The sequence below is a fragment of the Trachurus trachurus genome, assembly GCF_905171665.1.
Source record: "Trachurus trachurus genome assembly, chromosome: 17".
Classification (NCBI taxonomy): Eukaryota; Metazoa; Chordata; class Actinopteri; order Carangiformes; family Carangidae; genus Trachurus; species Trachurus trachurus.
This window is the reverse complement of record NC_139900.1, coordinates 5,821,063-5,893,151: the sequence shown is the minus strand read 5'-3', so window position 1 is coordinate 5,893,151 and position 72,089 is coordinate 5,821,063. Positions and strand designations below refer to the sequence as shown.

The following is a 72,089-nucleotide window of genomic DNA, read 5'->3' as shown; positions in this document are numbered from 1 at the left end:
ATGTTCCCCGCTTTTCCCCAAAAGGACCCGGGGAACATGCAATTTCTGTGCCCATACCTGGAAGTGGAGTTGTGACTTTGCAGATTTTTGCCTATTTTTGAGTGAGAAGTTGTGAGAAGTGTAGGCTAATTGTCCCATTGGTTGGGTTTAGGCAATGAAGAAAGGAGTTGGTTAAGTTTAGTAAAAAAAACCAGGTAGAGGCTAGACAGGCCAGATAGATAGAGTCCAGATAAGTACAGAGTCCATCGACCAGCAACAGCGGGGAACATAGGACCCTTTTTTTGAAAAAAGGTCCTATGTTCCCCGGTAGCAGTGGGGATCATAGGACCCTTTTTCAGAAAAAGGTGTCCGCAAACCGCGCATCTCTAGTAGAGATGCACCGATCAATCGGCCGCCGATTAAAAAGGCCGGTTTTATATCCAATCGGCCCTAATCGGTGACCGGCCGGTCAGTGTCGTAATTTCCTGTTTTCGGCCGATCAAACTGACCTGCATACGCGGTGCGTAGCAGCTCAACGCGCCCAGAGCAAAACAGCAGCGAAGCTAAAAACTAGCAGAAGACTCAGGAAGAAAACATGTCGCTGATTTTGACTTATTTCACTGTGTGCCAGGACGACCCAAACGCTCTTTGTAATGCTTGCAAGTGAAGTAAGCCGTGGAGGATCAGTGTTTCCTCCAGTTTTGGCGTCTGGTCTATTTTGTGCACGAGCCGCTAGCGATCGCGTCAATCTTGGCAGGAAGTCACACAAAGAAACGCGAGAAAATCCGCGATTGACAAATACGTGAGGCCAAAGTGTACTTTTGTAGCCGATTTGTGTTCATTAATCCAAACAGAGCGCCAGAGATGAACACACAGAGGGGCAGAAGCGCTTGTTTCTCTATTTCTTATTTGTGATGTTTTATTCCTGAAACATATAGCCTACCACTAGTTGCGGTTTTAATTGCAGTTAAGCAAAATGTTGTCTGGGACTCAAGCCAAACAAATATGGTGTCTATTGTATGATTATAATTATTTCTTAGATAGAAAATCGGTATTGGAAAAAACAGTTTTGGCAGGTCAGACCTCCTTAAAAACCGGGAATCGGTATCGGCCAAGAATTTTGCAATCTGTGCATCTCTACTATGGTGTGTTGGTTAAATTTCAGTTTATTGTTCAAAGTGACACTGATGTATTTGAAGTTTTCCACAATCTCAACTGGGTGGTCGTTGATGAGCACGGGGTCATGTGGGGTGATGTTGTTGCAGGTGTCAAATATGAGTTCCTTTGGTGGCGGCATGAGGAGGTGATGTTTTAAGGTCGTATGAACTAATTGATTGTTGCCAGACAACGCCACCCTGGGAGTTTCACCCAGGGACTTCTTTAAGTGGACTAACCCAATAAATGGAGGAAGACACTCAGGTCCGTTTAGCAATGAGGCAGCGATGGCAGTTCAATGGTACAAAAATATTATTTGTATTAGTTACAATTCTCTGTTTTAAAAACTCTGGTTGAGTAAAATCACTCACTGGGGAAAATTAAAGGGGAAACCAATCAGGGCTGAGGGCGGCACGGTGGCACAGTGGTTAGCACTGTTGCCTCACAGCAAGAAGGTCCTGGGTTCATTTCCCCGGCCGCCCAGGTCCTTTCTGTGTGGAGTTTGCATGTTCTCCCCGTGTCTGCGTGGGTTTCCTCCAGGTGCTCCGGTTTCCCCCACCACTAAAAAAAAACATGTCGGCTAGGTTAATCCTCCAGTCAGCGCCACTGACCAAGGCACTGGCTCATAATCTGGAGTTGGTCCCCGGTTGGTGCCCACTGCTCCTCAGGGATGGGTTAAATGCAGAGAAAGAATTTCACTGTACTAGCTGTATATGTGACCAATAAAGTACCTTTACCTTTACCTTTACCCTTTACTCGTGACGGATGGGTCCAACAAAAAGGGGGATTCCAGGGATACCACACGTGAAGCAAATAAAGGAGAAAAAAAAGTGAAGAATCAACCAATGCATTTTGATATGTCATCATCATCACTCTTGGTGGGGTTTGAACCTACATCCTCTGACACCCAGAACCAACTCCTAATTCACTGAGCTAATTGTCTGGAACTGAGACATGGTGTGTGGCTTCTCAAATAGACTCCGGCCAGGCAGCAGTTGTCAAGGCAGATTTCCAAATTTGTGAAAATGTTAGAAATTCTGTTATATAAACAAAACAAAAAAAGATAATACATAAATTGCATCTATACAGCATGGACATGTTGGTGATTTGTTTTTAACAATAAGTGTTTTGAATCATAAGAGAAAATCTGATGTTTAAAAATGCCACTCTTACATTGACTGCAGTTGTTCCCATGCGAGTAGAATTCAAAATGTCCCCAGGGTCGTTGTTTTCGAACCCTACCTGGGCAATCTTGAGGGGGCATCTTTCCTTCAATCTCTCTTTCTCAATTTAGCACCACACTTCAAATTTTCACAACAATTTCAACTATTCAGCTATCATCAGACAGTCTTTGATTTATCAGGGTATAAAACTCATTGTGCTTTAGGTTCTCTGTGGTTGAGTGGTTAGTTTTCTAAGTTGCCAATCATGAGGTCCAGGGTTCAATATCTGCCTCATCTGTGTTTCCCTTCCTCTTTAGAAGGGAATGCTGAATACTGTACACTGTCCTCCAGAAAATACATAAATTGAAATTGACAGGTTTCTCTTTAAGGTTTTAAGCTCTTACAATGTTCATAAAGGAGACAAATGACGTCAGTTTGTTCAGATCTGATGTCCTGTCTTATTTTGTTTGGGATGTGGTACAAAGCCATTATCTTTAATTTGCATTAGTGCAGTGGGTGTAGCTGTGTTTGCATCCCTGTCCTCACATAACCTAAACCGCAACTGTGATTTGCAGGCTTTCTGTGTCCTTTGTTTCTTGGTTCTTCCCCTTCTTCCTGCTTTACATGCAGTTCGTCTTTTAAATTGTTAGCCGGTACTGGTCATTGTTAGAGAAGAATTTCACTTCTCTAGTTTGTGTAGTTAATGATCAATCCCTCTGTGTTTAGGAAGTTGGACAGACGCATGACTTCCTATTTCTCAGACCATACATTTCTATATTTTTTGCATCCATTAATTTGCGTCTATTAATTTGTCTATTAGCTTAACCCTAACCCCCCAATGGGTCTAGAATAAGTTGGTTTAGTGGGTCGTCGGACAAACGGATGGTCAGACTTTTGGGCAGTAGGACCAACGTATTCTCCCCACCTGTACTAACCCCACCTGTTTGTTGTTATTTTCCTGTGCTGGCGCATGCCTGTGATGAAAATGCAGAGTAGACTTTTGCGTTTTCACCCTTTACATTGGGACGCAATGGCAGATCATTTTTACGATTTCCACTCTGGAGGGTGGTTTTGTTTGGGCTGTGGTACAAAGCCATTATCTTTATTTGCATTAGTGCAGTGGGTGTAGCTGTGTGTGCATCCCCGTCCTCACATAACCTTGACTGCACCTGTGATTTGCAGGATCTCTGTGTCCTTTGTTTTTTGGTTCTTCCCCTTCTCCCTGCTTTACATGCAGTTTGTCTTTTAAATTGTTAGCTACTGGTCATTGTTAGAGAAGAATTTCACTTCTCTATATAGTTTGTGTAGTTAATGATCAATCCCTCTGTGTTTATGGTGGAGAGCTATGAATTAGAGAACTTTCTGTTAGATTACTGCTGGAGACAGTTATCTGCCCTACTTTCTCTCTGAGGAATATGCCAAGGCCATGATCCCTGATGGCGTTTAAGTCTCACTCTCTGGCAGTTGGAGACAGAATTGAGACAAGTGTCTTCACATAGCAAGATTATGGTGGCCGAAAAGGGCCAAACGGACCGCAACATCCCCAATACGTCTCAGTTTGAGAAAACAGCTTCAAGCAGGGGCGGGCTGGGGTTGAAATTCAGCCCGGGAGTTTGGCTTGGAGAGGCCTTTTATCCGATTGCACGGACGGACTCAAAGTGGAACCGTAATTTTAACACAAATACTTTATTTGCAGTATAATCTAAACACAACACACACAGATTACTATAGTGTTGAAGTATGCTCACACTTGCCATGCAACTCAAACACTATGTTCCTCCTCACTCCTATGACTGGCATTATCTTGTTCCTCTGCATCAACTCCATGACTGACACCAGCCTTGTCAGCTAATAATAACAAACAAACAGCAACAATAAACTTCATAGCACTTTTGCAAATAATTCAGTGTTAGAACACAAATACAATATAAAAATCAACAACATGATGTGGTAAAAATGGCTATATATTAATGTAGAAACAGAACAGGAAAACAGGATGTAGGCCTACAGCCTATAATACTATCTTTTTAACTTTGAACACAGACTGTCTCCTGAATTGTTTTCTTTTTTAAAGAAATTTGTTCGTTTTTCCTGATCAGCCAGTAGCTATGGATTTTATTTTTAATTGATAAAGCAGATTAATGAGTTATGCACGTACTGTACGGTGTAACATTGTTGATAGGCTACCTTTAATATTCTGTGTGCCCTGAACACATCCAAAAACACAAACACACTTGAGGACACGTCTGGGACGATAGGACCATGTAGGCAGTGCTCGTTAACCTGCTGTGGCCGCTGCTCGGTCCCGTGTCGTCACTGGCCTGGCTGTCTGTAGCCACGCTGACCTTAGCCCCTCCACCATGGAAAAGCAGTCAGTTTAACGCATTTAAGTTGCGTCCTGCACTAACCTTTTTCTCTTGTTTTTCAATTTCGCACAGCTCCTTTTCCGGCTTCTATTTGGCATGCTTCCAAATTCATCCCGCTCCTCTTTCATTCTTTTTTTTTTTTTGACAGACTGAGCAGCTCAGCCAATCACATTTCAATAGAAACAAGGATCAGCTCAAATTGGTAGGGGCCGCTCGTATCCCCCCTTAATATGCAAAATATTAGATTGACCCAGTCTTACGTTCCACTCTGTGTTACCTGCGGCCGCGAGGGCAGGCTGCTGCGATCAACCGTGGCTGCGTTTATGGGTAAAAAATAAATTAAAAAAAACGTTCCGACCACCGGCCGTGGAACAGACCGGCCGTTCGGGAATCCTCCCGAATCTCCCTATGGCCACCCCGCCCCTGGCTTCAAGTACAGAAAGGATGCTGTCGTGGCTTTCCTTCGTGTTGTCAAAGTCACGTGAGAGGATGAAAGGCAGGGATTCTTACAAGAATGAATAAGAGATGTATCCGTTTAAAAAGAAAAACTTTACTGAAATAAAAATCAATTTACATCCATCACTCCGTAGAAAAACTGTGCTCCCTCCCACCGCTCTCATCCAAACTGAGGCAGTTGGTGCGGTAATCTCGCTCTACTCTGCACTATAGATATAGAACACATAGATCTAACATACAAACTTAGTAGGGATGGAGTGATTTTCGATCGGATCGTCTATCAGCGATCGAAGGGGACGATCGTGATTTTTTTTTCAAATGGCGATCTTTAAGGTGATCTTTAATTCATTTACTGCCATAAAAGAAATAATCTCTAGAACCTGCGCTCTACTGTGTAGGCTATTTGAAAAATGTTTCGTGGAGCAACATGTCTGCATACAGAGCCTTGGATCAGAGACTTTTGGGCAGTAGGACCAACGTATTCTCCCCACCTGTACTAACCCCACCTGTTTGTTGTTATTTTCCTGTGCTGGCGCATGCCTGTGATGAAAATGCAGAGTAGACTTTTGCGTTTTCACCCTTTACATTGGGACGCAATGGCAGATCATTTTTACGATTTCCACTCTGGAGGGTGGTTTTGTTTGGGCTGTGGTACAAAGCCATTATCTTTATTTGCATTAGTGCAGTGGGTGTAGCTGTGTGTGCATCCCCGTCCTCACATAACCTTGACTGCACCTGTGATTTGCAGGATCTCTGTGTCCTTTGTTTTTTGGTTCTTCCCCTTCTCCCTGCTTTACATGCAGTTTGTCTTTTAAATTGTTAGCTACTGGTCATTGTTAGAGAAGAATTTCACTTCTCTATATAGAGAACTTATAGAGAACTATAGAGGGCAGGCTGCTGCGATCAACCGTGGCTGCGTTTATGGGTAAAAAATAAATTTAAAAAAACGTTCCGACCACCGGCCGTGGAACAGACCGGCCGTTCGGGAATCCTCCCGAATCTCCCTATGGCCACCCCGCCCCTGGCTTCAAGTACAGAAAGGATGCTGTCGTGGCTTTCCTTCGTGTTGTCAAAGTCACGTGAGAGGATGAAAGGCAGGGATTCTTACAAGAATGAATAAGAGATGTATCCGTTTAAAAAGAAAAACTTTACTGAAATAAAAATCAATTTACATCCATCACTCCGTAGAAAAACTGTGCTCCCTCCCACCGCTCTCATCCAAACTGAGGCAGTTGGTGCGGTAATCTCGCTCTACTCTGCACTATAGATATAGAACACATAGATCTAACATACAAACTTAGTAGGGATGGAGTGATTTTCGATCGGATCGTCTATCAGCGATCGAAGGGGACGATCGTGATTTTTTTTTCAAATGGCGATCTTTAAGGTGATCTTTAATTCATTTACTGCCATAAAAGAAATAATCTCTAGAACCTGCGCTCTACTGTGTAGGCTATTTGAAAAATGTTTCGTGGAGCAACATGTCTGCATACAGAGCCTTGGATCTGTGCAACAGAGGAGTGAATATTAAACACACACACACTGTTGCATCTTTTTTTTTTCTTCTCACTTTTTTTCGGAGGTGCATGCCGCGGACACAGGCTGTACGGGGGGCGGGTCATTAAAAACACTAATGATGAAGTCCAGAGTGTGTTATCAGGGGTGCGCTGATGTTGACGGGAAAGCCGGCGGAGGTGTGAGGGAACCGGGTGAGACGGCGGCTGGGCGCATCAGCAGAGTGGGGTTGAAGCAGAGAGCAGAGCGGGGAGAGTGAAGGCGGCGGCGGCGGCGGCGGCTGCTGCACAGTGACTCTCCTCCTCACGAGCTCCACACTGACAAGCTACCGGCAACACAGCGCCTCTGTCTGCCCTTTCAAAGTAAAAAAGCCCGCTGTCTGACGTTTAATTGCGGCGGGATGGGTTGTGAAAATAGATGTGGTGGTGCGGGTCAAAATACTTCAGATGCGGGACTGGCGGGTTGGAAAAAAAAACCGGACCCACGCGTCATGCATGCGGCTTGTCTGTGTGTGTGGACGACAATAACGGAGAGTGAGCGCTATGCAGAGATGAATGAACGGAACTATATAGCAAGTTTTTTTTTTTTTTTTTTTAAAGCTGACGTAATTGCACCCCCCCCCCCCCCCCCCCCCCCCGCCCCCCCCGCCCCGCGATTGGATCGCCTATCGGCGATCGACAGTGTCCACGATCGAATGATCTGAATATAGGGCCGATTTCCCATCCCTAAAACTTAGAAATAATAAATAATAAATAAAAATACAATCTAAGTTTCCAACTCTTTTTTACATATCTATGGGTTACATGCTGCTATTCCGACATGCCGCTATTTCGACATTGACTTCTAATTGTCGGAATAGCGGCATTAACATTATTTTTCAAGCGTCCCACTTTTCCGACATTTTTTTTTTCATTGTCGGAGTAGCGGCACTTTACTATTTTTCAAACATTCCGCTTTTCCGACATTGATTGATTACCTTATAGTCAGACGTGTCCTTCGGTTTTTTTTTTTTTTCATCTGTTTCTCATACACAAATACATAGGCCTATTAGAGAAGAAAAAACAAACCCTCCAAGTTTAAAAACACACAGGCAGCTGAGATTTGGGAGGTTTTTGTTTTTATTGTAGCTTATTAAAATGCAAGATCCTTTTTTCTGACTGATTTATTGCCCGATGCCGTGTATCTCGCTTTCTTTACCCCACCCTCCGCCCGTTGTCTTCGTTGTCACTTTGTTGCCGCTCCACAGAGCGCACATGGCTAATTAATATGCACGTGCTGACCATATATGGTTGTGTCTAGACGTTCCGGGGGCGGAGGTGTGTTCACGTTCCATTCTTGGATCCAGTTTGATTTATCAAAGAGAAATTGTGGAGAGTTGTGCACGCACAGTTTGATAGATCTGAAAAAGGTGTAAATATTTTGGGTGTCTTTTCGCTTTAGGCCTAAGCAAAAAAATTAGTAGCAGCAGTTTTACACTGCTTACTTACAGTTTTGATAAATGAGGCCCCAGGCCCTAAGCCCAGACGCTTCTCCGCGACTTATCCGCGGCGCTGTCCGTGGTGCTGAAGGTGACAGGTTAACTTGACAAACAAACTGCAGCATAGTTCTGTTTGTTTATCATGTGTGTCAGTTTTGTTTGTGACTTGATAGTTTAGTTGTTGAGATTAAGAACATCACTCCCTCATCAAACCGGTGATAGGCATGCTGAAAAGAAAAGAGAGAGAGAGAGAGACGCGCCTGGGTATCGCAGCTGTAAAAAAAAAAAAAAAAGACGATATGTCGGAATAGCGGTATCAAAAAGTGACCGGACTACCGGCATGTCTAGATAGAGGGATGTCGTAATAGCGGGATGTCTAAATACAGACTTGTCGGAATAGCGGGATGTCAGAATAGCGGGCGGACCCCATATCTATGTATTATGGCTCCTACAGATGCAAACTCACAAACTCAAACACAATTCTAAACGAGGTACAAATAGAGGAACGTGGTGCAAATGAAAAAACATGCTGCAAAAAAACAAAGAAAAATGCATCATAATCAAACGCGCTCCAAATAGAAAAACGATGCAAACCAAGAAACGATCTGCAAACGAAAAACACTGTATTACCAGTCCTCCAAACCTGCAGGGGTGCTCTCAGCGTAACAGCTCAATGGAGAGACATACGGGATGGAGAGAGAGAGAGATAGTACAGCGGGAAGTTGGGAACGGTAATGTGACTTTTATTTGATTTTATATATACTGTATACTGTATTGTATATATATATATATATATATATATATATATATATATATATATATGAAGAGCTCTTTTCCAAAACACGATAAACGCCAAAAGAGTTTGTCACGCCACCGCAAGATGCAGTTCCCCTCCAAACCGTGATAAGCGCCAAACCTATTTTTAGCCAAAATGCGACATCTCCTCTCTCGACCAATCAGAATTCTATGAGTGCTCCATGCAGTCCAACATGGCGGTGCTCTGAACCGAGGTTTGTTTTCAGTCATTCATTCAGTAGTTTCTGGTTTCTGTGTTAATTATCTGTTTATGTGGTGGACACTGTGCCGTTAAGTATACCCCCACAGCCCCTGCACACCGTAGGGGCCCCGCCCCGCCTGTAACGCCGGGTATCCGCCGAATCAATTATCGTTTTTTTTTTTTTTTTTTTTACAGCAGTTTGTTTACAGCAACATGGGTTCACATCATGAAAACGTCTGTATTTTGACCATTAAAACTTCCATAGTCCATAGTTTTATAAAAGACACTTTTGGTTAAGTAACCATGGACAGACTACATCATTACCGTCGACCCCCCCTGCACACACACAGTGACACACACAGAGACACACACACACGCAACTCAGTGATGTACTATTTCTTTTTTCTTTTTTTTGTTGGTTGGTTTTTCAAGAGAGAAACCATCAGTTTTTGTTTTTTTAAATGTGGATTTATAGCGTTTTGAAAAAAATAAAAAATAAACTTAGAGTTTTTAATCAACAATATTATTGTTTGATTAATCATTGTTCAACAAGTTCAGACTGAGCCAACAATCATTTTAACAGGATAAATTGAATATTAACAAAATGGGTGGATCTAGGTAAAAAAGCGTTTTAGAAAAGAGCCCCAGATAACATAGTATATATATATATTAGGGGTGTAACGGTACATGTATTCGTATTGAACCGTTTCGGTACGGAGTGCTCGGTTCGGAACGGAGGCGTACCGAACGAGTTTCCACACGGACATATTAAGTAGAGGGCCGCACGTTGTGGAGCACACAGGAGCATGCTGCAGCCGCACATGCGCAGTTGCGCACACCGAGACACAACAAACAGCAGTTGTAGCGGACGTCATGGCTAATGCTAATGTCGCTAGCGTTTGCAATAAGCCAGAGCTTGAAGACCCTCCCGCGGCATTAAGGTCCCCTGTTTGGGAACACTTCGGCTTCCCGGTGAAATATAAACTGGGACAAAGAGAGGTTGATAAAACCAAAGTGGTTTGCAGACATTGTTCATCTGAGATCGGGTATGTTTCTGGCAACACGTCAAACCTGTTAACTCATTTGAAACGGCACCACCCCCAAGTGAACATCGCTACAACGAAGAGAAAGACGAGCGTAGTACAAACACAGCTCCCCACCGCATTTAAACAGCCTCTCCCTGGTGAGTCAGATTGGGCTAAAGCAATAACAAATGCCGTTGGTGTTTTTATAGCTGCAGATTTAAGACCCTATTCAGTGGTAGAGAACGCTGGCTTCAAACACATGATAAAGGTAATTGAGCCCTGATATCAATTACCTTCTCGCCCACATTTTAGCCAGAAAATCATACCAGGCCTTTATGAAAAAACAAAATCTGCTGTTACCCAAGATCTGTCCTCTGCATCTGCCATTGCACTCACAACAGATGGGTGGACATCCAGAGCTACAGAGAGCTACATAACTGTGACTGCCCATCACATCACCCCTGAGTGGACTTTATCAAGCCATGTTCTGCAAACTCGGCCCATTTATGAACAACACACCAGCGCAAATCTAGCAGAGGGACTTAAGGGGACTGTGTTGGAGTGGAAGCTGGAGAGGCCAGGAACAACAATTACTGTCACAACAGACAATGCAAGGAACATTGTTAATGCAGTAAAAGAAGCTGGTCTGGGCCCCCAAATTGGATGTTTCGCTCACACAATAAATTTAGCTTCACAAAAAGCAACAGGACTCAACCAGGTGTCCAGAGTGCTAGGTAGAGTGAGAAGGATTGTCTCTTTTTTTCACCGCAGCTCAACAGCTGCACACATACTTGAAAGCAAACAGGAGATGCTCAGTATACCAAAACACACCCTTATCCAGGATGTCCCCACTCGCTGGAATTCCAGTCACGACATGCTGGAGAGGTACCTGGAGCAACAAGCTGCCGTGTACTCGGCCCTAACAGAAAAAGCTATCAAGAAAAACAAAGATATAACCACACTGTCTGACCAGGATGTGAGGATGGCAGAGGAGATAGTTGAGGTCCTTAAACCACTCAAAACCATCACTACACTGATAAGCACTGAAGCCACACCGTCAGCTTCTATGATCCTGCCCCTCAAAACCACAGTGCTGAAATCTATGGAACCCAGTGAAGAAGACAGTCCAACTGTTAGTGAAGTCAAGGCTGCCATCAGAAACAACCTTGAGGACCGATACTCTGATTGTGAAGACTTCCTCCACAAATGTACTGCCCTAGACCCCAGGTTCAAGGCCCTACCTCATGTGGATGATGCCTGTCGTGAGAGAATCTACAGCAGCCTCATCACTTAAATTGTGTCAATGGAAGAAAAGGTATTATAATAATTTTTGTTTGTAGAAAATGTCTTTTTTAATTTGAAACAGAGAAACTGGTGCTAATAGTACTCATTATAACATTCATACATTTTTTTAATCATTTTATTTTGCAGAGTGAGGAGGCCACAGGGACTTCAGCAGCCAGTTCATCCTCAGGAGCAGGACACTCAGGGGCACCTGAGTCATCTCCACCTGTGAAGAAGTCTGCAATGACTGAACTGTTCGGTACACTCTTCAAGACTCAGGTGGGAGACAAGCCTACTTTACAGCTGGTGACAGAAGAGGTTACCTCATACAAGGCAGTCAACTGCATTCCACTGGATTCTGACCCACTTCTGTGGTGGAAAACCAACGAGGCCATCTTTCCTCTTACTGCTAAGTTAGCCAGACATTACCTCGCCATACCTGCTACCTCCGTGCCCAGCGAGAGGGTTTTTTCCACAGCTGGAGACATTGTTACTGCAAGCAGGTCTGCTCTTTCTGCAGATAATGTGGATAAGATGATTTTTCTAGCAAAAAACATGAAGATTGAGTGAAAGTCATCAGGGCTAAAGATTGGGGGGGGGGGGGTAAAAGTTAATCTGAGAAACTTGAAACTGTTCAGTGTTGCAATTGTTCATTGTTGCACATTAGATGGAGAAAAGATGTGTTTTTAAAGAAACAGTCTGACCCTTATTAATGTTATTTAATCTGAGCAACAACTTGAAACTGTTCAGTGTTGCAACTGTTCAATTTTGAACATCAGATGGAGAAAATATATATATATTTTTTTAAGAAAAAGTCTGAGCCAATGTTATTTATTTTCATTTTATTTTTCAAAATATCTACATTTCAGAATATTGTATTTATATTTTTGAGCAGAATTCTAGCTTTGTATAGGCTAATGTTCCTATTGTTAAAAGCACAAAAGTGTGTAATAAACAACTAGCACATTTATATTTTGCATTTTGTTTTCTTACTGTACCGAAAATGAACCGAACCGTGACCTCAAAACCGAGGTACGTACCTAACCGAGATTTTTGTGTACCGTTACACCCCTAATATATATATATATATACACATATACACAGTGTTATGGTTACTTTGGAAAGTAGTTAATTTAGTTACGTTACTATCAATTAAAAGTAATCAGTTACGTTACTGCGTTACCTATGGATAAAAGTAACGCGTTAGAGTACTCATGCGTTACCAAAAATTAAAAGCCTTCAGCAGGGCCTCGCACATGCTGCAACTTAAGAGACAGACACACAGCCTCTTTTAAATGCACCGAGTCCTGACGAATAACATCAGTCATCCAACCAAATTAACTCTACAGGATAACAATAACAGGAAAGACAGTCAGAAATATGCCACATAGCGGTTTTTTTGTTTTGTTTTTTTGATCGCAGAACTGATCAAAATTCAGGAGTTGCCGTGAATCCCTCTCAGCGGCTTCACTGCTCGATCTGTCTGTCAGTTTGAACGGAGGACTCACGTGTGGAGAGGAGGGAGGCTGGCGAGACGTAAACTTCCTGCCTTGTGTGCAATAAAAGTTAAAAATGCGGTTAAATGTACTGCTATCACACTGATGCCACGGCAGCTATGGAGTAGAGATCCGGGCTGGACTGGGGGAGAACTGAGAACTCGCCGAGAGGGCGCTGCTGAAAGCGGACAAGCACTGAGAGCCGGCTGCTTGTTGCTGCTGGTGAAGCAGGTCCGTACGTGGAGCTGATCCATGTGAATGGGCCCTTAAATTGGAAGTGGATTTTTTTTGCGGTCGATAGAAGCTTATCACCAATGCAGAGTGTGCATTTTGCCGTTATGTTCTTGTCCTTTTCGCTGGCGAATTGAAACACACGCGCGCACACACACATACGTAGGTAACGTAGGTCAGCAGGGCACAGATGAATCACAGCGCTGCGCCTCAGCTGACACATCTGCAGGTTGCACAGTAGCCTGTCTGACAAAAAGCAGGCTGCAGTCGGGATTTTCCTTTCCTTATCCGGCGAAAAGTAACGGATTACTTTAAAAAAAAAAAAAACGAAGTTACTGATTGCTCAACTCACGAAACTAACGCGTTACATTACACGTTACACGAAAAAATCACCACAGCCACATCCGGCCCCGAACCAATGTCCGAGTGGCCCGGCTCGTCCTGACCCCAAAAAAAAAAAAAAAAAAGACACCGAGGGAAACACGTTTTTCGAGAACTCAAAATCCCTACTGTAGGTCAGACAGTGAATGCACCACTCAACGCAGCCTAGCAACACACAACCCATGACCGATCCTCAGCTCCCATCAGCCAACAATAAACCGTGGTGGCTGGTTAATACTCCACCAGTCTCTCCACTCCTTTCAGTCTATGAACACCGTCCACGCAGTGACAGCACGCCATGCTCCGCTGTCCTTTTTCTTTTTCTTTTTGAGGGAATGAAGTAACCAATATTTTAATTTTAACGCAACTAAATACTTGCAATGGAATCAGAACAGTAACTTGATTAGGATAGCTACCTTTCAAAGGAATAATCCGTAATAAAATACTTTCCCAAAGTAATTTGCCCAAAATGGCTTTTTGCTCCTTGTTTTTCACCAATCAAAATATCTTTGTTCATCTCTAGGCCTAATTTTAAGACTAGCCTACATTTAGTGATTTACATAACCCCCTGGCCTGCTGTAAACCTCAGTGGAAACTCAGAGGACAGTAGGCCTCAGGAAACTTTTAGTTCATAAAAAAAACCTCCAATTCAAAGCATTAACAGCTACACCTTTACTACTACTATCACTAGGTACTTTTATTGGCTTATTCTCTTTTTTTCTGGCTGTGTAGATTTGTTTTTAATAGCTAATGCTGGGTTTTAAAAATGCCCCTCATTTGTCATAACCTTCTTATTGACCGCTGAAAAATGTCCGGCCCAGTTAAGGTCTCAGTTTTAAAATCTGGCCCCACTGAATTTGTAATTGAATAGCCCTGCTGTATATATATATACAGTAGGTACTACTTCAAAGTGGCCATTTCACTCGCGGGGAGCGAGATTCACGCAACGCGTGAAATGTAAGCAGAGGTGAAAGTAGTTTTAAATTCTTGCCGGTACTATTACCAAAAGTTATTTTTCTCTGCATATTATTACTGATTTTTAATTGGGACATTTTACAACGAATGTTAAACGTGTGGTACACGTTTCGAAGGCTGGGTCAGGGGTAGACAATAAGGGGAATTTTGAAGATCACTGGCCCCACCATTCTAACCACTGGCCCAGGACAATGTCAGGTATCAATCCCCATAATAACGAAAATATCCCAGCCAATTCCAGGCTGGAGCTTTCTTATATACTGATACCAATACCAATACATTTCCACGATTCCCGGTACTTATTTGATACCACGATTTAAGAAGAGAGAAAAAACATGTGCTTCTAAATTCATTCATTACTTTATTTAATAAATAAATAAATAACTGTTTCACATCAAACTTGTAGCCTATTTAAGCTCCACTGTGGTTTAACAATTAATTAAAACAGAGTTAAAATGGTAAATATGCCTCAACACAAAGGGAAAGTCATGTAGTCATTACTTTTATCTTCCAGTAGTTCAATGATACAACTGTTGTTCTGATTCATTCACTTTAGGCTGTTTCCACAGACTGGTGCAAAACTTCATTTTTCAGCTCTGTTTTGTTTTGACACACGTTTGTTTTTTCTCTGCTTCAAACCATCATGGATGTAGCCTACTATGGTCTAAACGCGCACCACCGCTGTGGCGCACACCAAGCAGCTGGAGCTGCATTCACATAAACGGACCGTGAGCTTGACTGTAGCCGCCGAGACCCAGCGCGTGCTCTGGCCCGCGTGTAACGTCCGCGTCGGTCCCGACAGGATTCGCCACAACGCGCTGAGGGCGCGGAACATGTGTGACTGGTCCCACATGTTCAACTCATTGCAAGATGGCGGCTGGTCGGGTTGGTGTGACGGGAGCTCTCCTTGCAGTGCTGGCGTTTGGCTTTCTCTCGGACACTTTACGTCTCCCTGAAGCCTACTGGGCACGAGAAACACGCGCTGATACAAGCGTTTGTTTGCTCGGCCGGCAGAAATCTTCAGCGAGGCAGTAGAACCCGAGGTAAACATCAAAGACATAACTTCCTCATCATCGCACTTTGCCTGTTGCTGTCTGGAGACGTGCACCAGTGCCCGGGCCCAAGCACGGGAATTGTGCAAAGGGAGATGGAGACGAGCAGAAGGACTGCGTCGGTGACGAGCCTGTTAGCTGAGAGGAGGCTACACCTACCTCAAACGACCACCAGCGGTGCCGCGGTAGCGGCCACCACCAGCCAAGCAGCCGGGAAAACTCCCCCACCACCTACGACCACCAGTGGACAGAGGGCGGCGGCCGACGTTAGCCTCGCAGACGCCGAACTATCCCGGACACCAGAGGCCTACAGCGGGGTCGCGCCGACGGCTAGCGCTAGCCTAGCAGCTGTGAGACCGCCTTCAACACCGGCGGCTATCACCGGAGCCAGACCAGCGGCCAAGGCTAGCCCAGCTGAACCGAGGCTACCTCCACCACCAGCGGCCTACAGCGGGGTCGCGCCGACGGCTAGTGCTAGCCTAGCAGCTGTGAGACCGCCTTCAACATCGGCGGCTATCACCGGAGCCAGACAGGCGGCTAAGGCTAGCCCAGCTGAACCGAGGCGACCCCCAACACCAGCGGCCACCGCTAACCCAGCAGCAGAGAGGACCAGGAACCCCATCCTCAAGAAGCACGGGTCCATCAAAATCTTCAGGACACTCAATCATGCCAGGTTCGTCTGGGACCACCATCTCAAACCCAAAGGGCTACTCTGTGGTCACATAAACATCAGGAGCTTGACTCCCAAACGAGAACAAATCGAACATTTACTGTGTGACTCAAACATTGACTTATTAGGCATGTCTGAAACATGGCTCTCCAGTTCCTCGCCAGAAGCTGCTGTATTTCAGCCAGGTTATTCAGTATTTAGGCAAGACAGAAATGGCAGAGGCGGAGGGGTCCTATTATACATTAAAAACTCACTTAAGTGCATTCGGCTAACTGCACCCAGTGAGGTGAAAATTGAATATGTCAGTGTTAAAGTATCACTGTCTCCTGAAATGTCCTTAATGATATGTGTGTACCAACCACCATCTGCCAAGACAGATTTTTATGACCTGCTCAAACTTTTATTAGACCATTTCAGTTCAAATAATGAAGTTATCCTGGTAGGGGACCTGAACATCAACTGGGATGTAAAACACGAAAGAAAGACTCTGAAACAAATTATGGATCACCATAATCTCTCCCAGTTGATTGAACAACCCACCAGACTAACACGGCACTCCAGAACAAGAATTGACTTGCTATTTACCACATGCCCTGACAGAGTTGTAAAAACCTACAACCTCCTTACCGGGCTCTCTGACCATAATGCCATCCTCTTTACCAGAAAACTCGGCACGGCACTGTTTCCATGTTAAACCTGTAAACTCCACCCCCCTCTATGACCGCCTGAGGTTTACTTCCATGCGAAACAAGGTAACCCAAACCCTGAGGAAGTTAAAAGCAGATTGCTTCATGAAAATTATTGCAAATGCACATGGCAACGGTAAACTAATCTGGCAAAGTATTAACAAACTGACAGGCCAACATTACAAGCCAGAAAACAATAATAATAACCTAGAACTTATTATAAATAACAACCTAGTCATAGAACCTATCAACCTAGCAAATTGTTTTAACAACTTTTTTTCAGTGTCTGCAACTCAGATTGCCAAACTTTTCCCCTCTCCCAAATGCACAGACAGCCCTCTGGACAATAACAAACCCATCTTCTCAATCACTGAGATAACTGACTATGATGTAGCCAGCTTAATCTCGGGTCTTAAAAGCAGCAGTGCAAAGGACGCTTTTGGCCTCAGCAGCACCTTTCTGAAACAACAGAAAGATGCTCTGGTTCGCCCTATCACCCATCTTATTAACCTTTCTATTAAACATGCACATGTACCACCAGTCTGGAAAGTGGCAGCTATAACACCCATCTTCAAATCTGGTAAAAAGACTGAACCATCCAACTACCGACCAATAAGTATTTTACCAGTAATATCTAAAATAGCTGAGAAATGGATCAACAGACAATTAATGGAACACCTTAACCTTGGTCACACTCCACTACATCCCATGCAATTTGGCTTTCGCACCCACCATTCCACTGAGACTGCCGTGTGTTTTTAGAAAAGGTCAAAGGCCTGCTGGACAGAAATGCTTTTGTGGGGGCCACCTTCCTTGACTTAAAAAAAGGATTCGACTCTGTGAACCATCATGTACTGCTGTCCAGACTGACCCATTTCAACCTCTCAGAACAGTCTTTACAATGGTTTACCTCCTACCTCTCGGGGAGAAAACAACATGTGGTGGTAAATGGGGTTAACTCAGCCAGCCTTGAGTGCAGTATTGGGGTCCCTCAGGGATCGGTCCTTGGACCAATTTTGTTCTCACTGTTTATTAATAACCTGCCTAGTCTTGATCAGAATGTCCACACTATAATGTACGCAGACGATGTAGTGATCCTCAAGGAGGCAAAATCCATCACAGAGGCCTCATCTTCCCTCACATCAGCTTTATCATGTATCGAGAAATGGCTTACTGCATCCTGTCTCTTGCTTAACACCAAGAAATCTGCTTGTATGATGTTCAGCAAACGACAAACGAAAATAACCAACTCTAACGTGTTTGTAAATGGTGTGGAACTTGACATAGTCAAGCATTTTAAATACCTGGGCGTTACCCTAGATTCGACCCTAACATTCAAAAAACATGTCAGTATTCTATCCAAAACCACAAAATGTCACCTGCAGAACTTCAATCAGATCAGACACAACCTGACGGATACAGCAGCCCAAATGTTTTTATTTTCTGTAATTCTCTCCCGTATCGAATACTGTCTTACAAGTTGGTCCCTTACAGGTGTAACCACCCTCAAGTCAGCTGAGTCACTTTACAATAAAGCTCTAAAGGTATTCGATAAAAAACAAACAAGACACCACATCTGCAACGTCCTTGACAGACACGAACTGCTGAGCTTCAACAACTTAGTTGATTTTAAACGAGCCTGCCTGGTACACAAAACCTTACACAACCTGGCTCCCCCACCCTTGAAAGATTTTATAAAACGCACTGATAGCCAACCATCTGCTAAGGTCACAAGATTAGTAGATAGAGGAGACTGTGCTATCCCCTACAGACGTACCACCTTCGGTCAGGCTGCTCTATCCGTCATGGGTTGCAGGACATGGAATAGCCTGCCGCTCACAGTCAGAGAATGCACCACACATATTACCTTCAAAAAGCATTTAAAAAACTGGTTGCTATCGACCCAGACCTGCACCCACTATTAGAAATGTATACTTATTTCTGACTGTTGGATTGCTGTTATATGATTGTGTTGATGTTGTTATTACTGTAATTTTGCTGTGTTGTTACTATTACTACTACTATTATTACTATTATTATAATAACTAACATAGACAAAATACATCCATCATACATACATCATTAGTCATAGGTCTATATTATGTGTATATATGTGTGTGTGTGTGTGTGTGTGTGTATGTATGTATATATATTAGGGCTGGGACTCGATTAAAAAGATTAATCGAATTAATTAGAGGCTTTGTAATTAATTAATCGCATTTTAATCGCATATAAATATTTGACCTGAGAACAGTGAGAAGCTTTTTTTTTCACATGGATTTTAGTATACCATTGAATGACTGAATACATAAGCTTAAGCATTCAAGGTGGTACTTAACCAAGACCAACAGACTAGGGATGCAAATTATCGATTAATTCATTAATCGATATTTGATACATACAGATTAAATGATCTTTCCTTCCAATACACTATGGTGATTACTGTAGTATTTAACTAGGCTACTTAAATCGGTTACATGCTGCTATTCCGACATGCCGCTATTTCGACATTGACTTCTAATTGTCGGAATAGCGGCATTAACATTATTTTTCAAACGTCCCACTATTCCGACATTTTTTTTTTCATTGTCGGAGTAGCGGCACTTTAGTATTTTTCAAACATTCCGCTTTTCCGACATTGATTGATTAGTCAGACGTCCTTCAGATTTTTTTTTTTTTTTCATCTGACACTGTTTCTCATACACAAATACATAGGCCTATTAGAGAAGAAAAAACAAACCCTCCAAGTTTAAAAACACACAGGCAGCTGAGATTTGGGAGGTTTTTGTTTTAAAGCAGAAGTAAGTGGTCCGGTCGTTTTCGCTAATGCTGCAGTCCAGGCAGGCTTTTGAAATCGTAAATTACAGCTTCAAGTCACAACTTACGACTTTGTAGCGTTCCAGGCAACCCACTCGTGTTTTTCCGACCTGTTTTACCGGTGAAAGTCACTATAACGGCCACTCGTAACTTCCGACCGGTGAACTCGTACCAGATCGAACTGGTATGACTTCACGGTCGGAAAAATATGAGTTTCCTTGAACGCACCATAACAGTCCTCGTCCCTACGTCACCACATTCACGGCGTTCCTTGGCTGCCCACACAGCCCTGCATGCCGTTCTCTCTCCTCATTGGATAAAAACTGTAGGATACGATAAATGTTTTCTCCTCGGCTCAGAGCAGAGCAGAGTGACTGACAGACCCGTGTTTCGGTCCAAACACTCCATGTAAGTGATTGCTGTCGGAAGATATAACTATTTAAGACTTATATTAACACAAATATATCACTTACTTCTGCTTTAATTGTAGCTTATTAAAATGCAAGATCATTTTTCTGACTGATGTATTGCCCGATGCCATGTATCTCGCTTTCTTTCCCCCACCGTCCGCCCGTTGTCTTCGTTGTCACTTTGTTGCCGCTCCACAGAGCGCACATGGCTAATTATTATGCACGTGCTGACCATATATGGTTGTGTCTAGACGTTCCGGGGGCGGAGGTGTGTTCACGTGCGCAACTGCGCACCATTCTTGGATCCAGTTTGATTTATCAAAGAAATTGTGGAGTTGTGCACGCACAGTTTGATAGATCTGAAAAAGGTGTAAATATTTTGGGTGTCTTTTCCCCGTAGGCCTAAGCAAAACATTTAGTAGCAGCAGTTTTACACTGCTTACCTACAGTTTTGATAAATGAGGCCCCAGGCCATGAGCCCAGAGCCCAGACGCTCACAGATGAAGCTTCTCCGCGGCTCATCCGCGGCGCTGTCCGTGGTGCTGAAGGTGACAGGTTAACTTGACAAACAAACTGCAGCATAGTTCTGTTTGTTTATCATGTGTGTCAGTTTTGTTTGTGACTTGATAGTTTAGTTGTTGAGATTAAGAACATCACTCCCTCATCAAACCAGTGATAGGCATACTGAAAAGAAGAGAGAGAGAGAGAGAGAGAGAGAGAGAGAGAGAGAGAGAGAGAGAGAGAGAGAGAGAGAGAGAGAGAGAGAGAGAGAGAGAGAGACGCGCCTGCATATCGCAGCTGTATAAAAAATAAAAAAGACCACGTGTCGGAATAGCGGTATCAAAAAGTGTCGGACTACCGGCATGTCTAGATAGAGGGATGTCGTAATAGCAGACATGAATCTTACTTACTCATACTTTCATCAGGTAAATGTGTCTACTTTCTTACCCTTTTACAATTTGGATCTAAAAGCTGCCATAGACAATATAGCTATATTACTATTCTTAAAGACAATAATAGTAATATAGCTGCAAGCAGCAATTAAGGGGTCAAGCAACAATGGGCCAGATTAGCCATGGCAACAAGATATAACTACGTCAGCACTTTAAACAAGTTTCACATGTGAAAATGGATAATGTGATTTTAACAACTTTCAAAATGGCAGCAAAATTCTGCTGTTTTCGTTTAGAAACTGTATGTGGAGGTCTGACAGTATAAGCAGACATTTAAAGTAACATTGCGGAGTTTTTCGGCCTTAAAATAATGTTTCCAGACTCATTGCAATGGTAGAAAAATGGTTAATAGGATGAATGGTGCTGCCGCTGCAGCCTGAGCGGGGTCGCGTCGGCTGAAACTGCACTATGTAACTTCCCTGCACGGGTACGAATCACCGTCCCCCCTCCCCTCTGCGTCGAGGGAGAGACGTGGTGGGTAAAAGCGAAACTGAGGCACTGAGCTAAAACTCCGCAATGTTGCTTTAAAGTATAATAAGTTTAAAAAGTAAATAAGTTTAAAATCCACACATGTGAAGAGAAAGCAGTTCAAACACAGCACCCCCCGAGGTCAAAGGTCACACTTTTTTGTGGTATCACCAAGGGGGCAGTTGTGGGTCTGAGAAGTGAAGCTCACTTCCGCGTTCAAAAAACTGCAATCCCCCCGGCTTCCTCTGGGGGCTGGTGTCAGAAGGGAGCATTCCCCATAGACCCCCATGTTAAAATCACCGATTTTACATCCTCAATAAACATGTTAAAAGCCTGGTGTCAGAACGTTTTTTTTTCTCAATCGATAGTTTCTACCCCCGCACACACTCTGAGGGGGGTGAATTTTTTTTTTACTCTACCGTTTTACTGTTATTAGGTTAAAACTCTGGCCAATTAGGGCGCGGAAACGTTGAGTGACAGGTCCGAGCAGCTCCGTGGACAGCTGCTTCGAGGCCAGTGGGCGGGTTCTCGGCCGGCCAATCCAACATGGCGCTGTTCAGGGCCGCCATATTTGAGTCACAAAAACGACTCCCCAAAACCAATGGGTGACGTCACGGACGCTACGTCCATTCTTTTTACAGTCTATGGCAGGGCTATTCAATTACAAATTCAGTGGGGCCAGATTTTAAAACTGAGACCTTAACTGGGCCGGACATTTTTCAGCGGTCAATAAGAAGGTTATGACAAATGAGGGGCATTTTTAAAACCCAGCATTAGCTATTAAAAACAAATCTACACAGCCAGAAAAAAAGAGAATAAGCCAATAAAAGTACCTAGTGATAGTAGTAGTAAAGGTGTAGCTGTTAATGCTTTGAATTGGAGGTTTTTTTTATGAACTAAAAGTTTCCTGAGGCCTACTGTCCTCTGAGTTTCCACTGAGGTTTACAGCAGGGGGTTATGTAAATCACTAAATGTAGGCTAGTCTTAAAATTAGGCCTAGAGATGAACAAAGATATTTTGATTGGTGAAAAACAAGGAGCAAAAAGCCATTTTGGGCAAATTACTTTGGGAAAGTATTTTATTACGGATTATTCCTTTGAAAGGTAGCTATCCTAATCAAGTTACTGTTCTGATTCCATTGCAAGTATTTAGTTGCGTTAAAATTAAAATATTGGTTACTTCATTCCCTCAAAAAGAAAAAAAAAAAGGACAGCGGAGCATGGCGTGCTGTCACTGCGTGGACGGTGTTCATGTGTGACTGAAAGGAGTGGAGAGACTGGTGGAGTATTAACCAGCCACCACGGTTTATTGTTGGCTGATGGGAGCTGAGGATCGGTCAGCGTGCTCTCCACAAACACCGTGTCGTGCCAATGCGGCCCCCGCTGGAGTGTGAGGTCCGTCGGTCCTGGACGGACGGGGAGACTTTCTCTCGCTGACCTGTAGCGCTGCGCACCACAGGACCACGGAGGGCCGCCTGCGCCTCAGCCTCCGCCGCGGTGAAGCCTCCCGCTCCGTGACGAGCGGCTGTGGCCCGACACGACGTTTCTGGAGAGCAGCTGACCGACCGAGCCTCGGTTCGACCGGTAACTTTCAAAACAGCGCACTGACTGGGTGGGTGGGTTGTGTGTTGCTAGGCTGCGTTGAGTGGTGCATTCACTGTCTGACCTACAGTAGGGATTTTGAGTTCTCGAAAAACGTGTTTCCCTCGGTGTCTTTTTTTTTTTTTTTTTTTGGGGTCAGGACGAGCCGGGCCACTCGGACATTGGTTCGGGGCCGGATGTGGCCCGCGGGCCGCCAATTGAATAGCCCTGGTCTATGGGTATCACCAGGATGATGTCATGAATCTATGGACCATGTTTTGCAGCCATGCTGTCGTATTTGGTTGGCCGTCACAGCCAAGCTGTTATTAAATTTGAGAAGGATCTGTTTGACACATTTGTTCAGCTTGGTCTACGCTAAGTTTCATTAAGATTGGACAGAATGTGTCCCCCTAGAGGTCAAAGGTCACCAGATGTTTTGGGTGTCCCCAGGATGATGTCATGAGTCCATATACCAAGTTTGGTTGAGATATGTTAAAGGGTTGCTGAGAAATGGGCTTACTTCCTGTTTGGCGATCTCAAAGTCAAGTTTGATTGGCTGTCACGGCTAGGCGCCTTTGAATTTGAAGATTAGACAACATTTGTGACAAGAGAGGCCTTTTAAAGGTTTTTGATCAAATCAAAGATGGCGGAAATCCAATATGGCGGAAAAAGACATTAAGGATGCGTTTACCTCGGCTTGGCCCCAGGGCTCCAGTGATGCATAGTTTGTGAAAACCGATGAGCGGGTCAAAGTTAACCATTCATGCATGTCCAACTTTGACCTGTTGGTGGCGCTCTGGAGCTTGTGTTGCTTACACAGAAATATAACCTTGAACACACCACTTGAAACCAAGTAATGGGTGATCTCCTGTTAAATTATTACATTATTGGAGTATTATTACATTATCAGGTCCCTTGAAATGGAAGGATAACCTGATAATGTACCTCCCGTTAATGTCATACTTTATTACATTATTGGTTAATAGTAGGGAGGTTAAGCAACTTTTGACTTCAAGTCATGACGCAAAGGTCCCCTTTGGCATAGAAGTCCCTTGGGGTCATACAAATAAATCTATCCTAAGACACAAGTGAGATCACACTTTGTATCCGAAATAAACACATTTTTAAAATGCCTTTTTTAATTGAGAAAACGCATGTTAAAAGCACATTCCATTTAGAATGTCCATATAAACTACAATGTTTTCAGCTCCTGGATGTTATCTACAGCTTATTTGTGACACGATTGCAATATTTCAGGATTGTTTCTCAATTTGAATGATGAACAGGGATCTAATGCCTTTCAATCTGTCTGTTTTATGTCTCATTGCCATGCTCCATCCGGCAGGGGGACTGCCAATGGAAATTAGCCTATTGGCTAAAATTGGGTGCATTTACATTTTATCCTTTTAAAATGTTCATTAATGTACACTGTCCCTCTTAAACAAATAAAGGAAATTAAATTAAATTAAATTAAATCTGTAGTGCGGACTGACATACTGTAGGAAGCCTAAAGTCCAGTCACGACATTCCATTATGGCTAATTTGAAATAAGAAATAAAGATACTCTAACATCATGAGATTGATAAGATGAGCATTAGCAAGCATTCACAAAAGTAAAAATCTACCAAAATAATGAAGCTTACCAGTTTCTCAGCATTACTCTAAGAGAGCATCTTAGCCAGCTATACTGCGCAGGTGAAAGAAGGCAGTCCTAATCATATGCTTTATGTGGGAGCTGCAAACCTAAACTTCCCTATATGTATATAAAAGCTGAACATTGCTTATTAAGGGCGCTCTACACTAAAATTTGTTAGTTTACTTTAGGAGCACAATGTAAAATGTATTCAGTATCAGGTTATATAAGCCTTAAATAATGTACAGGATCCAATGCGACCCATTGTTACATTTGAGAACAGTAAAAACATTTTTCCTTTGACTTTAAGTTGACTTTTAATATGACCCAGAATGGGTCATACATGTAAATTCAACTTTTTTAAATCAACATACACAAGCAGTAACTAGTTATTGCAACTTTTTGCAAATATTTAAAACACTGTATGACAGACACTGTCCTATGAAAAAAAGACACAAATCAGAACAAGGAGGGGAAACCATGGCTCACAAAACCATTGATAAATGCCTGCAGGAAGAAAAACACTCTGTATAGACAGTTCCTGAAATTAAGAACGACCCAGTCAGAAGTGAAATACAAGAGGTATAGAAACAAACTACATAGCATTTTAAATCTACTAGCAGAAAACATGAATCATACTAAAAAACAATGGGATATTCTAAACAATGTGACTAATAACAAAAGGGCAAAACCAAGCTACCCTCCCTACTTCAACTATAACGACATGCAGGAAGATAACCCGGGAGTCATAACAAATAGATTCAACCAATTTTTTGTAAATATTGGGCCAGAGATAGCCAAGGACATTCCTGACTCACCCCTACACTGGGACCACTTTGATAAGGACGGAGACAGAAACCCCAGCTCAATGTTTCTCACACCAGTGAAGGCCACAGAGATTAGACACCTGGGGCCGGTTTCTTCTCACTAAGACCAGGCGTAAATATTACGCCTGGTCAGAAGCAGGCGAAAAGTAGGAAGATCTTGCTGTGTAGTGTAAATGTTCCCTTTTTACTGGCGCTCGAGACCTCGTTAAGATGAGTGCTCATTACGTGACAAAGACTTCATTGAACGGTACCGCTGTGATCACAAGCTGTAACGTCTCACAGAGTCTCACAGTCCGCAATTTCACGTCAGAACTAGGGGTGCGCCCCCCCTCCCGCACTCCATCAGCCTCCCTATACCCACAGCATTACGCTTCCTCTTCTTTTTTTTAAAAAATCTGAATTTAAACTCAATTTGTTTGACTTACACTTAGTTCATATAATGCATAGATCTCTGCTTTTGATGTGCTATGCAGCCTGAGCCTGCCTGGCTCCATACAGCAGCCTGGCATCTGGCATAGTGGAGTCAGGCTGCATCTGACAGCTCAGTATGACGTAGGTTACGGCCGACGGCCTTTATTTCTAAATCCCTCAATTTTTTTTCACACATTAGCGACCAAGCTCATCGTTCATTAGTTCATCTCCATCTTCCTCACGTACTGTCCTCGCTGCGCTGTCGGACCCGGGTCTCTGTCACCGTTGCGCTGTAGCGCTTCAACTTTGACATGAGGTTAATTAAAAAAGTTTTACCAGGTATCATTACACCGCTAAGATACATTTTCAATCTGTCGTTTCAAACTGGGACATTTCCCACCAAAATGAAAGTTGCCAAAGTTGTGTCACTGTTTAAGAATGGGGACACACACAGAGGTGGGTAGAGTAGCCAAAAATTGTACTCAAGTAAGAGTATAGTTACTTTAGAATAATGTTACTCAAGTAAAAGTAAAAAGTAGCCATTCAAACATTTACTTGAGTAAGAGTAGAAAGTACTTGGTGAAAAAGCTACTCAAGTACTGAGTAACCTCTGATTTGTTTGTTTAATGATCAGCGCGTAAATGTAGGCCTAATAAAATACACAAAAATATAATAGCAATGAAAAAATCCAGATATTGCCAAAGAACAACATTTAACAACTAAGACAAAAGCCTAAATGACATTTTTTACAAAGTAGCCTAACATAAATGAAGACAAATTCAGCCACAATACATAGGCCTATCTATGAAAGATCTATGAACTGTCCATAAGCTCTTTGTGCGGGTGTGTGTGTCTGTGTGTCTATCTGTGACTGTGTGTGTGTGTGTGTGTGTGTGTGTGTGTGTGTGTGTGTGTGTGTGTGTGTGTGTGTGTTTGTGTGTGTGTGGGGGGGGTTAAACTTCCTAGGGAGGAAGTAGAATAAGATGACCTGGGTGACTGAGAACCTTCACCAAAGACGGTTTATATTGAATATCTTTGCCTTCACGGACATTATCCACGACATACCAGGGCTGACGTCATCCTAATCATTTACCAGCCGCAGTTTCTCAAATTTGAGGCAGAGTGGCCGTCCTGTTTACCGCGGAGATTTTGCGTGCGGTCATGTGACTCCCTGGCTCTGTCTGATTGGTTAAACGGAGGCAAACGTCGCGAGTGGCTACATCTGATTGGTGAAACGCAGTCACGTGACAGAGCCTCGGAAGTATCTCCATTAAAACATAAACAAACAGATCGCACATTGGATCAATAAGAAAAAGTAGCGAGTAGCGACCGGAATGAAGCTCAATGTAACGGAGTAAAAGTACCGCTTCTTCTGAAGAAATGTACCCAAGTAAGAGTAACAAGTAGGCTGCATTGAAACTACTCTTAGAAGTACAATTTATCCAAAAAGTTACTAAGTAAATGTAACGGAGTAAATGTAGCGCGTTACTACCCACCTCTGGACACACACGAGTTTACCAATTACAGACCAATCTCAATACTGCCACAACTGTCAAAAATCTTGGAGAAGCTTTTCAACAGTAGACTAGCCAACTTGTGGAAACAGTAAATCAGGAAATGGCCAAGCTTCATGTGTGGTTTAATATAAACAAATTATCACTAAATCTAGGGAAAACTAAATACATGCTATACGGGAAAAAAGGTTGTAATAAGAGTATTAACATTCAAGTAAACGGAGTGAATATTGAAAGGTTCAGTGAGAATAAAGTACTGGGAGTGATTATCGATGACATGTTAAGTTGGAAACTACACATAATAAGACACTTAAAAAGCAAGATGGCCAGGAGTGTGTCCATACTCTGGAAAGCACAAAAAATAATAAATCAAAAAGCACTTCACCTGCTGTATTGCGCATTAGTCTCTCCACACCTGCAATACTGTGCAGAGGTGTGGGTTCACACATATAAAGGCTCCACACATCCCGGGGAGCATACGTCAGTCCGACTGCCCAAAAGTCCGACGGCTCATTTCTCCGACTACCCATTCTACAGTGTTAAGGTTAGGTTTAGGGTAAGGTTAATATAAGGGTTAGGGACGTCATGCGCCCACACATCCCTTGTTAATACTCCAAAAAAGAGCTTTGAGAATCTTGCATTATGCCAACTATAGGGCACACACAAATCAATTATTTGTCAAATCAAGAATACTCAAACTATATGACCTAATAAACTATCGCACAGTACAAATGATGTACAAGGCTGCGAATAAAAGCCTCCCAAACAATCTGCAAATACTTTTTCTAGACAGAGAGGAGAGACACAATCTTAGAGGGAACAAGATTTTCAGGCAAAGAAAGGTTCAAACTACGTTAAAATCCTTTTCCTTATCGATCACAGGTGTCAAACAATGGAATGCATTAGAAGATGAAGTTAAAAAATCAGAGACACTGAGTGTCTTCGAGAGAAAGTATGTAAATTCAACTATTGACCGGTACAGAATAACACATGAAGTCAGAGACACGAATCAGCAGACACTGTGTTGAGACGGCATGGGAGCATAACAATAACATTCTGAACCCAAACAATACGTTCAACCAGAGAAACTTGTATGTCAAAGGCCTAAGTCAGGCTGTGTGTAGCAGGATGTTGTTATAATGTGTATCAACAAGGTGGAGATAAATTAGGGTACTAATGCATTCTGTGACATTACTGTGAGAGATCGGAGTAGTGAAGAATTCAACTGAGTCCTGTAAATCGACACACTAAGATCAATCAACTGGTCCACGATGGATTTGCTGAGCTGGTCACTAAATGCCATTGACAGAGTGTTCTCAACAAGGCGTGCAGGTTCTGGTGAACCCAAATGCCCGGACGGGACCTTCATGTCCGGCTACATCCTGGATGGATGGGAAAAGTGGAGAGTCCTCTGCCTTTGCAGCACTGGATGTGGAGGATGTCGAGGACGTGTACATATTCACGTTCATTACAATTGGAATGTTCACCCTGGGATGCGGAATTTTCATGCAATATCGGAAAATGAGGAAGATCGCCACTGAGCAGAGCAATGCGAGGGTGGACAACGCCACCACTCGAAGTGCTGTGGTCGGGATGCGCTCCGACATCTCAGCAATTCGTGAATTCGTGGCAATAATGCGAACTGACGTGGCCAAAACTCGGGAGGATATGGCTAAGTTAAACGCGGCGAAGGCTGCAGAGGAGATGGATGAATAAAAGAAAATGGCATAAAAGGGCTCTCACACCATCCCAACAAATAATAAGTACACTGGACTTTGCTCTCTGTCGATTGGACCATTCTGTGATTTTGTGACATGCCAAGCTACAAGATGAGACTGTTGTTCACTCATGACGGACAATTATGGACACGTGCAAACACACACGTAATCTGTATGTACTGTCTAGAGCTAAACTTCAGCTCTGTATACTACCTACTGCTGTAACATGTCATATCAAAATGTCATAAGTAAAAGAATGTTATATCAAAATGTAAAAAAATAAGCAAAAAGAAAAGAAAAGATTATGATAAGGATTTTTATTCTGTGGGTAATGGGGGCGGGACAAGATAAGCTTTTGCTTCTCCCGCTTTCCCTTTCGGCCATGTGTATTGTATTATTTGAACTAAGATGAAGTGTGATTATGATGATGATTTAAATTGACATGCCCGAAATAAACAAATTGATTGATTGATTGATTGATTGATTGATTGATTGATTGATTGATTGATTGATTGATTGATTGATTGATTGATTGACAGACAACACCTCTCACCCTCTGCATGCCACACTGGCATCCTGCCAGAGCTCCTTCAGCCAGAGACTGCGACCACCAAAGTGCACTACAGAACGCCACAGGAGGTCTTTCCTCCCTGTGCCAATTAGATTATACAATTCCTCACCCTTTGCTGGGAGGGGAACATACATATACACAATAACATACCTCATTTTTAGATTTTTGTACTATATCACTTTAAATTAATGTTGCACTATAGGCTATTTTAACTTATATCTAGGTTGCTCCTTTGTCGTGTATATTCGTTGTCTAGACATTGCAGGATATATTTTATCATATATTTTCCTCTTTATATCCTATTTATTTTCCTTAAAGTAGAAGTAAGCGATCCGGTCGTTTTGGCTAACTTCTTGTCAGCCGATGGAGTTAGCAGTCCCCGCCCTCGTCCCTACGTCACCACATTCACGCGCATCCCTTGGCTGCACACACAGAGAGGACCGCCCCTTTATGCCGTTCTCTCTTCTCATTGGATAAAGGTTGTAGGATACAAGGAAAGTTTTCTCCTCGGCTTACAGCAGAGCAGAGTGACTGACAGACCCGTGTTTCAGACCAAACACTCTATATAAGTGATTGCTGTCGGAAGATATAACTATTTAAGACTTATATTAACACAAATATTCCGCTTACTTCTGCTTTAACTAATTTATTTTCCTCTGGAGCGGCCTGGCCGAATAATTTCCTATCTATCTATCTATCTATCTATCTATCTATCTATCTATCTATCTATCTATCTATCTATCTATCTATCTATCTATCTATCTATCTATCTAATTGGACTAATAACAGATTTGGTTGGAATGCCTTGGACGCAGGACATAATGATAAGCTGGTATACGTTGTGTATATAATGAGCTTTAAAAACATTAAAAATTAGAATATAATTTAGAAATTTAAATCTGATTTTTTTTTTTTTTTTTTAAGTATATTTTTTGGCTTTTCATGCCTTTATTCGATAGGACAGTTGAGAGTGGGACAGGAAATGGGAGGCAGAGATGGGGGGAATGACATGCAGGATAGGACCGTCCGACGCGGGACTTGAACCGGGGGCGCCTGCAGCGAGGACTATAGCCTCAACACATGAGGTGGGTGCTCTACCAACTGAGCTAAACACCACCCCAGAAATTTAAATCTGATTTGACGGGAAGATTGACAGTCCTACAGTGGTCCTACAGTAGTATTAGACTGAGATCCAGAGAGGCTGTTGGAGGCTGTTTGAGTCCAGTGAACTCATAGAACTGGGTACTTCCCTTTTGGAGGATCTTCCGGCCATGTCCCACTCATGACAGGTTTCTCTTTAAGGTTTAAAGCTCTTACAATGTTCATAAATGTGACAAATAATGTCCCTTTATCTATTGTTCAGATCTGATGTTGTGTCTTCCTTTGTTTGGGCTGTGGTACAAAGCCATTATTTATCTGTATTAGTGCAGTGGGTGTGGCTGTGTGTGCATCCCTGTCCTCACATAACCTAAACCAAACCTACAGCCACTGCCCAGCCAACCTTAGACTACATACACTCATTGTCCACTTTAGTTTCAGCATCTTGGTAAATGTTTGACACCAAGAAGTTGAAACTTTCTTCAGAGGTCTTGGTCCATGTCATGACAACATCACACAGCTGCTGGGTATTTGTCGGCTGCATATCCATGATTAAAATCTCCTGTTCTGCCACATCCCAGAGGTCAAAGTAATATTAGACTAAGATCTGGAGACCGTGAAGACCACTTGAGTCCAGTGAAGGCATCAAACTGGATGCATCTCTTTGGAGGATTTCCTGGTATGTCCAGCCGTATGTCCTGTGGCAGACCCCACTCTTACCTCTGCTCCACCTGCTGCTACTGTGACAGTTGACGGTCCTGTCACTATGCCTCCAATTGACCATGTGCCCTGGCTAGTTGGCCACAGTTATATCCCTTTGGTCGAATGGTCAGCGCGCATGACTCTTACCCAGGAGACTAGGGTTCAAACCCCGCCCAGGCCCTCCCTCGTCCTGCCACACTACCATGACCTGACCCTGGATAAGTGTAAGAAAATGGATGGGATTTTCTATCAGTTTCAACTACTTTTTCCATTCTCCTCTGACCTGGGGAGCATACGTCAGTCGCTCATTTCTCTGACTATCTATTAATCCGAGTTTTTCTACAGTGTTCCGGTTAGGTTTAGGGTTAGGGTTACTTAAGTCGGAGAAATGGGAGGTCGGACTAATGGACGCAAAAATAAAGAAATGTATGGTCGGAGAAATGGGAAGTCAGAAAAATAGGAAGTCGGAGAAATAGGTAGTCATGCGCCCCTCTGAAGATATTATCTCCCAGAAAATAGCTGCTCACTTTATATGTTTCTCTGTCTTGGACTGTAACCCTAGAAATGGTACGCATGAAAATCCCAATGGTTTCCTTAACCACTCAACCATGCAACATTCAAAGACACTTAATTCACTTCTTTCCCCGTTCTGATGCTCTGTCTGAACTTCAGCAGATGGTCTTGGCCAGCTCTACCTACCTGAGATTGGCCAGTAACAAATTTGTATTGAAGGGGACATATTATGGAAATATCACTTTTTGAAGGCTCTTTGATGTATGTTTGGTTGTTTGTCTGTGCTATACTACTATTGTGCATGAAAACCTTATGGTAAGATTTGTGGTATTGTGGTGCAAATACATTCATGCATACATTCAATTAAAGGGACAATGAGGAGTTTGTATTCGGTTATAAAAAAGTCTCACGTTAATGTGGATGAATCTCCGCTACCCACACTTGTTAATGGGCCCATTTTCGATAAATATATCGTTCTGTCTCTATCGTTATTTTGTTATTATTAGTGGTGGCGGAAATGCTGGTCGAGCCGACCAGCGTTTCCTTACTTTCGGTTTCGTGGCGTAACACAGCTGAATCGCCGTTTATGGTCAGGACTACGACGGTAACTGAACCTCTTTGAACCTCTGACTTTAATTCTTGATGAATGAAAACATGAGTCCGTCTTGCGCCGGTCAAAGAATTTTACGGTGCGCGCGGAGGCTCATAAATGTAGTGTGAAAACGCTTCGCTTTTCCAAAACTCCTCGTTGTCCCATTAAGAGAAGAAACACAAAACTGATTTCAGTGTTCATGATTAGTCATTGTTTTATTCATGGAGAAAGTGAACAAGTTTGGACCATCTGACAGGTCTGGAAGTTTAATAAAGTATCTATAGCCCTCCTGGCGGTCCTGCTCTACCTGGCGGTCCTGCTCTACCTGGCGGTCCTGCTCCTCCTGCTCCACCTGGCGGTCCTGCTCCACCTGGCGGTCCTGCTCCTCCTGGCGGTCCTGCTCCTCCTGGCGGTCCTGCTTCCGGCGGTCCTGCTCCTCCTGGCGGTCCTGCTCCATCCGGCGGTCCTGCTCTACCTGGCGGTCCTGCTCCATCCGGCGGTCCTGCTTCCGGCGGTCCTGCTCCTCCTGGCAGTCCTGCTCTACCTGGCAGCCCTGCTCCATCCGGCGGTCCTGCTCCTCCTGGCGGTCCTGCTCCATCCGGTGGTCCTGCTCCAGCCGGCGGTCCTGCTCCTCCTGGCGGTCCTGTTTCCGGCGGTCCTGCTCCATCTGGTGGTCCTGCTTCCAGCGGTCCTGCTCCATCCGGTGGTCCTTCTCCAGCCGGCGGTCCTGCTCTACCTGGCGGTCCTGCTTCCAGCGGTCCTGCTCCATCCGGTGGTCCTGCTCCAGCCGGCGGTCCTGCTCCTCCTGGCGGTCCTGTTTCCGGCGGTCCTGCTCCATCTGGTGGTCCTGCTTCCAGCGGTCCTGCTCCATCCGGTGGTCCTTCTCCAGCCGGCGGTCCTGCTCTACCTGGCGGTCCTGCTTCCAGCGGTCCTGCTCCATCCGGTGGTCCTGCTCCAGCCGGCGGTCCTGCTCCACCTGGCAGTCCTGCTTCCGGCGGTCCTGCTCCTCCTGTCGGTCCTGCTCCATCCGGCGGTTCTGCTTCCGGTGGTCCTGCTCCTCCTGGTGGTCCTGCTCCATATGGCGGTGACACTCTACTCTCCCTGGAGGAAGTGTCGGCAGAACTGAGGAGACTGCGTCCTGGCAAGTCGGCTGGCCCTGATGGTGTTTCAGCTAGACTCCTTAAGGACTGTGCTGCCCAGCTGGCTGTGCCTCTCCGTACCATCTTCAACCTGAGCCTGCAGTCATGTAGGATCCCTCTTCTCTGGAAGACCTCGTGCCTGGTGCCGGTTCCCAAAGTGGCGAGGCCAGCAGGAATCATTGACTACAGACCAGTAGCCCTGCCTTCTCATATTATGAAGACTCTGGAGAGACTACTACTTCGCCACCTTCGACCTCAAGTGCAGCATTCTGTGGACCCCTTGCAGTTTGCATACCGGGAGAACATTGGGGTGGACGATGCAATCATCTACATGTTGCATCGGATTTACTCTTACCTGGATGAACCTGGGCGATATGTGAGACTGCTGTTTCTAGACTTTTCCAGTGCTTTTGACACAATTCAACTTAGTATTCTGAGAGGAAAGCTGGAGAAGATGGGTGTAGATCCAACCATCATCTTGTGGGTCTATAACTATCTTACAGAGCGGCCACAGTATGTGAGGCTGGGGAATTGCATGTCAGACACAGTGGTGAGCAGTGTAGGAGTACCACAAGGTACTGTGCTCTCACCTTACCTCTTCACACTTTTCACTGCAGATTTCACATCCACATCTGAATCTTGCCATGTTCAGAAGTACTCTGACGACACGGCCATAGTGGCATGTGTGAAGAAGGGACAGGAAGATGAATACAGGGACCTGGTGGGGGCGTTCACAGTCTGGTGCAACAACAACAACTTGTTGCATCAAAGACCAAAGAAATGATTATTGACTTTGGCAGGTCCAAAAGATCCTTACGGCCTGTGACTGTGGATGGGGTGGACATTGAGAGGGTTCAGTCATACAAGTACCTTGGAGTACACCTTGATGACAGGCTGGACTGGTCCGTACACACAAATTATGTGTACAAAAGGACACAAAGCAGGCTCTTCTTTTTAAGAAGACTCAGGTCTTTTGATGTATGTAATGTAATGCTGCGTATGTTTTATCAGTCTGTCATTGCAAGTGTTACATTCTTTGCTATTGTCTGCTGGGGTAACAACATCAAGGTCAGGGACAGGAACAGATTAGACAGGCTCATCAAAAAATGTAGCTCTGTGATGGGGGAGGGAGCGGAGCTGGTAGAGGCTGTGGTTAAGTGGAGGATGGGGTGTAAGTTGAAGACCATCCTGGGTGACCCCCAACACCCTCTACACAAAACCCTCTCAGGTCAGAGGAGCAGCCGAAGCAAAAGGCTCATCTCCCTGACCTGCAGAACAGAAAGATTTAAGAGATCATTTGTTCCTGCTGCAATCGTTTTATATAACACTTGTTAAAATGTATTTTTGTGTTCATCTTTTTTGTCATTGTTGTATGAGCTACTGGACTAACGTGAATTTCCCTGCTAGGGATGAATAAAGTATTCTCTATCTCTATCTCTATCTATCTATCTATAGAATAGTAATGTATTTTCAACCAACACTATATAAACAAACCAAACCAATATCTAAATATCTAAATAACATAACATAACATATCCTTGTCTTCTTTGAGTCTCTCAGTTCTTGCACTTTAACCTTTGAGTTTAAGTTAAGAGAATATCTGAATGAAGTTAAAATCTATGTGTTTCCCACCCAGCCGCTTAGATGGCCTCTCCATCCTCCTCACTGTAGCCAGCCAGCTCCTGTGTCTTTTGTCTCAAGTGATTGTTGATTGTGTAAACTTTGAATCTTTAGGCAGTGGTGGGGGTGAGAAACCTGTTTTTGTTCTAATTCTGTTTTCTCTTGTTTCACATTAGAAGGTTAGGTTAGTGCCCTGTATTTTTGTTTGTTTCTATTTGGAAAGGTAAGGTTAGGGCCTATAGAATGTTTTTGTTTGTTGTGTTGGGTATTGCTCACCCTGAAGTCAATAAAGCTACTTTTCTGTGTTGAACTCTGCCCTGCTGGCTGGTCCGAAGAAACATCATAAACATGTTTTCTTTCAGAGCAAAAGCAAACTCTCAATGTGTTTTTTGTTTTGTTTTATTCACAAGCTTATTGGTTAAGTGTCGTTGTATGTATAAAACATATACAGTTGTTTTAAGTATAAGATAAAACATAAAAAGAGATTAAATAGGATGAAAAAGAACAGAACGTTACAATACAGTAGGACTTGCATTAGAAAAGCATCATCATGGTTTTATTCATAGAGACAGTGAGCAAGCATGGATTATCTGAGATGTCTGGAAGTTAGTAACAATACAGTTTGAACCAATACTATATCAACAAAACAGTATGTAAGTGTACCAAAAATAAAATAAAGCAGTTCACTAATAATATAATAATAATGTATAATAATGTGTATCACAGTGTATCACAAGTGCTCAGTTCTCATCATGATTTAAGTTTTGCTATATCGAGACAAAAGTGTCCTCACATAGCAGCATAAATGAGAGAACAGCCTTAACACATACACTGATACACACACTTCCAAATGACATAATTAATCTAGCACAAGAAAAAACATTATTTTTGAATCATTTTGACTGTCATCACCACTGACCATGATATATGACAAAATATGAATAAGTTGTGTGTACACAGAGAGTTGAGGAGCTTTAACCTCCACTACCTTATTGGTCAGCAGGAGGACGGCGCCCTCTTGTGTTGAGCATCAGTTTTCAGATGTCAGTTGTTCACCTGCTGTAATGGTCACTGCAGGAAGACGAGGAAAAACTTCACTCAAATGCACCTACAATGATCTTTGTCTATTTGAGTTTACACAACTCTGCTGTGTCTCCAGTAGACTGGAAAACTCGAACTCCAGCATGTAGAGGCTGAGTGAATGTGGTCTGGACTCTGTGGAGGAGAGTCATGGTTTCAGAGACGCTGTAGAAGGACAGAATACCTGCTCTGTGATCCAGGTACACTCCTACTCTGGAGGACTGAGGACCTGAGACTGGGGTGCCGATCTTGTTGAAACAAAATGTGAAACCATTGTCACAACGTAACGCCCAAGATTTGTCATTACCTCCAAACCAACTTTCTCTGCTGATATTCTTGTATGCGACTGCTACAAAAATTCCTCCTCTCCACTCCACCTCCCAGTAACAACGTCCAGTCAGACTCTCTCTACTCAGGACCTGAGGATATGTAGTAAATCTGTCTGGGTGACTAGGATAAGACTGATCTGTACCCATTAATGTTACTTTTCTGTCTCCCTCAGATAACAGACGTGTGTTTTCTGTGTTCGGATCCAGTGTGATTTCCTGTGAATATCTTAAGACAGGGCTATTCAATTGGCGGCCCGCGGGCCACATCCGGCCCCGAACCAATGTCCGAGTGGCCCGGCTCGTCCTGACCCCAAAAAAAAAAAAAAAAAAGACACCGAGGGAAACACGTTTTTCGAGAACTCAAAATCCCTACTGTAGGTCAGACAGTGAATGCACCACTCAACGCAGCCTAGCAACACACAACCCACCCACCCAGTCAGTGCGCTGTTTTGAAAGTTACCGGTCGAACCGAGGCTCGGTCGGTCAGCTGCTCTCCAGAAACGTCGTGTCGGGCCACAGCCGCTCGTCACGGAGCGGGAGGCTTCACCGCGGCGGAGGCTGAGGCGCAGGCGGCCCTCCGTGGTCCTGTGGTGCGCAGCGCTACAGGTCAGCGAGAGAAAGTCTCCCCGTCCGTCCAGGACCGACGGACCTCACACTCCAGCGGGGGCCGCATTGGCACGACACGGTGTTTGTGGAGAGCACGCTGACCGATCCTCAGCTCCCATCAGCCAACAATAAACCGTGGTGGCTGGTTAATACTCCACCAGTCTCTCCACTCCTTTCAGTCACACATGAACACCGTCCACGCAGTGACAGCACGCCATGCTCCGCTGTCCTTTTTTTTTTTCTTTTTGAGGGAATGAAGTAACCAATATTTTAATTTTAACGCAACTAAATACTTGCAATGGAATCAGAACAGTAACTTGATTAGGATAGCTACCTTTCAAAGGAATAATCCGTAATAAAATACTTTCCCAAAGTAATTTGCCCAAAATGGCTTTTTGCTCCTTGTTTTTCACCAATCAAAATATCTTTGTTCATCTCTAGGCCTAATTTTAAGACTAGCCTACATTTAGTGATTTACATAACCCCCTGCTGTAAACCTCAGTGGAAACTCAGAGGACAGTAGGCCTCAGGAAACTTTTAGTTCATAAAAAAAACCTCCAATTCAAAGCATTAACAGCTACACCTTTACTACTACTATCACTAGGTACTTTTATTGGCTTATTCTCTTTTTTTCTGGCTGTGTAGATTTGTTTTTAATAGCTAATGCTGGGTTTTAAAAATGCCCCTCATTTGTCATAACCTTCTTATTGACCGCTGAAAAATGTCCGGCCCAGTTAAGGTCTCAGTTTTAAAATCTGGCCCCACTGAATTTGTAATTGAATAGCCCTGTCTTAAGAAGTCAGCTCTGGTTCTGGGCTCTGGTGGTGGTGACAGTAAAACATCCACTTCAGTCACTGTCAGTGAGATGTTTGTCCATGTGTCTCTCAGAAGGTCCTGTAGTTTATCTCTGAGCTCTGACACAGCTGCTGTCACATCCTCAAAGTGTCTGAGAGGACGGATATTGATGCTGGATGAGTGTGTAGATGGACTGAGTGCTGACAGTGAGGGGTAGTTGTGTAGAAACTGGGTGTGATCCTCTGTGTGTGACAGCAGCTTCAGCTCAGCGTCTTTCCTCTTCAGCTCAGTGATCTCCTGCTCCAGCTTCTTCTGAAGCTCTTTGACTCCACTCACTTGAGTTTCCTGCTGGGATCTGATCTGCTGCTTCAGCTCAGAGCTTCTTTTCTCCATGAGACGGATCAGCTGAGTGAAGATCTTCTCACTGTCCTCCATTGCTTTATCAGCAGAGCCATTGATGGCCTCCACCTCCTGTTGAAGCACCTTCACATCTTTCTCTGTGTCCTGGATTCTCTGCTGGATTTTTTGTCGACTCAGCTCCAGCTCTCTCTGCCTCTCAGTCCTTTCTGCTGCAGCTGAGACTGTGTCGTGGCCTTTATGTTCATCCACAGAGCAGAGATAACAGATACACTGCTGATCAGTGCGGCAGAACATCTTCATCACCTCATCATGACGAGAGCAGATGTTCTCCTGGAGCTTCTTGGAGGGCTCCACCAACTTGTGCTTCTTCAATGGAGCTACATCATAATGAAGCTGCAGGTGTTTCTCACAATAAGAGGCCAAACATTGCAGACAGGACTTGACAGCTTTGAGTTTTCTCCCAGTGCAGACATCACAGGCCACATCTTCAGGTCCAGCATAGCAGTGATCAGCAGGAGCAGCTTGGAGTTCAGTCTTCTTCAGCTCCTCCACTAAAGCTGCTAACATGGTGCTTTTCACCAGGTAAGGTCTTTGTATGAAGTTCTTCCTACACGGAGGGCAGCTGTGGATTTTCTTCCCATCCTCTCCATCCCAGTGGGTTTTAATACAGTTGAAGCAGTAGCTGTGTCCACAGGGAATAGTCACTGGATCCTTCAGTAGATCCAGACAGATGGAACAAGAGAAGGTCTCCTGGTCCAGATGAACTCCTTTCTGCGCCATTTCACCTCTCACTGACGACGACTGTCTGAGTTTCTGTTGCCCAGAAGTTAAACTAGTTTGAGCTCTGATCTATACAACATGTGTCTCTGCAGTGAACGGGGCCTGTCAGCTCCTCCTCTTCACCATATGTTGGTTCCACCCATCTTCAAACTGTAGATCTGAAGGGGAGGGAACAAGGAAACACATGAACAGGGTGGAGCTCACTGTGTTTGAGAGCAGGAAGAAGAGGGAGGTGATCAGGTTGGACTTTGTTCCAGTAGGAGGAGCAGTTTGATACTGTATGTTTAAAGCGACACTAAGGAACTTTTCAACCTTCATAAAATATTTTCATAACTTTTGTGATGATACATCGACTTACAACAAGTTGAATGACACCTCTGTCATGGTCTGAGGGGGTCTGTATCTCTTTCTCTGGCACTAAGCAGCTTTAAGGAGCATGGTAGGAACCCTGCTCTCACGCTAGTGTTCATGGGAAATGGAGTCTTCCTTCACTTTCACTTTTGCGAGTCACAACAAGGAGGGAACAGGCAAAACAGCACTCTAGCAATGGATTCTGTTTGTGTTTTCACTTTGAAATGATCCACTGGAAACAGAAACTTAGTTTTGATGTCTTCTGTTCATTTTAATGCAGGATATTTACAGGGCTTCACGCTAGTGTTCATGGGAAATGGAGTCTTCCTTCAGGCAAAACACTACCGCTTTGGTCCACAGGCGCCGCCAAACTCAACCAAAACTGAAAGTTCTTTAGTACTGCTTTAACCTTTTATTTACTGTCCTGCTCATTTCATTTGAAAAGACTGATCATCTCAGCATTTGGTGATAAACTCTTTTCAAGATGTCTGGGTTTAGAAAATGCATTATTGGATTTCTTTTCAATCATCTTTTACGTCACGTAGAAATGCAGTCCCATTGAAGTTTCTATTGCCTTTCATGGATCAAATACAATAGATGAAATATTGATAGATTAATCTAAGCACAGGGAGGTAGGAACAGAAACATGTTTATTTCCACAGTAAAAGCCGAGTCTCAATATCATTTTTTTTGCTTTATTCATGTCAAGTTTATTCGTCTAATATCTTTGTGTGTATAAAATATAGCCTAGACATGCTTTAATTGTAAAAGTGGCCCCTTCCGCCCTGAACAGCTCAGCCATAGGCATATATATATCGAATCCATGAATTCAGTGGCTTCTGCTTGCCCCACCGGCAAAGGCTGAAAGAAAGTGCAGGTCTGCAAGTCAGTTCACACAGTGCTACTAGCGAGTAGTGTTGTGTCGTTTAGGAACGATTCGGTCAAATGAACTAATCTTTTGAGTGAATGGACTGAATGGAATCACTTCATGAACTGATTCATTCCTTTCAGTTCAGTTGAGCTCAGCTGTGAGTGTGCCTTACATGCAATTTGTCTTTTACTGTAATTGATACAGCATGTTCTGGTATTGATAGATGTCTCTAACAATGGTCAAAATTGCATGGCACAATTCTGAAGTATTTTTCTATAAAACAGCTTGTGTGAGGTTATTCATTCAATGGGAGAAGGTCCAGAGATATGTGAAGATGACAAAACTTTAAAAAGGGTTCAGATGCAGTACGTCTTACAGGCACTTGGTGCCGCCAAGTTTCATGTTGCTTTCAATTTAGCATAGAGAGTTAGATACAGACACACTAGAAATATGTTGCCTAAATTTGTTGAATGAAAACTCTTTTTTTGTATTATTCATGATAAGTTTATTAAGACAGTATCTTTATAGAATGAACACATGCTTATATTATAAAATACACACACAAAATGAGCTGAAGTGGAACAAAAAATGATAAAACAGCAGAATATAGTGGTATTGTGGTGTCAATTCTTTTAATGGAGTCAGCAAAACCATTAGGCTATGTAAGTTTACCAAAATGAAATAAAGTAGTTCACTCCATCAGCTACCCCTGCATGTTTGTAATAATGTCTATCATACTTCAGTGTCCAGTACTCATCATATCAGTGATTTAAGTTTTGCAATATTGCGACAAAAGTGTCTTCACATAGAAGCATTTATGAGAGAACAACCTTAACACATACACTTCCAAATGATGTAATCAATCAAGCACAAGAAAAAGCATTTCTGAATCATTTTGACTCAACACTTTACCACCACTGACCATGATATATGACTAAATATGAATATGAATAAGTTGTGTGTACACAGTGAGTTGAGGAGCTTTAACTACCTAAGCAGAAGGACGGCGCCCTCTTGTGTTGAGCATCAGTTATCAGATTTCAGTTGTTCACCTGCTGTGATGTTCACTGCAGCAAGATGAGGAAAAACTTCACTCAACTGCACCTTCAATGATCTTTGTCTATTTGAGTTTACACAACTCTGCTGTGTCTCCATAAGCACAGTAAAGCCGAACCCCAGCATGTAGAGGCTGAGTGAATGTGGTCTGGACTCTGTGGAGGAGAGTCATGGTTTCAGAGACGCTATAGAAGGACAGAATACCTGCTCTGTGATCCAGGTACACTCCTACTCTGGAGGACCGAGGACCTAAGACTGGAGTCTGGATCTTGTTGAACCAAAATATGAAATCGTTGTCACAACGTAATGCCCAAGATTTGTCACTACCCCCAAACCAACTTTCATCCCCTGCTCTGCTGATATTCTTGTATGCGACTGCTACATAAACTCCCCCCTCTCTCCTCTCCACCTCCCAGTAACAACGTCCAGTCAGACTCTCTCTACTCAGGACCTGAGCACATGAGGTGAATCTGTCTGGGTGACTAGAATAAGACTGAGCTTTACCTCGTGTTGCTTTCCTGTTTCCCTCAGATAATAACAGTTGTCTGTGTGCTGTGTTTGGATCCAGTGTGATTTCCTGTGAATATCTTAAGAAGTCAGCTCTGGTCCTGGGCTCTGGTGGTGACAGTAAAACATCAACTTGAGTCTCTGTCAGTGAGATGTTTGTCCATGTGTCTCTCAGAAGGTCCTGTAGTTTGTCTCTGAGCTCTGACACAGCTGCTGTCACATCCTCAAAGTGTCTGAGAGGACGGATATTGATGCTGGATGAGTGTGTAGATGGACTGAGTGCTGACAGTGAGGGGTAGTTGTGTAGAAACTGGGTGTGATCCTCTGTGTGTGACAGCAGCTTCAGCTCAGCGTCTTTCCTCTTCAGCTCAGTGATCTCCTGCTCCAGCTTCTTCTGAAGCTCTTTGACTCCACTCACTTGAGTTTCCTGCTGGGATCTGATCTGCTGCTTCAGCTCAGAGCTTCTTTTCTCCATGAGACGGATCAGCTGAGTGAAGATCTTCTCACTGTCCTCCACTGCTTTATCAGCAGAGCCATTGATGGCCTCCACCTCCTGTTGAAGCACCTTCACATCTTTCTCTGTGTCCTGGATTCTCTGCTGGATCTTCTGTCGACTCAGCTCCAGCTCTCTCTGCCTCTCAGTCCTTTCTGCTGCAGCTGAGACTGTGTCGTGGCCTTTATGTTCATCCACAGAGCAGAGATAACAGATACACTGCTGATCAGTGCGGCAGAACATCTTCATCACCTCATCATGACGAGAGCAGATGTTCTCCTGGAGCTTCTTGGAGGGCTCCACCAGCTTGTGCTTCTTCAATGGAGCCACATCATAATGAAGCTGCAGGTGTTTCTCACAATAAGAGGCCAAACATTGCAGACAGGACTTGACAGCTTTGAGTTTTCTCCCAGTGCAGACATCACAGGCCACATCTTCAGGTCCAGCATAGCAGTGATCAGCAGGAGCAGCTTGGAGTTCAGTCTTCTTCAGCTCCTCCACTAAAGCTGCTAACATGGTGTTTTTCACCAGGTCAGGTCTTGGTGTGAAGTTCTTCCTACATTGAGGACAGCTGTAGATTTTCCTCCCATCCTCTTTATCCCAGTGGGTTTTAATACAGTTGAAGCAGTAGCTGTGTCCACAGGGAATAGTCACTGGATCCTTCAGTAGATCCAGACAGATGGAACAAGAGAAGGTCTCCTGGTCCAGATGAACTCCTTTCTGCGCCATTTCACCTCTCACAGATGATGACTGTCTGAGTTTCTGTTGCTCAGAAGTCAAACTAGTTTGAGCTCTGATCTCAACAACATGTGTCTCTGCAGTGAACGGGGCCTGTCAGTTCCTCCTCTTCACCACATGTTGGTTCCACCCATCTTCAAACTGGAGATCTGAAGGGGAGGGAACAAGGAAACACATGAACAGGGTGGAGCTCACTGTGTTTGGGAGCAGGAAGAAGAGGGAGGTGATCAGGTTGGACTTTGTTCCAGTAGGAGGAGCAGTTTGATACTGTATGTTTAACCTTTTATTTACTGTCCTGCTCATTTCATTTGAAAAGACTGATCATCACAACATTTGGTGATAAACTCTTTTCAAGATCTCTGGGTTTAGAAAGTGCATTATTGGATTTCTTTTCAATCATCTTTCACGTCACGTGGAAATGCAGTTCCATTGAAGTTTCTATTGCCTTTCACGGATCATATACAATAGATGAAATATTGATAGATTAATCTAAGCACAGGGAGTTAGCAACAGAAACATGTTTATTTCCTGAGTAAAAGCCGAGTCTCAATATATATATATATATATATATATTGCTTTATTCACGTCAATTTCATTCGTCTAATATCTTTGTGTGTATAAAATATAGCCTAGACATGTGCTTTAATTGTAAAAGCGGCCCCTTCCGCCCTGAACAGCTCAGCCATAGGCATATATACATTGAATCCATGAATTCAGTGGCCTCTGCTTGCACCACCGGCAAAGGCTGAAAGAAAGCGCAGGTCTGCAAGTCAGTTTCACACAGTTCTAAGAGCAAGTAGCGTTGTGTCGTTTAGGAACGATTCGGTCAAATGAACTAATCTTTCGAGTGAATGTACTGAATGGAATCACTTAATGAACTGATTCATTCCTTTCTCAGTTCAGTTGAGCTCAGCTGTGAGTGTGCCTTACATGCAATTTGTCTTTTAATTGATATAGCATGTTCTGGTATTGATAGATGTCTCTAACAATGGTCAAAATTGCATAGCACAATTCTGAAGTATTTTTCTATAAAACAGCTTGTGTGAGGTTATTCATTCAATGGGAGAAGGTCCAGAGGAATGTGAAGATGACAAAACTTTAAAAAGGGTTCAGATGCAGTACAACTTACAGGCACTTGGTGCCGCCAAGTTTCATGTTGCTTTCAATTTAGCATAGAGAGTTAGGTACAGACACACTAGAAATATGTCGCCTAAATTTGTTGAATGAAAACTCTTTTTTTGTATTATTCATGACAAGTTTATTAATACAGTATCTTTATAGAATGAACACATGCGTATATTATAAAATACACACACAAAATGAGCTGAAGTGGAACAAAAAATGATAAAACAGCAGAATATAGTGGTATTGTGGTGTCAGTCCTGGATCATCTCACAGGCCTGGACGTTTCTTAAATAAACTCTAAAATAGAAATGCATTTCCAACCTATACTATATAAACAAACCACTATCTAAGTTTACCAAAATGAAATAAAGCAGTCCACTCAATCATCTACTATGTTTTTAACAACAGGGATCATACACACGCACACAGTGAATTTAAGTTTTACAAGATTGAGAAGTATCTTCACATAAACGAATAAATGAAAAAACAATGTAAAAACACCCCCAAAACACTATCAAACAAAACAAATATATATTTCATGTCAAAATAGACCTCTTATCCCCCTAACCTAACATAATGTGAATGTGAGAACAAACCTCAGTGATAAAGGAAGGTCTGATAATTTACACATTAAGACCTAACAAATATCCAACAAACATTTAGAAGTTAAAGAGAAGTTTCTATTTTCATGGAGAAATGTGAGTTTAGGTAAAGAAACATCATCATGAGCAGTGATCTCCTTCACGGCTCCAGCTCCACCTCAACAAACTCAAACATCAACACAACAAGAAATGACAAGAGGTCAAAGTCCCGCCCACAATGTTTGATTGACAGGTGATCTCTGTGCCGTGCAGAGACACAACAGCAATGAGCTTTTAGCAACAAACATGGAGACTAAAGAAAGTGATGAACTAAAATACAGATTTTAACCAACTGCACCTTCAATGATCTTTGTCTATTTGAGTTTACACAACTCTGCTGTGTCTCTTTCAAACCAACTAAGCCCAACTCCAGCATGTAGAGGCTGAGTGAATGTGGTCTGGACTCTGTGGAGGAGAGTCATGGTTTCAGAGATGCTGTAGAAGGACAGAATACCTGCTCTGTGATCCAGGTACACTCCTACTCTGGAGGACTGAGGACCTGAGACTGTAGTCTGGATCTTGTTGAACCTAAATGTGAAACTATTGTCGAAACAATTAAAATCTAACATCCAAGATTTGTCAATACATCCAAATTGACAATCATCCTCCCCCCCTGCTCTACTGATATTCTTGTAGCGACTGCTACTTTAACGAATCCTTCTTCCTCTCCACCTCCCAGTAACAACGTCCAGTCAGACTCTCTCTACTCAGGACCTGAAAACAGCCAGCCACTGTCACAGTGATTTAGGTTTTGCAGTATTGAGACAAAAGTGTCCTCACATAGCAACAGAAATGAGAGAACAGCCTTAACACATCGCCCACCATGCGGGACACCAGGGTTTGAACCCCAACTGGGGCAGTCCATACCAAACACAACGCAGAGGACCAGAATAACATCAGCTACACTAGCACAGGAAAAATATTATTTCTGAATCATTTTGACTGTCAACACTTTACAACCACTGACCATGATATATGACAAAATATGAATATGTTGTGTACCTTCGTACACAGTGAGTTGAGAAGCTTTAACCTCCACTGCCTCCCTGGTCAGCAGGAGGACGGCGCCCTCTTGTGTTATGCATCTGTTTTTAGATTTCAGTTATTGTTCACCTGCTGTGATGGTCACTGCAGGAAGACGAGGAAAAACTTCACTCAACTGCACCTTCAAGGATCTTTGTCTATTTAAGTTTACACAACTCTGCTGTGGATTTATTAGGCTGGTAAATATAAAATCCAGCATGTAGAGGCTGGGAGAATGTGGTCTGGACTCTGTGGAGGAGAGTCATGGTTTCAGAGACGCTGTAGAAGGACAGAATACCTGCTCTGTGATCCAGGTACACTCCTACTCTGGAGGAATGAGGACCTGAGACTGGAGTCTGGATCTTGTTGAACCAAAATATGAAACTGTTGTCACAACGTAACGCCCAAGATTTGTCACTACCCCCAAACCAACTTTCATACCCTGCTCTGCTGATATTCTTGTATGCGACTGCTACATCAATTCCTCCTCGCCACTCCACCTCCCAGTAACAACGTCCAGTCAGACTCTCTCTACTCAGGACCTGAGGCCATGTAGTGAATCTATCTGGGTGACTAGAATAAGAATTACCTTCACCCATATTTGTTACCTTTCTGTTTCCCTCAGATAATAACAGTTTGCTGTGTGCTGTGTTTGGATCCAGTGTGATTTCCTGTGAATATCTTAAGAAGTCAGCTCTGGTCCTGGGCTCTGGTGGTGGTGACAGTAAAACATCCACTTGAGTCACTGTCAGTGAGATGTTTGTCCATGTGTCTCTCAGAAGGTCCTGTAGTTTATCTCTGAGCTCTGACACAGCTGCTGTCACGTCCTCAAAGTGTCTGAGAGGACGGATATTGATGCTGGATGAGTGTGTAGATGGACTGAGTGCTGACAGTGAGGGGTAGTTGTGTAGAAACTGGGTGTGATCCTCTGTGTGTGACAGCAGCTTCAGCTCAGCGTCTTTCCTCTTCAGCTCAGTGATCTCCTGCTCCAGCTTCTTCTGAAGCTCTTTGACTCCACTCACTTGAGTTTCCTGCTGGGATCTGATCTGCTGCTTCAGCTCAGAGCTTCTTTTCTCCATGAGACGGATCAGCTGAGTGAAGATCTTCTCACTGTCCTCCACTGCTTTATCAGCAGAGCCGTTGATGGCCTCCACCTCCTGTTGAAGCACCTTCACATCTTTCTCTGTGTCCTGGATTCTCTGCTGGATTTTTTGTCGACTCAGCTCCAGCTCTCTCTGCCTCTCAGTCCTTTCTGCTGCAGCTGAGACTGTTTTGTGGCCTTCATGTTCATCCACAGAGCAGAGATAACAGATACACTGCTGATCAGTGCGGCAGAACATCTTCATCACCTCATCATGACGAGAGCAGATGTTCTCCTGGAGCTTCTTGGAGGGCTCCACCAGCTTGTGCTTCTTCAATGGAGCTACATCATAATGAAGCTGCAGGTGTTTCTCACAATAAGAGGCCAAACATTGCAGACAGGACTTGACCGCTTTGAGTTTTCTCCCAGTGCAGACATCACAGGCCACATCTTCAGGTCCAGCATAGCAGTGATCAGCAGGAGCAGCTTGGAGTCCAGTCTTCTTCAGCTCCTCCACTAAAGCAGCAAACATGGTGTTTTTCACCAGGTCAGGTCTTGGTGTGAATGTCTGCCTACACTGAGGACAGCTGTAGATTTTCTTCCCATCCTCTCCATCCCAGTGGGTTTTAATACAGTTGAAGCAGTAGCTGTGTCCACAGGGAATAGTCACTGGATCCTTCAGTAGATCCAGACAGATGGAACAAGAGAAGTTCTCCTGGTCCAGATGAACTCCTTTCTGCGCCATTTCACCTCTCACAGGCGACGACTGTCTGAGTTTCTGTTGCTCAGAAGTGAAACTAGTTGGAGCTCTGATCTAAACAACATGTGTCTCTGCAGTGAACGGGGTCTGTCAGCTCTTCCTCCTCACCACATGTTGGTTCCACCCATCTTCAAACTGTAGATCTGAAGGGGAGGGAACAAGGAAACACATGAACAGGGTGGAGCTCACTGTGTTTGAGTACAGGAAGAAGAGGGAGGGTTAGACTTTGTTCCAGTAGGAGGAGTTGTGCCCTGCTCATGAAAAGATTAATAATCTCAGCATTTGGTGATAAACTCTTTTCAAGATCTCTGGGTCTAGAAAATGTATTATTAGATTTCTTGTCACAATCATCTTCTACGTCACCCGGAAATGCAGTTCCATTGAAGTTTTTATTGCCTTTCATTGATCAAATACAACAGATGAAATATTGATAGAGTTATCTAAGTGCAGGGACTTAGCAACAGGAACATGTTGATTTCCAGAGTAAAAGCCGAGACTCAATATAACTTTCTTTTTTTCTGCTTTATTCATGTTAAGTTTATTCATCTAATATCTTTTTATACAAATTATAGACATGTGCTTTAAGTGTAAACCAAAACATATAATGAGTTGGAACAACAAAAGATTTGAACTTTACAACGTGGTGGGAGTTAATTTGATAAAACGCAGAATATATATAGACAGTAAAGTTTGGGGTATTTTGGTGCAAATATATTAATGCAAAAAAAGAAAAGTCAATGTTCATGATCAACCATCGTGAAAGAAACAGTGAGCAAGTATGGACCATCTGAGAGGTCTGGAAGAACCTATATTCATATAGAATAGAAATATATTTTTAACCTATCCAAGTTTACCCAAATAAAATAAAGCAGTTCACTCAATCAGATACTCCTGCATGTTTGCAATAATAGGTATCACACTTCAGTGTTCAATTCCCATCATATCAGTGTTTTACATTTTGCAGTATTGAGACAAAAGTGTCTTCACATAGCGGCATAAATGAGAAAACAACCTTCACACGAACACATATACACACACACATCCCAAAACGACATAATCAAACAAAAGAAAACATAAAACATGTGATGTTTTTGAGTCAGAAAGAAGAGATGATCCCCCCAATTACAGAGACATAATCAATCTAGCACAGGTAATAGCAACATTTCTGCTTATTGCATGAAAGAATCATTTTGACTGTCAAAACTTTATCAACACTAATCATTAGAGAAAATATGACTACATTTGTGTACACAGTGAGTTGAGGAGCTTTAAACTCCTTGACCAATCTGGTCAGCAGGAGGATGGCGCCCTCTTGTGTTGATGACTCTTAGCAACAAACACAGAGACATTTACAGACACAAAGCAAATAAAACCGACATTTCAACTCACGCCTATTTGACCTTACACAACTCTGCTGTGGCTTCATAACCAAGCCCAACTCCAGCATGTAGAGGCTGAGTGAATGTGGTCTGGACTCTGTGGAGGAGAGTCATGGTTTCAGAGACGCTGTAGAAGGACAGAATACCTGCTCTGTGATCCAGGTACACTCCTACTCTGGAGGACTGAGGACCTGAGACTGGAGTCTGGATCTTGTTGAACCAAAATGTGAAGTTGTTGTGGTCATAAAATAATGACCACGATTTGTCATTGTAGCCAAGCAAACTCTCATCCCCTGCTCTGCTGATATTCTCGTATGTGACTGCTACAGATGCTCCTACTCTCCACTCCACCTCCCAGTAACAACGTCCAGTAAGACTCTCTCTACTCAGGACCTGTGACCAGTCAGTGAATCTGTCTGGGTGACTAGAATAAGACTGATCTTCACCTCGTGTTGCTTTCCTGTCTTCAGATAATAATAGTTCTGTGTGTGCTGTGTTTGGATCCAATGTGATTTCCCTTGAATATCTCAAGAAGTCAGCTCTGGTCCTGGGCTCTGGTGGTGACAGTAAAACATCCACTCCAGTTGGTGTCAGTGAGATGTTTGTCCATGTGTCTCTCAGAAGGTCCTGTAGTTTATCTCTGAGCTCTGACACAGCTGCTGTCACATCCTCAAAGTGTCTGAGAGGACGGATATTGATGCTGGATGAGTGTGTAGATGGACTGAGTGCTGACAGTGAGGGGTAGTTGTGTAGAAACTGGGTGTGATCCTCTGTGTGTGACAGCAGCTTCAGCTCAGCGTCTTTGCTCTTCAGCTCAGTGATCTCCTGCTCCAGCTTCTTCTGAAGCTCTTTGACTCCACTCACTTGAGTTTCCTGCTGGGATCTGATCTGCTGCTTCAGCTCAGAGCTTCTTTTCTCCATGAGACGGATCAGCTGAGTGAAGATCTTCTCACTGTCTCCCACTGCTTTATCAGCAGAGCCATTGATGGCCTCCACCTCCTGTTGAAGCACCTTCACATCTTTCTCTCTGTCCTGGATTCTCTGCTGGATGTTTTGTTGCGCCAGCTCTCTCTGCCTCTCAGTCCTTTCTGCTGCAGCTGAGACTGTGTCATCGCTTTTATAACAGATACACTTCTGATCAGTGCGGCAGAACATCTTCATCACTTCATCATGACGAGAGCAGATGTTCTCCTGGAGCTTCTTGGAGGGCTCCACCAGCTTGTGTTTTTCAAAGGCTGGGGAATCATGATGAGGCTGCAGGTGTTTCTCACAATAAGAGACCAGACATTGCAGACAGGACTTGACAGCTTTGAGTTTTCTCCCAGTGCAGAAATCACAGGCCACATCTTCAGGTCCAGCATAGCAGTGATCAGCAGGAGCAGCTTGGAGTCCAGTCTTCTTCAGCTCCTCCACTAAAGCTGCTAACATGGTGTTTTTCACCAGGTCAGGTCTTGGTGTGAAGTTCTTCCTACACTGAGGGCAGCTGTAGATTTTCTTCCCATCTTTTCCACCCCAGTGGGTTTTAATACAGTTGAAGCAGTAGCTGTGTCCACAGGGAATAATCACTGGATCCTTCAGTAGATCCAGACAGACAGAACAACAAATTGACTTCTTGTCCAGCAGAATTTCTCTCTGTGCCATTTTAGCTACCTGAAGTGAATGTTAGCTTCCATTAAAGTGATTAAAGTTGTACCAAGATCTCTTGCTATAGCCTCTCAGCTATAGAAAGGAGGTACTTACCAGCCTTACTTCGTTCCAGGAATAGAAGTGGTTTGACTGGTTCAGGGAAAGTTTTTTCCCCATTCCTAACACGACCACGTGCCGAGTCACTGTCATAGGCTGACTTCTGTATCCTGACACAGCAATATTAGACGACTGTCCTGCAAACCAAAAAGAGACAGTTCGGGTCTGTACTTTTTTGATTGGGCCCTTGAAACCACACAAAAAGTCTGCCTACGGTTTTATCAGACTCAAGTCAAATCGGTGCTTTCTACTACCTCTGGAGTTGGCCTGACCTTACCTTAAGCTATATCAAAGGCAGGGGGTGGCTCCTTCAATCTGTCCAATGAACAGAGTGCAATGGGGCAAGTAAACAACCCATTTCAACAGCCTAACAACATGTAGCCCAGTCAAAATATGTATAATTTTTGTTGTCTGTGCAATATCAACATTTTTCTGTCCTTGTTTTTTGTTGTTGTTTTGTTTACTTGTTGTTCATGGTTGCTTTTAACAATAGCCTACTTTTTAGTTGCACTTTAAACTGCATTGAATCGAGAGCTAATACCTCAAACAATGACAATAAAGAGATTCAGATTCAGATTCTGTAATTAATAAATAGCCTACAAAGGTAGGATGACTTTAAAAGAACAAAGGTTCAAATAGATAGGCCTATAGTTTGCAATAGGCGATAAAAAAATGTCATGGGTGTCATTGTTAATGAATACAAATGTTAAGACTGTTTTGAAAAACAAAAAAGTTTAAAAATGCTAAAGTGGTCAATGGTATTTTATTTCCTGTTTCTTTTGATAAAATTGTTATTTGTGTAAGTAAGAACATCATTAGTCGTTGCTCGTTAATTGACTGACGCGTGGTGCATGGGGGAAGGTAGTGGTTGATCAAATGAACAAAGTACAAGGGGGGAAGTACTGTAAATAACCCATTTCAACAGCCTAACAACATGTAGCCCAGTCAAAATATGTATAATTTTTGTTGTCTGTGCAATATTGCAGTGTTTTGTTTTATTCTGAACATTTTTTACACCTTCCTTTTAAATAACTGTCCTTGTTTTTTTTTTACTTGTTGTTCATGGTTGCTTTGTTTTTAACAATACTTTTTAGTTGCACTTTAAACTGCATTGAATCAAGAGCTGCTACCTCAAGTGTGTTGTGTTAAGCAATGACAATAAAGAGATTCAGATTCAGATTCTGTAATTAATATAGCCTATAAGATCACTTAAAAAATACAAAGGTTATAATATAGTTTGCAATGGGTGATAAAAAATGTCATGGATGTCATTGTTAATGAATAAAAATGTTCTGTTCTGAAAAACAAAAAAAAGTTTTGGTAACACTTTACACTAATACATTACTAAGCATTTATATAAACTAATGTGTTAAGTAATGCTGAGTAATGCATACATAATGATAACTAATTATATTATTCAACTTTTAATTTATTAACTAACTTTGAGTAGTAAACATTAATTAACTGCTTATTAATAGGCTACATTAATTAATGTGTTTCCCAACCCTAAGTAATACATAATAATGATTGTTAATATATCTGTAAACAGTTAATTAATGCTTAATAATGTACTAACTAAAGGGAACCTTATTGTAAAGTGTTACCAAAGTTTTAAAATGCTGTAGTGATCAATGGGATTTTGTTTCCCATTTCTTTTGATAAAATAGTTATTTGTGTAAGTGAGGACATCATTAGCCGTTGCTAAGGCGTTAATTGACTGACGTGAAGTGCGTGCGGGGAGGTAGTGGTTGAGGAGAAACAGGAGGGGAGGGGGGAAATGAGCGAAATGAGTGAAGAAAGTAACGAGACTGGCTGTTTGAACACTTGAGCCGACGGAGTGTGTGACTTTTCTTGGATTATGAGCCAGGTAATCTGATGTAGAAAGTAGGCTACCTGTCGAATGTGCAGACAACTACTAGCTACTTGATTATTTGTTAGCTGTAAACTGTTTGTTAGAGCAGCAAGCAGAGAGTTAGCAAAGCGCTCGGACTTTAGCTGAAACTAGCTTACTACTGGTGAATTTACTTACCTCGATGTAGCAACTCTGTCTGGACCATGGGACGGCTCTTCACCGGAAGATGAGGGACAAATTATTATTATTTTTTTTTACAACTTTTGTTCTTTTTACACTCTATGGGGACTACACAACCGGACAGCGCGGGAGTTCCCCTGGCGACGCTGGTGACAGTCGAAGCCCACGAGCCTGTTCCTATTATGGTCTATCCCGCACACGGAAGACGCCCATGGACTAATAACTTCTCTGGACGACCACGTGACTTCGATAAAAGGTAGGCTGCTGCTGTGTTTTGTTGTTTGTTGGTTGACTTTTAGAGTGAAGTGACCACTAAGTTGTGGCTCCCTACATTCATGAGCACCGATACAGTCATGCAGTGTTTTATGCTGTTTATTTTTTTTTACCAGTTTGGTGGACTGATTTTTGGTATGCACTGCAGTGTGCACATCATATTTTTAGGTTACAAAATTAAATGGAAACCAAAAGGTTGGAGCAAATATTTAGTTGGGATTAAAACTAGTAATAAAAAGGTAAAACTATGCTTAATGGTTTGGGTAGAGGAAACTGTGATGTAGGCTAGGCCTAACATTTTCTGTGACTAAGACAAAAGAGAGCACAGTATTTTGTTGTTTAATTTTGCTTTATAAGTGTTTACTCGTTTTAATTTAGTAAAGGTTCCTGTGTGTATTGAATTTTTCAGGTTGAAGGTTAATATAACGTACTGCCCGGTATGCTGAAGAGTTTCTATGTGGTGTTACATTGCAAATGCACAAGATTATTCATTATTTGATACACTGTCGTCAACAAATAGTTAATTTATTCCTGGAGGTAAGACAAAGTGTAGAGACTCAAGACAATAACCATTTATAAATCAGAGTTACAGTATATTGAACTTTATCTATTGAGGGTAGACAGGTTGTATGACACCAGGTCTTGGATGTAAGTGTGTGGTAGGCTACATCGTCTGAAATGAAGCCCTTTTCTAAGTAGAAATGCAATGACCTCTGACCTCTACCATCAGTAAGGCATTTTCTTCGAGAGAATTGCTGTTCACTGATTATGATTTTCTTGTTTGCACAATTTTCTGTAAACAAAAGACACAACAAAAGAGACGTGACGTGCGTGAAAACCTCACTGTAAAGTTTGTGGTATTGTGGTGCAAATACCTTCATGCAAAAGAAAAAAGAAGGAACTCAAAATTGAATTTGGTGTTCATGATCAATCATCACTGTTTTATTCATGGAGGCAGTGAACAAGTTTGGACCACCTGACAGGTCTGGAAGTTTCATAAAGTAGGTATAGAATAGTAATATTTGCAACCTATTAAACAAACCAGTATCTAAGTTTACCAAAATAAGTTCACTCAATGATCTACTTGTGCATTTTGCAAAACCGGGGATCACACTTCAATGTTCAATTCCCATCACATCAGTAATTTAAGTTTTGCAGCATTAAGACATAAGTGTCATAAAAGTATAACTAAGAGAACAACCTTAACACAAACAAATATGCACAAACACCCCCAAAACAACATCAAACAAAGCAAAAGACAAGTAATATATTTCATGTCAAAATAAGCATATAAACCTCTTATCTCCTACCCTAACATAATTAGGGTCCGGGCAGCTAAGCTGCCGGGACACTATTGTATTCCTAGGAATTCTTCTTCTTTCTTTCTTTCTTTCTTTCTTTCTTTCTTTCTTTCTTTCTTTCTTTCTTTCTTTCTTTCTTCTTCCAAGGAAGTCATACTTCCCATGGGCGAAAACTCACCAAACTTCACAGAAACGTCCAAACCCATGCGAGATTCACTCAACTCCAAGGACATGTGCCCCCCCCTCCTAGGGGGGGCACAATAAGCGTTTAAATTTAAAAACTTTAAAAATTCCTACCAAACCAACGGTAGATGCTACAGTGTTGAAACTTCACCACAATGTAGCCTCAATACTGCTGAAACTTTTGTCCACTTAAACTTATTACAAATTATGAAGTCCATCACTCTGTTTTTTTCAATAACTGTAAAACTTTTAAAATGTATCTCCTCCCACAATTTTTGCTCAACTGTCACCAAACTTGCTACAGAGCATCTCCAGACCGTCCTCCACAAAACTTGTTTCTCGGATTTTTGATTAAGCAAAAATTGAGCCTACAGTGCATGAAAACGTTTGACTGTAAACAGTACTGTAAACATATACCATCAAATTCTTGATAAATACATTTTCAATCTTCCTGAAAAAAAAAGAGAATATTCTGGAGTCATGGTTGATGAAGTTTCGCAAATATCAGAATTTTAATTCAAAAACTGAATTTTTGAGAACATTTTGAATTCTGCTCTCATGGGAACAACTGCAGTCAATGTGAGAGTGGAATTTATAAACATCATATTTTCTCTTATGAAGCAAAACACTTATCATTAAAAACAAATCACCAACATTTCCATGCTGTCAAGATGCAATTTATGTATTAACAGATTTTTGTTTAGATAACAGAATAACTGACATTTTGACCATTTTTGAAATCAGCCTTTACAACAGCTGCCCGGGCACTGACTCACCTGAGTCTATTTGAGAAGACACACACCATGTCTAATTTCCAGATAATTAGCTCAGGGAGTTAAGCGCTGGTTTGTGGTGCGAGGGACTGTGGGTTCAAGACCCAGCAAGGGTGATGATGATAATGACACATCAACATGCCAGAATCCTCATGGTGACAACACAGCAAGCCTCTAAATGAACAAAACAAATAGCTTGGACCGGGCCATGGGCGAAAGCTCACTAAATTTTGCACAATTTTGTTTAGATAACAGAATTTCTGACATTTTGACCATTTTCGAAATCTGCCTTGACAACAGCTGCCCGGGCATTGACTCCCTGAGTGGATAAATTAAGCAACACAGCAGGTCTCACTACCAGCCAATTAGCTCAGTGAGTTAGGAGCTGGTTCTTGGTGTCAGAGGTTGTGAGTTCGAGACCCAGCAAGGGTGATGATGATGATGACAGATCAAAATGTCAGATGTCCTCAACATGAAACACAAGACAATTGTCCTAATGGTGGCATCACAGCAAGCCTCTAAATTTAAAAATCCAAATAGCTTGGACTGGACCATGTGCGAAGGCTCCTAACATCTTAGACTCATAGTAGATGTTTGACAAATACATATCAGAATTTTACCTCAAAAACTGATTTTTCTTTTTACTGTGGTTTCAAATCTGTCTGCACGACAGTGAATGGCTTACTCAATTTGTGAAGCCACTGTTGCACTGCCACTTGTCAATTAGCTCAGTGCGATAGACAACAGTCTTTGGTTCCCGAGGTTGTGAGTTCAATCCTCAACTGATGCAAATTGGACAGCACATCTCCAGACCGTCCTCCACAAAACTTGTTTCTCGGATTTTTGATTAAGCAAAAATTGAGCCTACAGTGCATGAAAACGTTTGACTGTAAACACTACTGTAAACATATACCATCAAATTCTTGCTAAAAACATTTTCAAACTTCCTGAAAAAAATGAGAATATTCTGGACTCATGGTTGATGAAGTTTAGCAAATATCAGAATTTTAATTCAAAAACTGAATTTTTGAGAACATTTTGAATTCTGCTCTCATGGGAACAACTGCAATCAATGTGAGTGTGGAATTTTTAAACATCAGATTTTCTCTTATGAAGCAAAACACGTATCATTAAAAACAAATCACCAACATTTCCATGCTTTCAAGATGCAATTTATGTATTATCAGATTTTTGTTTAGATGACTGAATTTCTGACTTTTGACCATTTCATCACAACAGCTGCCCGGGCACTGACTCCCTGAGTGGATAAATGAAGCTACACAGCAGGTCTCACTACCAGACAATTAGCTCAGTGAGTTAAGAGCTGGTTCTTGGTGTCAGAGGTTGTGAGTTCGAGACCCAGCAAGGGTGATGATGACGATGACAGATCAAAATGTCAGTTGTCCTCAACACGAAATACAAGACAATTGTCCTAATGGTGGCATCACAGCAAGCCTCTTAGTTTAAAAATCCAAATAGCTTGGACTGGACCATGTGCGAAGGCTCCTAACATCTTAGAGTTACAGTAGATGTTTTACAAATACATATCATTATTTTACCTCAAAAACTGATTTTTCTTTTTACTGTGGTTTCAAATCTGCCTGCGCGACAGTGAATGGCTTACTCAATTTGTGAAGCCACTGTTGCACTGCCACTTGTCAATTAGCTCAGTGCGATAGACAACAGTCCTTGCTTCTAGAGGTTGTGGGTTCAATCCTCAAATTATGCAAATTGGACATTATAAGGTCAACTGCTCCTGTTTGTTGCTCAGAATTGCCTAAATATGCCCAAAAGTAGCCCGGACCCGACCTATTGATAGCTTTCACTGACGTCACGTCCCAGGGGCCTGGCGGTCAAAAAGCAACATTCCAAAGTGGCCCCGCAATGGACTTTCTATGGACAAACAACCGAGTAATGACTTAAATCATCTGTCAGCGGCCGAGAAAGAAAGATATAAAAACAACTTTGAAGTTTTGGGCACTTGTGACCCATATTCAACACCAGCTGCTGTATACGAGCTGTTTAAAATGACCAGTTCCCTGCCGAAGCTCCAGTTGGGCGATGTTTATTACCTGGTGGAGAGTCATCATCCTCCACCGCTTGCAACCAATACCTCCGGTGTTATGGCTCAACTGGTTTCTGATTAAAAGCCCCATTTTGTAGTTTTTTTTTTATCTTAAAATAATGTTTCTGAACTCATTGAAGTGGTAGAAATGTACCTGTAACTTTCCTGTACGGGAACACCGTCCTGGTACCGCAGCTCCGCTGAGCTCCACAGTCTGAGCTCCAGCCCACTGAGCCCAGGCTCCCTGCTCCTCTCACCCACAAACCAGAGCCCTTAGCTGGGCTGCACGGTGACCAGCTGCCCCCTCCTCCCCCCGGAGCTTTGCTACGCACAGCTACCGACGGCAACGATGACGGCGGTCCGACAGCAGCGGGACCGGCGGCGGCGGCGGCGATGGTAACCCGGCGGGACCGCCCGCCACCGGACACCGGCAACAGTACCGCCCGCGGCGGCAGCGACACGGTAACGAGGGTCGGGACCGACCGCGGCGCGGCGAGGACGATGACCGGTGTTGTTTAGCGTATTTTCAGAGTGTTTTCCATTAGTTCGTAACTTTAACATGACAGGCTTTGTCATACTGTGCAGTGTTGTGCAGAGTGAGAGTAGTGTGGCGCTGACTGACTGTAGATTGGCGGAACAGGTTCACTCACAGACGCATATTGGCTGCAGTAACATGTGAACTGCGGCTTTATTTGTGAATTTGTGACAAATCTGCGGACGGAAGTGCAGCACAGCTGTTGTTCGGTTCGGTAACCAGTTAAATCAGACACCAGTTGGGCCATAACACCGGTATTTTTGAAGCAGCAGGGAGCAGTGTGTGTTTTTCTGCCTTGTCCTAATCCGCGGACAGCGGGGAAGTGGATTGTTTTGACCGCCAGGGGGGCGTTCCATACGGGCCGTGACGTCACATGAAAGCTATCAATTGCTGCGCAGCAGCTATAATGTAAATTTAAGATTTCTTAGTTTCCGCCGTGAGAACAAACGTCAGTGATGAAGGAAGATTAAACAACAAACACAAATACATCAACACAAATATCCAACAAACATTTAGGCTAGATATCAGAGAAGTTTCTATTTTCATGGAGAAATGTGAGTTTAGGTAAAGAAACATAAACATGAGCAGTGATCTCCTCCACGGCTCCAGCTCCACCTCAGCAAACTCAAACATCAACACAACAGGAAATGACAAGAGGTCAAAGTCCCGCCCACAATGTTTGATTGACAGGTGATCTCTGTGCAGTGCAGAGACACAATAGCAATGAGCTTTTAGCAACAAACATGGAGACTAAAGAAAGTGATGAACTAAAATACAGATTTTAAAGGGACAACGAGGAGTTTCTATTTGGTTATAAAAAAGTTTCACGTTAATGTGGATGAATCTACGTTACCCACACTTGGTAATGGGCCCATTTTCGATAAATATATCGTTTTGTCTCTATCGTTATTTTGTTATTATTAGTGGTGGTGGAAATGCTGGTCGAGCCGACCAGCGTTTCCTTCCTTTCGGTTTCGTGGCGAGTCATGAGAATAACGCAGCCGAATCGCCGTTTATGGTCAGAACTACGACGGTATGTGATCGTCTTCGAACCTCTGACTTTAATTCTTGATGAATGAAAACATGAGTCTGTCTTGCGCCGGTCAAAGAATTTCACGGTGCGCGCGGAGGCTCATAAATGTAGTGTGAAAACGCTTTGCTTTTCCAAAACTCCTTGTTGTCCCTTTAACCAACTGCACCTTCAATGATCTTTGTCTATTTGAGTTTACACAACTCTGCTGTGGTTCCAGAACCAACGTAAACCCCAGCATATAGAGGCTGAGTGAATGTGGTCTGGACTCTGTGGAGGAGAGTCATGGTTTCAGAGACGCTGTAGAAGGACAGAATACCTGCTCTGTGATCCAGGTACACTCCTACTCTGGAGGACTGAGGACCTGAGACTGGAGTCTGGATGTTGTTGAACCAAAATGTGAATCTGTTGTTATGACAATCTAACGACCAAGATTTATCATTACGTCCAAATGAACTTTCATACCCTGCTCTGCTGATATTTTTGAGTGCAACCGCGACAAGAACTCCTCTTCCTCTCCACTCCACCTCCCAGTAACAACGTCCAGTCAGAGTCTCTCTACTCAGGACCTGAGCCCATGTCGTGAATCTGTTTGGGTGACGAGAATAAGACTGACCTTTACTCATAAATGTTACTTTTCTGTTTCCCTCAGACAATAATAGTTCTGTGTATGTTGTATTTGGATCCAGTGTGATTTCCTGTGAATATCTTAAGAAGTCAGCTCTGGTCCTGGGCTCTGGTGGTGACAGTAAAACATCCAATTGAGTCTCAGTCAGTGAGATGTTTGTCCATGTATTTCTCAGAAGATCCTGCAGTATATCTCTGAGCTCTGGCACAGCTGCTGTCACATCCTCAAAGTGTCTGAGAGGACGGATATTGATGCTGGATGAGTGTGTAGATGGACTGAGTGCTGACAGTGAGGGGTAGTTGTGTAGAAACTGGGTGTGATCCTCTGTGTGTGACAGCAGCTTCAGCTCAGCGTCTTTCCTCTTCAGCTCAGTGATCTCCTGCTCCAGCTTCTTCTGAAGCTCTTTGACTCCACTCACTTGAGTTTCCTGCTGGGATCTGATCTGCTGCTTCAGCTCAGAGCTTCTTTTCTCCATGAGACGGATCAGCTGAGTGAAGATCTTCTCACTGTCCTCCACTGCTTTATCAGCAGAGACAATAATTACTTCCATCTGCTGTTGAAGCACTTTCACATCTTTCTCTCTGTCCTGGATTCTCTGCTGGATCTTTTGTCGACTCAGCTCCAGCTCTCTCTGCCTCTCAGTCCTTTCTGCTGCAGCTGAGACTGTGTCGTGGCCTCTATGTTCATCCAGAAGGCAGAGGTTACAGATACACTGCTGATCAGTGCGGCAGAACATCTTCATTACCTCATCATGACGAGAGCAGATGTTCTCCTGGAGCTTCTTGGAGGGCTCCACCAGCTTGTGCTTCTTCAAGTGAGCGACATCAAAATGAGACTGCAGGTGTTTCTCACAGTAAGAGGCCGGACACGTCAGACAGGACTTGACAGCTTTGAGTTTCCTCCCAGTGCAGACATCACAGGCCACATCTTCAGGTCCAGCATAGCAGTGATCAGCAGGAGCAGCTTGGAGTCCAGTCTTCTTCAGCTCCTCCACTACAGCTGCAAACATGGTGCTTTTCACCAGGTCAGGTCTTGGTGTGAAGTTCTGCCTACACTGAGGGCAGCTGTAAATTTTCTTCCTATCCTCTCCATCCCGGTGGGTTTTAATACAGTTGAAGCAGTAGCTGTGTCCACAGGGAATAGCCACTGGATCCCTCAGTAGCTCCAGACAGATGGAGCAACAAATTGACTGCTTGTCAAGCAGAATGTCTCTCTGTGCCATTTCACCTCCCTGAAATGAGCGTTAGCTTCCCTTAAAGTGATTAAAGTTGTAACACGCTCCCTTGCTATAGCCTCTCAGCTACAGAAAGGAGGTGCTTACCAGCCTTACTTCGTTCCAGGAATAGGAGTGGTTTGACTGGTTCAGGGAAAGTTTTTTCCCCATTCCTAACACAACCTTGTGCCGAGTCACTGTCATAGGCTGACTTCTGTATCCTGACACGGCAATATTTGGTGCAAACCAAAAAGAGACAGATCGGGTCTGTACTTTTTCGATTGGGCGCTTGAAAGAACACAAAAAAAACTGCCTATCAGACTCAAGTCAAATCGGTGCCTTTTACTACCTCTGGAATTGGCCTAACCTTACCTTAAGGCAGGGGGAATTTCTACTTCAATCTGTCAAATGAACAGACAACAGTTAGGACATAGCTATCCTGTGCAAGGGGGCAAGTAAATAACCCATTTCAACACCATAACAACATGTAGCCCAGTCAAAATATTTATCAGTAATTTTTTTGGGCAATATAATATATATGTTTTGTTTTACTCTGAACATTTTTTACACTTTTCTTTGACATAACTGTCCTTGTTTTGTTTTTTTGTTTACTTGTTAGGGTCCGGGCAGCTAAGCTACCAGGACACTATTGTATCCCTAGGAATTCTTCTTCTTCTTCTTCATCCGTGGAAATCATCCTTCCCATGGGTGAAAACGCACCAAACTTTACAGAAACGTCTGACCCCATGCCAGATTTACTCAACTCCAATAAGTGTTTGAATTTAAAAATTTTAAAAATAAATAAAACTTATCAAATCTATCTCCTCCCACAATTTTTGCTCAATTGTGACCAAACTTGCTAGAGAGCATCTTCAGACTGTCATACACAAAACTTTGTTCTTGGATTTTTGATTTATCAAAAAAAATTAAGCCTACAGTGCATGGAAACTGTACTTTAACTTATACTATCCAATTCTTGCTAAATACATTTTCAATTTTCCTGAAAAAAATTGACAATATTTTGGAGTTGTGGTTGATGAAGTTTGGCAAATATCAGAATTCAAAAACTGAATTTTCTATGCATGAATGCATGAAGTCTATCCTGCACGCGGACCGACACCTTTGGACTAGTAACTTCTCTGGAGGACCATGTGACCTCGATACAAGGTAGGCTACTGCTGTGTTTTGTTGTTTGTTGGTTGACTTAAGTGACCACTAAGTTATGGGTTCATACATTCATGAGCACCGATATAGTCATGCAGTGTTTTATGCTGTTTATTTTGCTAGTTTGGTAGACTGATTTTTGGTGTGCACTGCAGTGTGCACATCATATTTTTAGGTTACCAAATTAAATTGAAAGCAAAAGGTTGGGAGAAAATAATTAGTTGGGAACGAGTACTAAAAAGGTAAAATATACTTCATGGTTTGGGTAGAGGAAACTGTGATGTAGCATTTTCTGTAAGACAAAAGTGAGCATCCTATTTTGTTGTTTAATTTTGCTTTATAAGTGTTTACTCGTTTTAATTTAGAAAAGGTTCCTGTGCGTATTGAATTTTTAAAGGTGTTCAGAAATGGCTGTTTGTCCTGTTTGTCGCGCCTCCTTCCAAGAGGTGCCGCACGAGTTTCCCGGAGTAAGGAAAACAAATTTGATTGGTCGTTATCGAGCGGGCGGGATATTAAATGTTTGGGGTGAGACCGAGCTCGGTGTGTGTGTGCGAGTGTGTTTAGCTAATGTAGCTAACTGTTGGCTTGTAGGCTTGCTACGTTATACGGGCTCTGGTGGTGACAGTAAAACATCCACTTGAGTCTCTGTCAGTGAGATGTTTGTCCATGTGTCTCTCAGAAGGTCCTGTAGTTGATCTCTGAGCTCTGACACAGCTGCTGTCACATCCTCAAAGTCTCTGAGAGGACGGATATTGATGCTGGATGAGTGTGTAGATTGACTGAGTGCTGACAGTCAGTACGTTTACATGACACTTGAAAAAAACGAATTATTGCCTTAATCCGACTATAACTGGACAACTGAAGTGCATGTAAACACCTTAGTCCAACTGAAATCGGAGTTGAGAACTCCGATTAAGACACCCAGATAATGCGATTGGAATTCGATTTTCTCCGTCATGTATACACCTTAGTCGGAGTATAACTGGACAATGCATGTGCGCATGCTCCACAACAGTAGAGACAGCACAAAGTGGAGCAGAGAAGCCGCCTGAATCCCGCAAAGTAAAGAAAGAAACCCAACGTTAGCGCCGATTCAATGCATTTCACACAGCGCGACCAGTGTTTTATTAAAAAAAAAGAGAGAGAGAGATGAAAAAAGGAAGCCCGTACCCTATTCTCAGCGCGAATCCGGGCGCGTCTGGTCGGGTACTGCAGTTGAGAATTTATTATTAAGCTTGCTAAGTTGTTTATATTCAGCTTTTTACGAGGTGACAGAAAAGTCAACAGGACAGGCGGCGTATTAACCCACTGAAACAACGGGTGACGCCGCATGAGGGGGCGGACCCCGTCAGTTATTCGATTTTCTCAGTTGCATGTAAATTGAGACAAGGACAGAAGTCCGACTTGACGCCAAAATCGAATTTTGAGCATAGCTCTAATGATTAAGCTCTGCATGTAAACGTACTGACTGAGGGGTAGTTGTGTAGAAACTGGGTGTGATCCTCTGTGTGTGAGCTCTGATCTAAACAACATGTGTCTCTGCAGTGAACGGGGCCTGTCAGCTCCTCCTCTTCACCACATGTTGGTTCCACCCATCTTCAAACTGTAGATCTGAAGGGGAGGGCACAAGGAAACACAGGAACAGACTGGAGCTCATTGTGTTTGAGAGCAGGAAGAAGAGGGAGGTGATCATGGTTGACTTTGTTCCAGGAGAAGGAGTAGTTCTATACTGTATGTTTAACCTGTACTATACAGTCCTGCTCATTTCATTTGAAAAGACTGATCATCTCAACAATTAGGTGATAGATTATTTTGGAGATCTAGATGGTCTATAAAGGACAATATTAGATTTGTTTCTAGGGCTGTCCCGATTAATCGACCTAATCGATTACGTTGATGACGTAAATACGTCGACACGTGCAACATACCGTCGAGTTGTTTCCGATTACGTCGATGATGTAAATACATCGACAGGTACAACACACCGTCGGGTTGTGAACCATAGACTGTAACAAGTGCAGCAGAAAAACACATGCTGTACCAAAGCAGCACCACAGCGATGAATGAGCACCTGAAGCTGCAATATCGTTCCGTTCATTCACCTCTCTATCTGAAGAATTTAAATAAGAAAAGTGTTCAGAAATGTTTTTTTGTAAATGACTAAGTGTCAACCAAAAAATAATCCTTAGATTAGTCAAAAAATTAATCGTTAGACTAATCGAAAAAATAGTCGATAGATTAATCAGGAGAAAGATAATCGTTTGGGACAGCCCTATTTGTTTCACATTCATCTCTCCCGAAAATACAATTTCATTAAGTTTTTATTGCTTTTCATGGATCAAATACAATGGATGAAACATTGATACAGTAATCACTGCTACATACACGTTTAAATATTGTTTTGACAGTTTCCCAAAAATTCTTTAAGGATTAGGGTGAGGGTTAGTATTTTCAATAAACGAGCTGAATTCAGAATATGACTTTGACTCCCACAGTACATACATTCACCATATCATCCATATGAAGCTGGTTACATGTAAAGCTCAATTTAAATGTATGTTCCCCTTATTTTTTTTCTAATTTCAATGTCAAACTTTGATGAGAATAATTTGATTCCACTCTGCATTAAACTGTCTTTAATACAGCATTCACACCACCATAATCAGTACAACTCAAACTAAGAATAATATCAACAATCATTATGAGACTATGTGTAAATCAAAATGCAAACATTCCTTAATTCAGTACATTGGACAACAGAAGTAACGTTGATCAATAAGGGAAAAAACATGGGTTGAAGTTCATCTTGCCCATCTTTGACAGCTCACAATTTCAAAAAGTAATTTCAAAGGTCACACACAAAAATCTACTTTTGTCCATAGTGTTGAATAACTTAATTTACATTTGTTGGTGAAAAATGTCAAACACACTCAATGTTCAAAAGTAAGTCCACACCTAAAATATTACACCTTTGTGTGATTACTGATATTAACATATCCCACAAATGACTTTACATCCTTATGTGATTCCAAACTGAAGCTATGAAGCTAGAAGCACACCACTCTCTGAGTGTCAGTGTGCTAAAACATCAAGATTTCATTTGATTTCATTAGAACTCATAGGCCCATACTGTGAATAGGCCTTAAATTAAAAGTGCACAAAGCAATTACGACAGGGCCGTCCAAATACAGTTGGCAATGCAGTTTACTGAACTGTCTGAGAGCATAGAGGAGCATATAAAGAATGCCATCTAGTGGAGATTCTTTATATCTATCTGTTAAACAAGAAAAATACATAAGATTACAGTTAAATGGAAACTAGATTTGACATGAAGCTAATGATCATTAGGATTTAACAATAAAGTTATAAAAACAAAATTGGCAAACATATTTACATGAGTACTAAGCTCAAATTTGAATAAACCTTATATTACAGAAAGTTTAATATTTTAGATTTAAGGTGATTGTCTATTATAGTGTTAATAGACCATCAGTACGTTAAGTTAATTTCAGATATAAAGCAATTAAAATGCAATAATTCAAAGCCTCACTGTTGCCAAAGCCTAAATAAATGTTTATTTTACTTTTACGTCTTCAGTGTAAAAGTAGAAATAATATTTGAAACAGAACTTTTAATCAATTGTTTTGAATGATTCTGATCATTCATTTATGTGTTTATGTGTTCAAAATGTTACTTGTCATTGATTTAATGCATTGAAAAAAAAAATGTTTTGAAGTTGAAGCAACTCTGTAAAATGTCTTGTAAAAATTTCTTCTTCGTGAGACATAAAAATGTTAAGAATAGCCCATCTACTCAAGTTCACACAGCTCAACATTGTTTCCAGCGGGATTAAACACATAAAATCCAGCATGTAGAGGCTGAGTGAATGTGGTCTGGACTCTGTGGAGGAGAGTCATGGTTTCAGAGACGCTGTAGAAGGACAGAATACCTGCACTGTGATCCAGGTACACTCCTACTCTGGAGGACTGAGGACCTGAGACTGGAGTTATGATTTTACCATTTCTGAATATACAATTGTTTTTGAAAACTTCAAGCACCCAAGACTTGTCATTAGCTCCAAATTTTTCATTGACACAGTCATTATATGCAACTACCACTGAAACCCCTCCCATACCTTTTTGCACCTCCCAGTAACAACGTCCAGTCAGACTCTCTTTACTCAGGACCTGAGGATATGAAGTGAATCTGTCTGGGTGACTAGAATAATACTGATCTGTACTCATATATGTTACTTTTCTGTTTCCCTCAGATAATAACAGACGTCTGTTTGCTGTGTTTGGATCCAGTGTGATTTCCTGTGAATATCTTAAGAAGTCAGCTCTGGTCCTGGGCTCTGGTTGTGGCAGTAAAACATCCACTTCAGTCACTGTCAGTGAGATGTTTGTCCATGTGTCTCTCAGAAGGTCCTGTAGTTGATCTCTGAGCTCTGACACAGCTGCTGTGACATCCTCAAAGTGTCTGAGAGGACGGATATTGATGCTGGATGAGTGTGTAGATGGACTGAGTGCTGACAGTGAGAGGTAGTCGAGTAGAAACCGGGTGTGATCCTCTGTGTGTGGCAGCAGCTTCAGCTCAACGTCTTTCCTCTTCAGCTCAGTGATCTCCTGCTCCAGCCTCTTCTGAAGCTCTTTGACTCGTCTAACTTCAGTTTCCTGCTGGGATCTGATCTGCTGCTTCAGCTCAGAGCTTCTTTTCTCCATGAGACTGATCAGCTGAGTGAAGATCTTCTCACTGTCCTCCACTGCTTTATCAGCAGAGCCATTGATGGCCTCCACCTCCTGTTGAAGCACCTTCACATCTTTCTCTGTGTCCTGGATTCTCAGCTGGATTTTCTGTCGACTCAGCTCCAGCTCTCTCTGCCTCTCAGTCCTTTCTGCTGCAGCTGAGACTGTGTCGTGGCCTTTATGTTCATCCATAGAGCAGAGATAACAGATACACTGCTGATCAGTGCGGCAGAACATCTTCATCACCTCATCATGACGAGAGCAGATGTTCTCCTGGAGCTTCTTGGAGGGCTCCACCAACTTGTGTTTCTTTAATGGAGCTACATCATAATGAGGCTGCAGGTGTTTCTCACAATAAGAGACCAGACATTGCAGACAGGACTTGACAGCTTTGAGTTTTCGCCCAGCGCAGAAATCACAGGCCACATCTTCAGGTCCAGCATAGCAGTGATCAGCAGGAGCAGCTTGGAGTCCAGTCTTCTTCAGCTCCTCCACTAAAGCTGCTAACATGGTGTTTTTCACCAGGTCAGGTCTTGGTTTGATGTCCTTCCTACACTGAGGGCAGCTGTAGAGTTCTTTTTCATTCTCTTCATCCCAGTGCGTTTCAATACAGTTGAAGCAGTAGCTGTGTCCACAGGGAATAGTCACTGGATCCTTCAGTAGATCCAGACAGATGGAACAACAAATTGTTTCTTGGTCCAGCTGATTTCCTTGCTGCGCCATTTCACCTCCCTGAAGTTTATCAGTTGCCCTTAAAACAACAAATGTTCCTTCTCTTCTTCTTGGACTCTATTAGTTCTTACACTTAGTAAGTACCAGTAATATTAAAGTTCTGTCAATATCTGAATGAAGCAAGGATCGTTGTGTTTCTGATCAGCATGAAAAAGGAGGCGTTCACAAGTCTTGGTTTGTTCCAGGAAGAGGGGTGGTTTGACAGGCTAAGCAGGATTTTTTTAAACACAGAAATGACACAACAATGTGCTGACTCACTGTCTAAAGGTGACTCATTCAGTCAGTCATGTTTGTCACAGGGTTGAGACAGAGTTGCACGTTTAAGGATTAAAGTTCTTAAATTGATAATACAAAAAAGAAATGATGTTAGTTTATCCATTGTTCAGATCTGCTGTCCATTATCCTTTTGTATGGGCTGTAGTACAAAGTCTGTATTTCAATTGCGTTAGTGGAGTGGGTGTAGCTGTGGGTCGATCTTTGTCCTCCCATAAAAGTAAACATATCTAAAAACCAAACCTCACGTGTACTATCCCCACCTGCATTGCTTAATCAACCTTATATTACGTACAGTCACTGGCCACTTTAGTAGGTAGCCTACACCTTCCTAGTGCCAGGTTGTACCCTTTTGCCATCAGAACTGCTTTGATTCTTGGTGGCATAGATTCTACTAGGAGCTGAAAATTTGCACAGAAGTCCATACTGTCCATAGATCTGGAGACTGTGAAGGCCCTTTGAGCCCAGTGAATGAATCATCATGTTCAAGAAGCCAGTTTGAGGTGATTTCAGCTTCCTGACATGGGCCTTTATCCTGCAGGAAGTATCCATTGGAAGATGGTTCACTGGGATCATCAAAGGATGGACATGGTCAGCAAAAACATTAAATTATGCCCAGTTGGCACTAAAGGGCCCAAAGTTACCAATAAAATATTCCCCACACCATCACACCAACACTAGTCTCAACCAGTGATACAATTCATACAGGATCCAGGCTTTCATTTTGTTTAAATTCTGACCTTACAGTCCAAATGTTGCAGCAGAAATCAAAACACATCAGTTGTGTGTCCATATGGTGGTCTAGTCACTGTTCCTCACAAGGATGCATGCTCAGACTCACGCACATACTGCCCATGTCAGTTCCAAAAGGAGTCAACACAACCTGCAGAGGGCAAAGTTGTATATCCGGTACTCACGGTACCAAAAAGAAAACAAGCATCAATGCATTTTTCACGTGTTGGCATCAACTTCATACCAAAGTATCAGTTCTGACAGCAATCTTAGTTTCTGTATATAGGAATTTTAGAATTTTTTGAAAATATGCCACTTATATAATGGAGGGACACACTAGTTAGACTTGTGTCTAATTATTCAACTAGCTCTCAATTTATCAGTCGATCTTCCTTCCAACCCTCAACTATGAGCTGTGGGTTGTGTTCATGTCAAAAAAGCTGTTTGAGGTGGTTCAGGCATCTGGTAAGGATGTCTTTCTGAAGCTCCAGCCAGTCTGGCCTTTTTCCTCTGACCTCTTGCATCAACTGCTCCCACTGCTGATATTTTCTCTCTCTCCTCTTTCTCTGTAAAACCTAGGGATGGTGTGCATGAAAATCCTTGTAGTTTCCAAACCACTCAGACCAGCCCATCTGGCACCAACAACCATGCTACATTCAAAGTCCCTTAAATCGCCTTGCTTCCCCATTCTGATGCCCATTTTGAACTTCCTTACATGGTCTGGACCATGTCTACATGCCTTAATGCATTGAATTGCTGCAATATGATTAGCTATGATTGGCAGATATTTGCATTAACGTGCAGTTGAACAGGCGTACCTACTAAAGTGACCGACAAGTGTATAACAGATCACTTTCTTTGCTTCTTGAAAGTTGTTGTTTACTGTGTGATTTGTTTCTTGGTTCTGTCCATTCACCCTGCTTTACATGCAATTTGACGTTTAAGTTGTCAAGCCGGTGCTGGTCGTGATAGAAATCAGCAACACTGTAATACTAATACAGGTCAGAATTGCATTGCAAAATATTGAGTTATTTATCTGTTAGTACCTTTCACAACCACTTGGTGCTGCCAGTGTTTCATGTTTCTCTCAGGTTCTTGTTACAGTAAATCCAACCCAGCAGCACAACTGACATGACACAAACAGTGAAAGGACAACAGATAAAAGCTTCTAACACATAGTTGTTGTCCTAATATGTAAACAACATCATTTCAGGTATATAGAGAGATAACTTTACAAGTACTGACCTTAAGCACATTTTTAAACACAACACCCAGATGCCACAATCTGCTTCACAATTCATACTCTATCTCTGAGTCATCATGACTCCATCAAGTCTGAACACACTGTTATGACAGACACACACACACACACACCTTGCAGCCACATAACTAAAAATAAACTTCATTAAAATTGAGAGTCGTGCACTTGATTATCATACAGTTGTATGATATTGGAGTGTAGCGCTAACACACGGAGGCTCTCCGGTACAGTACTGTAAACCACTTGGGAGATGTGATATGATCTCCCAGTCTGTCAGAAAGGAAACCACCAGTAAATATTTAATCAGCAATTTGGTTCGGCTTTCAAATATTCATGGAATCTAATCACCTTAATCATGGTATGATCGTTATTTCACAGCATAATGAAACTCTCCGCCACATCACTCAAGCATGACCAGGGTGGCTGACTTCACGGCGCCGCTCTCAAAAAACAATAAAACTAACGCACCCCATTTGCACACCAACACACCAACACACCCACACACACACACACAGAAGCCAACAGGCAAAGGTGCAGGATAAGGAAGAAAGTACGAGTGTCAAGGATGCAATGAGAGAAGGAGGAAAGATCAGGATGAAGGAAACAAGAAGCTAGAAAAGAAAACACAAACACGAGTCACATTATCATCATAAAGTCTTATGTCACTGCAATGATCACACACAGGCCTTTTTTTCCAACCAACTATTATTGACTCTCTACCACCATTGTTTGAATCCAACTCTAAGCTATGGTCAAGGTTAAAGCTTTTTGGACCAGGTGGTGAACCAGATTGTGGCCTATCTTTCCGTTCACCATCTTAGTTTGGATCATAATAATATTTTCTGAATTTTTGACGCACAGGTAGTTCAAGCAGGTAGCCATCACATATAGCCTAATGCCTCCCACACAAGTTGCAGTAGGAATGCACAATGTTGTAAAAAGACCATGATCCCTCACCAGCTTCCCACCCAATCAGAATCCCATACTTATTTTAACCCCAGGGGAAGTTATGTTACATTATATTACAGTCACTTCAAGAATAGAGAACATGGATTGGATGAAGATAGAGACAAACAACAAACATAGACAAATATTAGGGCCATCAAAGGTAATGCAGTAATGAGTTAAAAGCACTATTTTTAGTGTTCATGCTCCTCTGTCCGTGAAAAAGGCCTAATTTTTCCCTGGTAGAGCTTTAGATTGAGGGCAGTTGTTTTTCTCCTGTATCATATGCATTGAGTTCATCATTGTGCAATTTTTCACCCGGATTGTCTCTTTACAAACTCTACGAATAAGCCAACAGAAATGTTGTGGCTAACACAAAAACTGTACATAGGGGCTTTAAGATTAAATAAATTAATAACAAAACATTGTTTATAGACTACATTTCACGCAAAAAAAATAGCAATGCTCTACATCAAGCAAAAAGACAAGATGTTGAAAACTGGAAAAATGCAATAGAAGCGTGGGCCGAGAAGAATAAAGACTTGAAGAGAGAGACAGGAAAACATAAATATGCTAATTCTGTAATATGACAAGATTTCCAGATGACACAATGATATGGCATCATTTATCCCGTACATGCAGCGAAGTCGTCCTCGCCAGTCGCCACCAAACCTGACTGGAGAAGCTGGAGAAAGCGAGCCTCAGGGCAGCAGCAGCAGCAGCGGCTTTACACAGCAACACTGAGATGGATCTAATGTACAGTATAATGTTTGGCCTGAGGAGCGCACAGGGAAGCCGCTGTGTCCTATTTGCTGGGATGTTGAGCTCATTTTTGGGGAGCACTTCATTCTCCCTGCCCTGTGGGGTCTTAGCCACAGGCTGAAATACAGTACAATCTATCTGTTTTTCATCAGACGCCGCAATAGCCTCTCTGTTGAGTCTGCATGATGCTGTAGCCCCCACATCTACTTTATCTACTCACCTTAACAGTCTGCATGTTTGGAAACAGCAG

At 42.7% G+C, this 72,089-nt stretch overlaps 4 protein-coding genes across 4 annotated transcripts; all 4 read right to left on the bottom strand.

Moving 5' to 3' along the window:
* Positions 1 to 36,598: 36,598 nt before the first annotated feature.
* LOC311000087 (uncharacterized protein) lies at positions 36,599 to 43,431 on the bottom strand (the record flags this gene model as incomplete). The annotated part of the gene is made up of 3 exons (XM_083990721.1): positions 36,599 to 37,099; positions 38,255 to 39,397; positions 41,779 to 43,431. 3 exons carry the CDS (start codon positions 43,429 to 43,431, stop codon positions 36,599 to 36,601), a joined length of 3,297 nt encoding a protein of 1,098 aa, XP_083846847.1.
* Positions 43,432 to 46,387: 2,956 nt separating this feature from the next.
* LOC311001046 (tripartite motif-containing protein 16-like) lies at positions 46,388 to 48,055 on the bottom strand (the record flags this gene model as incomplete). Its single annotated transcript, XM_083992004.1, has 1 exon — positions 46,388 to 48,055. The coding sequence occupies one exon, from the start codon at positions 48,053 to 48,055 to the stop codon at positions 46,388 to 46,390; it is 1,668 nt and encodes a 555-aa protein (XP_083848130.1).
* A 1,406-nt stretch (positions 48,056 to 49,461) lies between these two features.
* LOC311000086 (tripartite motif-containing protein 16-like protein) lies at positions 49,462 to 53,249 on the bottom strand (the record flags this gene model as incomplete). The annotated part of the gene is made up of 2 exons (XM_083990720.1): positions 49,462 to 50,003; positions 53,222 to 53,249. 2 exons carry the CDS (start codon positions 53,247 to 53,249, stop codon positions 49,462 to 49,464), a joined length of 570 nt encoding a protein of 189 aa, XP_083846846.1.
* Positions 53,250 to 59,569: 6,320 nt separating this feature from the next.
* Positions 59,570 to 67,857, bottom strand: LOC311000085 (uncharacterized protein; the record flags this gene model as incomplete). Its single annotated transcript, XM_083990719.1, has 2 exons — positions 59,570 to 61,243; positions 66,223 to 67,857. 2 exons carry the CDS (start codon positions 67,855 to 67,857, stop codon positions 59,570 to 59,572), a joined length of 3,309 nt encoding a protein of 1,102 aa, XP_083846845.1.
* Between the last annotated feature and the right edge of the window lie 4,232 nt (positions 67,858 to 72,089).